The sequence below is a fragment of the Rhamphochromis longiceps genome, linkage group LG16 (assembly GCF_057381845.1).
Source record: "Rhamphochromis longiceps isolate RC_006_pf linkage group LG16, R_longiceps_female_GT1.1, whole genome shotgun sequence".
NCBI lineage: Eukaryota > Metazoa > Chordata > Actinopteri > Cichliformes > Cichlidae > Rhamphochromis > Rhamphochromis longiceps.
The window spans coordinates 26,828,256-26,900,344 of NC_140572.1; the positions used below are offsets into that span (position 1 = coordinate 26,828,256).

Below are 72,089 nucleotides of genomic sequence, written 5' to 3' on the forward strand. Positions count from 1 at the left end.
TAGCAGAGTTTTGGTCAACAGTATGTTTGCACAAACATAATATTGACCAACATGTAGGCTTTTCCTTACCAGTGATCAATATGGCTAAGAATGAATTAAAAGTTTGAAATCAATACTAATCCATATGCATAAGTATTGCGACTGTATAACATGATATGTTGGTGATTTCATTTACTGGTTTTGTTTTCAAGACAATTTCTTTTCTTATTTTATTTTATTTTTTATTCAACCTTTTTTTATACAGGTTGAGACTATTGAGACCCAATGTCTCATTTACAAGAGAGACCTGTTCCAGACAAACATTACAATCACAACAATAATGAAAAATATGTAAATAAACCAATAAAATACCTAAATATGTTTAATGTCGAAGTTCCCAGAGACATTTGTACGTCTTTTCAAGTCCTCAAGTGAAATCAATTGCGAGAGCTTCAAATCTTTCTGCAATGTATTTCATGAAGACAGGGCAAGCTCTGTACGAACTGATGGAACGGTGAATGTAAAACTGTAAAGTCAAATTAAAAGGGCAAAAGACCGACAAGAGAACAAAGAATTAATGTTTCAGCTTTCGTCATTCAGCATTTAGAGACTTTTTGGTTTTTGAGTGTGAAATGATCCACAATGTTCTTTAAGAGCCATATATAGATCAGTAATGCTGCTGATTGTTTTTAGTCTGACCAGTTCAACAGCCACAGTTGAGGAAAGCCTTATGTGGCAAGATATTGTACAAATCCCCACAGTATAGATGTAAATGGTTGAAAGGCAGGGTTTATATTATGATTAGGCTTCTAACAAAGGCTGTGTACAGGTAAGGATTCACATTTAATAACTCCTTTATTGCAGGCCTTGATCACCAGACTTAAAGGTAATAAAGGTAAAATGAAAACTGGAAAATTAATTGCCTCAGGAAAGTTGCTCTAAAACTCCAGTTGAAAATGATAACCTGGGCTCGGTAACTGAGGGAAAATGCGATGTGACACCACTGACAAGCTGTGCTACACTTCAAAACATTACTGAGTCCTTTGGGAGGGTTGGGTTTTGATGTGAAGGCCGGCACACTTCACAGCTAGAAAAAGCCTTTTATCAGTCACTCGAACTCGCTTTGAGAACTGGGGGTATTTGTAGGCTCTGTAAGGCCTGGAACACATTGGAAGTTAGTATGAACCACTCACACACTGTACTACAACACTGCAGTGTCTCACAAAAAACAACCACAAAATCATCATTATTATTATTTATACATGCCATGAAAGCTGTGAGGACTTGGACTATGGCTAGAGATTGGATTGGCATTTCTTATTTTTGCTGTACATTATTTCTCTTTTATCGTGTGAACATGTGTAGTAAATATCTCATTTCTTTTTGCAGAATTAAGCAGAATCATCACTAATGTCTAATATGAAATACCATTCTGGTCTCAGAGAGTTAATATCACAATGTTTTCACCCAACTGGTAGAGTGACTTCATATTAACCCTAGAAAAGGGTACACAATGGTGGTAGTCGAATTTGCAACTTCAGGAATTAAACTTAGGGCCACTGAGAAAACTGAGTCTCTTTTTGTTCAATAGGATAGTTCCCAGTCTACAAGAAGCAACAGTATAGAAGAGATGATAGTAAATATGTAAATCTAACTAAATCTAATCAATACAGTGAATTGATGTAAATGCATACCTATGACATTTTAGCCGTAATATTATAAAATGACTATAATGCAGAAAGTAGTTATGGCCCATCCAAACATTGACCTTGAGTTGGAACTAGACAGGGTTTTAGTTCTCAGTGATTTGGTGATCTCTTATTCATGGAGGATGATTATTCACAGAAATGAGTGACCCAGAGCTAGGCAAAGCTTATCGTCTTTATAGTTGATTATGCACTTTATATATTTATAGAACTTTTTACCTGGAAACTAATTTGGTGTCTTTAATGAACCCATTTTTATTTCATGTTATTTTGGAGCAGTGGGCCACTATTTTAAGCAAGCAATGATTGCAATTATATATTCATTGGATAAGAGTGAAATTAACAGAAGAATGAAAAAAAAGAAAAATCATCCTTTTTCCTTCACAGTTTCATCATCTGTGGTACTTTTTTTCTTTTAATTAAGACAATCTGGACCACACACACTTGGTTTGTATCCATCCAACAGCACTGCTACCATGGATGTCTTAAGCATGTCTGAAATCTCCCAGCTCAGTAGACTAGGTCATGGCAGATGTCATTGCATGGGATTAACATTATTTAAATCCTCATCAAATTCAGTAATTCTTTGTTTCCTATTTAGAACCATGTGCTTTTAGTTTCTTCGCTATTATTAGAGTTTTCTTTTACTTTGTAATCTGGCTTTACAACTATAACAGACCCCAAATGCCTTCTTTAATATCAAATAAAAACATAAACAGTATAGTACTATTAGGTCATTATGTTGTGAGATCATCAAATTAATATGTACATGTCATGAAATCCGCCTACATGTTGGCACTTTACAAGAGGCAGTAGAAAAATTTGATTAGCATATTCCTTGCTTGACCATAATTAATAAAATATTCATTAACTCTGTTATATGAATGAAAAAAGGAATAAGCCAGTAATTCCAACAAACTGCAGGTTGTTGGCGAAATATGAAGTCTTCCTTCATCTACTATAGGCACCACATACTTTCAATGGTGAGATATGATGGCAACTCTAAAAAGACCAGCAAAAAAAAAAATTATAGTGTGATAAAACATTTCTTGGCACCATAAAACTAAAGACAACATATTACCTTTGAAGCCTGGATGTGCTGCAGATCTTTTAGTGCCTTAAGGAGCTTCCTGTATTCCTCTGTTATAATCCGATTTAATATTAGGAAAACTAAAAGCAATGTATGAAAAAACCTTGCATACTTTTTTAATTTGATGTTTTTTGTTCTGTTTCTTCCAGGAAGCCACACAAAATCTGACAAATGTATCTACTCTGCCTGAGCCTTATTAGTCAGAGCTATATGACAAGGTGTTTTTAATTCATAAGTCTGATATAATCTAATTTCATTTCAAGCAGGAATACATTCCCTACGTTTATCACTAGCAACACAAAGCGAACCAAAGCTATAAAAGTGTCACCCCAAGCAAAAACAGAACACGTCTGAGGAGAAGTCTAATTTTATAATATTAATAAATTAGATTAAACAGCTTTGACAAATATTAAATCAGTTATCTCAACGGGACTAAAACAATAACTTAAAAGTGGACATGGCTAATTTCATAGCAAACATGTTGCAGTATTGTGACTTGATTCTGGCTTTTCAAAAACTTTTAAAATCAGTTCTGCTTACAGAAACTACATTTTGGCTGTTCTAATTTCAGAACCCAAAAAGGTGGTTGGAAACTGAAAAGTATCCCAACTTTAACCTACAATCCTAACATGGTGAATGTGTTTTATTTTAGTTACTAAAAACATAATAAAACAAAAAAGAAAGAAAGAACAAAAAACAGTTTCACATGCAATTAATTTATATGTAACACCACTAAATGTTATATAATAATCGGAAAAATCTGTTGTTACTGTAATGAATAGATTAGAGCCAAGAAATGCATGGAATTGTGTGCCAGTTTGCTTATGCACAGTCAATTTGTAATATACCAGTTTAACTAAAACTGGTATATTACAAATTGACTGTTGCTTACCACTGCACTGACTGATTGTCAGGGTCCCTGTTACACAATTCAAGCGTGTTTTGTTTGCTAATTTACATTTGGCAGCAAATGCACCAGTGCAAACTGGAGGTCAGTGCTTGTTGAAGCCCAAAGGATCATATGCAAAATCTAGAGAGTCCACAAAACTGGAAACCTTCCGCCACTTGACTATGCCTAGAAATGTAGTCCATTAAAGTTATAACCACAATCCGTGACAAAAGAGCATCCCTTGCACTGTCCAAATCCCACCTAGGATTGAGTCTAAATTACAGAGAACAAATAGCCAATGAGAACAGGATATACCATATTCTGTAAGGTAACCGAAAACACACCCATAGGGACATGTTAATACATTCTCTCCAAGTCTATATAATGGATGTAAAGTGGTTGGGCAAACTCTCATGTACCTTTAAGTATCCTTACATAAGTTACAGCAAGCAGACTTTCCTCACCAGTACCCGGACATACCCTCTTTCCAGAGATGCCTCGACCAAGACAACCCGACACATACCCACTCTTGAAGTACTCAGGTCAAATCTCATGCATTGGCTCTGCTACTGTGAAGATATTTAAGTGGCATCAACAGAACCTTTCTGCTCACTTCTCTAAGGATTTTCAGACAACTATGCAGAAGAGGAAATGCACGATCTAATGAAAGCAGCAATGAAGTATGAGCTAAAGCTTGTATTTAATGATTTGGTTACTTTAGTCAATTCTATTTATTTACTACTTATTTACTAAATCTATATAACAGTATCAACAACCTTGGCAATACTGCAGTTCGGTAAGGCTGTCTCTTGCACTAATGTTTGGAGATTTAGGTTGCAGAAATAATAGCTGCTGGAACTTACTGTAGCTGAAACATCTATTGTTTGAATATCACAAGCTTTATAAATCTCTCTTCCTTTCTTCACAAATGCAAAATACAATAAACATATAAACATTGGAAAAACACTGGTAAAGAAACACCTGAATCAGTGAGCTTTTCATTTAGATTTTTTTTTAAAGATTACAATTTGGCTGAATTATTGAAGTCTTGGAGGGCATATTAAAGAGCAATGAGGCTCTCAGTAAAATATTTAATGTATCCTGTAATGTTTTCACAACTTTTTGGGTCAAAAGTTATGGAACTGATTGCTGTGTGTAGAATTCAAATATGAGATGCCTTTATTCAACAGGACTGTCAACATAATTGTATAATTGTTAGAGATGACAGTTCTCATTTTCGTGTAGATGACTAAGAACACGTTCTTAGTGTTGAATGTATTACTCAGTGGTGACCCAGCACTGGCTATTTCACTTTGTAGAGTTTGCAAAATGTAGCAGTGTGTTGAAAAGACTGACCAAATTCACATTTCATAAATTCCCTTGATATGGAGTGCAGACAGCTTGACTTGTAATTTTTTTGTCAGGGGAAACTCAAGGTTCAGAAATAAATAGGAAGTTTCTCATACCTTAGATCAAGCAGCATTTGATAAACAAGAATGTTATAAGCCACATTTAGTTTTTTCTAGATTGCTTTAGCTATTTCAAAAAAAATAATCCCAACACGAAATATTGTTTTCTTTGAACTGCGCATAAATTTAGCACAACATTATGAATAACCTGCAAATACTATAACTCACACAATTTTACTAATGCATCAAAATAAAGTTACTGTGTTAGTGAACAATTCATGTCTATCAAACTGACAAAGTTTGTTTGAGATTGACATAATATTTTGTCAGAATGATGGAGAAGGATTCTAGAACTCTATTCCTAACAGTCTTGCCCTGCCTCCTCTCCCAGAGTAGTGTTTTTCCTGGGGACAATTCAATAATATTTCATAGTATTTAGTTGCTAATTCCATCTTCATTTACACTTCCCAAGTCAAATGAACATTTATGCATAAAGACTTCAACCTACCATTATGACAGCTTTCCTAGGGATAAAAGAAGCCGACAACCACAGAGTATGTTTCAAAACATCAATTTTTTTAGTCCATTGGAGAAGGACACTTGATCACAATTAAGCTGCCTGCCCATGCAGACACTCACTCACTTGCTTGGAGCCAGATATCTTTTGGAGGTACAAGCACTTGTTAATTAAAGTCTACTGGACTCCAGCCATGTCGTTTTCATTTATTTTTAAGTTCTTTACCTAATTTCAGTAGAGTATTAACTAATTTGCACTATAAGCCAAGTTAGATAATAATTAGACTTGATGGCACAAACTATTCTTTGACTGTGAAAAAAGACAAAAACATGTTTTCTCCCCTAGACAGATTCATTTAATTACTCCTGGTGTCTGTGGGGAATTATGGAGTAATGGCTTTGCTTTATAGCCTGACATATTTAATCAGCAGTTCAGTGGATGGATCAACATAGTATGCATACTTTTTCAGATATGGAAGCCATTCAACACTTCTAATGAAGCTCTTGATCATTGTCAACTTAATGACACTCCCAAAGTGGACTGTACACTCGCCCACGCTGTCAATATATTAAGACCCTTTTTAAAGAAATTTAAACACAGAGTGCACAGTTGATTCATGTGCACTCTCTAGAAACAAAAAGTTGTGAATGTGACATTAGGAAGATAAATTGATTCAAACTCCCAGAGGGCATAGAAAAAAGAGCCCCTAACTATCCCTTTTGCAGAATTCATGTAGTATACTTGATCTCCAAAGGCCAGAACTTATCTTAATCTACTTGAATTCCGTTACTATATCACATCACATTAAATGTAAATAAGGCAATCAACATCCATAATAATATTAAATTTTTGGTATTCAGTAAAAAGTATCACTGAAAATTTAGTTGCACAAACAAATGTGACATTTTTCCTGCTGCGTAACAGACAAGGAGGTGAGCAGCAGACTAGCTAGCCAGTTGCTAACAGGCTGGTGGTTAGCTTACACAGGAGCTAGCGGTTGGTAGCAGGTTAGCTCTAGCTTCAGGGATAGACAAGGAATTCATGGCGGCCACCATGGATTCATCAATCCCAGACAAAAAGTAATTAATGACATAAGCCTCAGAGCACCGGGTTTTGACAAAGGCTTGACCTTCAGAGAATCAAAGGCTTACAGCTTAATTTTCATTGAACATTTCATGAAAAAGGAGCTGATATAAACAGACATTACTTCCTGAAATTCCTCAGAGGAAATTCTAGTATCCAATGGGTCCCTGGCTGTTCAGATTGTATGATAACATCTCAGAAGAAGGGACCTGTGATGGACCGAGCAGTGAAGGAAACTTAGGCACAGGTTAAAGTCCAAAAAATGATTTTTTATTTAACCCAAAAAACATAATTGGTTAACTCATGCAAAAAGAATCAAAATCTTGGGCCCATAAAAGAGGTCAAACTAACAAAACTCTACTCAACGTTGACAACACAACCGATAACACAAACAAACTGACCTAACTTAATGAGACAAAGGGGAAACTTAAATAGTGGCTGATCAGCCCACAAAAACAGGAGAAGGGGTAAAACACACAAAACCTAACTAAACCAAACATAATGAACTCTAATTCCCCCCCATGGTCCTGAGTTATGGCGTGAACCAATTTGTAGCCTTCCTTTAAAGCTCGCTCCGCCCCTTTTCCACCTCTTGGCTCCTTAATCAAGGGACTGGAACAGCTGCAACTAAGGTAACTCAGAAAACAAAAGATTAATCATACATAACAGTGTAAACTAAAATGTGCGCACTTATTTTAGAATGCAGCGTTATGTGGATATATGAATTAACTAAACCAAAACCAGTTATTTATTGTCCTGTAAATAAATTCCTATATTTAAAGAAAGAAATGTGAATGCAATGTTACTTATAAGCCTCTACACTAACATGGTGGGTATTACCACTGTGTGGCTGTAAGTGCAGCCATCACAGGACCTAAATGTAGGATCCCAGAGGGCAGAATAAATGTTCAAATTTTTAAACAAAAAACAAGCTGCCTCATACACATGAAAGCAGACAATAGAAGCAAATGAATCCAGGAAGGGTAGGCAAAAGGAAAAATAACAAAATGTCACTAGGACATGAGGAAACCAAGACTTAATCACCAGGATTACGAAAACACACTACAAAATCCAGGAAGCACAAGGAACACTAGAAGGCCAAAGAACAAATACAATAAGACAATCTCAAGAACAAGTGCAGGGATATACATATACACTGAGCAGACTGATGACTAATTGGAAGCAAACATGAAAGACAACAGACGATACACTAATCAGGAGGTGGCACCAATCACAAAAGAGGTAAAACTAACAAAGAGAAGAATCATTAACTGACACAAGTGTAAACAGTCTAAGATTACAAAATTAAACCGGAACAGAATGAATGGAATAAAATAGAATAGAACAGACTTCGTGGTGTGGCCTAAAGTCAGCTGGGCTATTGGATGCAACAACAAAGCTACTGCAGAATACCTGCATATTGAACTGTTTTAAATATAGTGATCTGTCCATAAAGAGAGATCATTTGGAAGCGAACATTATTTTGTTCCCATGCGGAAATTAATCAATATATATGTGGAGATGAGGCTCCGATCACCCATTACGGCAGAGCAGAATCCCAGTGATGATAAGATTTAGGACAGGACCCCCCAGAGTCTAAATGCTGGTGATGGTGAATATGAATATGGTGGCTTTTATAGAACTCTGAGTGACTCGGTGAGGAATGAAAAGCACTCAGCAGGCAGAGTGGAGGCTGATTGGCTTGAAGAAGGTGGGCGAGAAGATGATTGGACGAAAGTAATGATGTTCGTATTGGGTTTGACAGCGTAGGAAAGTGGAAGAGATGTAAAGAGCAGACTAGCAGCCAAACAACCAGGGAAAATAGGCAGATGAATGATTGCAATGCTTCCTTACTGAATTTATGCGTAAGCTTAATTTGAAATGTAATTTAACAGATTCTGTGATATCATACGTGTCTGGGGTTTTTTTCTAGTAGGGTAAAACAGAGGTTAAATAAAAGTCAGATAGCTCAACAGATGGTTAAAGACGGAGTCAAAAAAAGAAAAAAACACTGTCTTGGAAGCTTTGAGTTGCCATGTAGTCACTTTAGTTAGCCATGTTGTCAGTTAACCTTTTGTAAGGAAAAATACACATCAAAGGGCATTTGTAGACAGCCTTTTCAAAAAGAAAGAAAAAAAAATCACAACTTTGCATGTGATTAGATGAGTCAAAAATCAGATTAAAATACTAAAACACAGTTATATCTGTGAAATGTATTCACTGAACCGATTTTTTTAAACCAATTGGGAAGCCTGGCAAAATGACTCTCTCTCACAAGTGTTGTAAGAATCCAGATACACAGCAATATAAATAAGAAGGACCCCAACTGACTTATTTAGCGTGGGCAGGACTGATTGAGAGTACAGGTCCATTTAAAATGAATAGCTGGCAAAAGACTGGGTAAAGAGAAAATTGCTAAAAGTATAAAACTACAGTATTTAGATCCTAATCTCTCAGTAAAAACAACAGTAAGTATTCACATATCTGTTTCAGAGCTTAAGCTCTGAAACAGATAAAACAAATGAAACAGATGAAACAGAACAGATTCTTCCTGTCTCACTTGCTGAATTCAGCAAGTGAGACAGGAAGAACCATCTAGCCTCATTTCACATGTTCACAATGCTCTTATTGGACCATATAAAGCATGATCTCACAAATGGGAAAGTTTAATTGAGCACATGTCAGTTTTTCATAAAAAATGCATGTGTAAAACTAATATAACTGTAGGGTGATAGCCGAAGAGTCTTCAGTGAGGTGAATGAGTGAATAAGATAAGTTAAGGCTCTCAGCTTAGCATCAGTGTAGCAGCCTTGATGTGGACCAAAAAAATCGCTGTAAAACAGAAATTTTAATTTATATCATTATATTATTTATATTGAGGCTGCCCATGCCAACTGTTCAGATGTCATGTTTTCATTTACAAAATGAGCCATAAAGGAGTCCTATTCTGGGTAGCCTCCCCCACCCCCACCACTCCCAATTCTATTATGAGACTTCAAATACCCCCTTCCCATCTCACAACATCCTTGGAGACCAAAAAAGAAGGCAGCGTCAGCTGAATATTCATTGTGATCAAAGTGAAACCCGTGTATCCTTAGAATACCCGTTCTTTGACACACAGCTTCCAGATTATCTCTGTTCATCTGTACTCAATCCTACACTTTGTCCTGTCTTACAGAGTGCAACCTTTCACAAAAAAGTTATGGGTGTCAAATGCATTTAACCCAAAGTGCTCCCAGCACTTTACATTCAATTTTTTTTAAACTCTTTTCTATAAGAGCTCCTCATTCAAGCTTTCACTGACTTATAGACCTCATTGTCTTCATGTAGAAACGAGTTTAGGAAAAGAAACTTAATTTTGTTAACGCAACAGAAATTTCACGAGTTAGGATGTTTGGAAGAGTTTAAGAGAAAAAAGTAACAAATAATTACATTAACATGTTTATTTACATTTTGTAAATGCAACTTGAAACATAAAAGAAAATGCAAACTGAAGCTGCCCTGCACTTTGCTTGCTTGCTGATGTGAAGTTTCTGAGGGTTCTTTCTCGGGAAATTGAGAGCATCATACATCTGGTTTCTTGTCATTTCTTATACACAAATTTTGTCCATTTATCCATCCATTCCCTGCTTATCCAATTCAGGGTCATGGAGGGCTGGTGATTATCCCAGCTGCCATGAGAGGAGAGGCGTTGTACGTTGACAGATCACAAGTTTGTCACGGGGCTAACACAGACAATCAGACAGAGACACTTGCTGTAAGGCAACACTGGTAATGCTGGATTATTACTCAGTGAGGCTAACTGGCATTCTGTTATCTTGTATTGCCTTTAAAAATGTATTTTCTTGATGGCTATCTTTTCTCATCTATTATTTTTGCTACTTAACACATAAAGTCTGCTCCTTTTTGTGTATTTTGTTGAGGGAAAAAAGGTGCGGTGAGACCGATTGACACCAATTACAAGTTATTCAATTGCTTCAGAAAGATTTCTCATGTCAAAACTTTCTCAGTTGTCTTACTGAACTACATACTTGAAAACAACAATTGTGAGCTCAAAAAAGACAGAAAAACATTACTTAGTAGATTGCAGCTTAACTGTTTTTAAAGGATAATTATGTTTGCCACAAAAGATTCTGTGGTTGAGTTGGCTCCTAATGTACTTTTTGGATTTTTTTTTTGTTGGGTTATTTGAGCAACACTGCTGAAGGAATAAGACAAAGATCTATTTGTTTTATGACTCATTACTTCTGCAAACTGAAGTACTGTGTTTTTCTTCTCAGAGATGTTCTGCTGATTTGTAGGCAGTAGTTGTGCCACTTTCAGTCTGTGCTGTATGTAGCATCTCCATAATTTCGTTTTTAATATACCTTTATCTTTCTTTGTAAAATCAGCTATGTTTATGACTGGTGAGATGCTCCTAACTCCCCCTAACCCCCCCTCCTTTCTAGGGATGGGTACCGGGTTCTGACACAAAGAGTAGTAACCAGACCGAAACGCAGCGCACATTTCAGTGCTTTATTTCTGTGCTTTTTTTTTCTTGAAATGTCATACACTTTGGATTCTAGCCAATCATTTTTACCTTTCCAAGGATAGTAGGTGGGCCCAGATACTTTTAGAGCAGAGCTACAGATTAAAAATGCCCAAGTCGAAGCAGTCAAAAATCTTGCTGTACTTCACAGCAAAAGATGCAAACTCAGCAGCCTGCAACAACTGCTTTAAGGTGATACTGTGCAAAGGAGGTAACACCTTGAATCTGATCAAACACCTGGCGACTCATAGCGTTTTTTTAAAAGCCGAGAAATGCACCGTATTTGATAGCTTGCTGCGAGACCTCACACCGAGCACATCTACTGCGGGTGTGGTGCCTGTTATCCGACCCGGAGTTAGCAACATCCCCCAAGAACCCAAAGAGTCCTGGCCTCTAGCCCTGCTAGTGTAGCAGAAATGATGACGGATGATGATGGCAGCAGCAGCCGTTCTTCTCTGGGTGAGTAGCTTAATGTTGTTCGTCTGTAATTTACGTTGAGTAGGCTAACCATGTTATTAAATTAATGCATGTAAAGTGAACTAGCAAACACCGTCGTAGTTACATGCGGCTGTCTTCTTGTTTGATAGAGTGATACCATATATGCCCTATAGCTGCAGAAAGGGCTAACATTGTTATGTTTTTACAAATAAAAACAGCTAAACATGGGAGGTTTTTGGACAAAGTTTGTGTTCTCCATTCTTTAAGCACCAGTTCGAGCACCATTTAAGCACCAGCACCGTTTCAAAATAGAGAAACCATCCTACTCTGACAAAACGTCCTACCCGTATTATAATTTGATGGTGACTTGCGAGTAAACCTAACTCTACCCCTAACCATAACCATAACCTTCAGAAGTATTCGGGATGGGTGAGAGAAAAAGAAGTTAATTCGGCGTTGGTTTTGTGCGCATGCGCCGTGTCTGCGCAGAAACATTGGGTAGGATGTTTTTTCAGGTAGGATGGATTCCCTGAACACCGGTTTGGCACCAGTATCGGATAAAACCTAAACAATACCCTTCCCTACTCCTTTCATATGAACAGCCTTGTAGCTAGATTGTTAGCTAGTAACCAGCTGTGACCACTTACCCTGATTGCCAGTGTTACGGTGTGTTCACACCGAACGCAATAGATGCAACCAAAAACGCGCCAGATGCCCCTAACTTGACGCATGCACATTCGCACCTCGACGCGTGTCCAATACAAATCATATGACACGCGTGAACTGGAAATGTGGGAGGAAGTTGTGCCAGACGGTATCTTTGCAAGATGGCAGCTGTCGAGCTAGCACTTGAAGAGAGCGTCTCCCTTCTGGAGAGCAGAGCAGCGGCGTTAAGGACGTCCTTGTCGTACCTGGGTCCATCAGGTCCTCCAGAGGCGTGAGCAGTTTGGTGAAGGGCTTTGGCTGGATCTGCCCCTTTGACTCGAGCAGTAGACGCGATGCGCGTGAATGCACAAAATGCAACAAAAACTGACGCATTTTTACTCGCGCGTCAAACGCGCCACACGTGGTACATTGACGCACGTTTCACGCGTTTTCGCGGCGGAAATCTGCTTCCGAATTTTCGCGGGACCCGCAATTGCGCGTCTTCGCGCTTTTCCATTGACTTTACATGTAAAGCTGACGCTCTGTTTGCGTCTATTGCGTTCGGTGTGAACACACCGTTAGGGTAGGTGAATCTGGAGATACAATACAACACAATATTTGCTTAAAATTACTGAAAACTAAGTCAAATAAGAATTTATGGATAGTAAATAAGCTGTTAAGTATTTATGTTGATTGTACTTGGGGTGACAGGTGCAAATTTTATTAAAGGAAAGTATATATGGTTGTTTTACAAAATATGTAATTTAATTGTATGGTTGCAACAATTAATGATATTAGTCTATTTTTAGTTAGATAACATTAATTACATAACAAATAATATTTTGAGAAGAAATAATGAAAAAAACAAGAATATCTTATCATCATTAACTTTTTTCACTTCGAAGCCAGAACTCCTGAATCATGCATATCTTCTCAATAGCTTCCTGAAATATTAAGATGGGAGCTATTCTGAACTTTTTGCAATTCATGAATAAGACAAATTCATAAAATCCTACAGAGTTCAGGTCATGCTTCATGAAGGCTTTCAACTGTCTGCAGCATTTGATATGACACAAACTTTAAGTAAATTTAGAACAAAAGAATCAGAAAATAATTTTGATGTATAATATATTAACTTTTTTTTACCCGGCTGCCTTTTTTAATATTTCCCTTTCATAAATCTTACTTGATCTCCTTGGAAAAAAAAAAGTGTAGCCGCATGTGCTTTTTCAGGTAAAGTTTCTAATTTTCTACCACAAGTGTTTCTTTTTTAGTTATATATAAGAAGGTTGGTAACAATCCTAAAAAACGTTGTTATGCTAATATATATCTTGTAATGCTTCTGGACACATTTTCAGGGTGGTGGCAGGAATCATTGGGTGTTTGGGGTCTGTTAATATCATGTACCCTCCTTCAAGTTATCCAGCTGAGGTTGATCAGACACAGCTTGTATGCAGATGCTAAGTGTCTACCCTTCTCAGTACAATACAATACAATACAATACAATCTCTATTTACCAGCGGTATACCAAAGTGCTTAACATAAAAGACAGAAAAGTAACATGAGTATTATAAGACCTCAGCAAAGTATCAAATATACTCACAGGTCATTGCCACTAATACACAGGGGTAGCATAAAATGCATATCAAGTAAAAACATTGTAAAAACACAAGCCATAAAAGATATGTATAAAGAAAAATAGAGTAAGTCTAAAAGTCAGGTACAAGCATTAACAAGCAGGAAAAGCGAGATTAAACAAATAGGTTTTTAACCATGATTTAAAAGATTGGATAGAATCGGACGCCCGGATCGCAATCGGAAGGTTATGCCACAACTCTGGTGCAGCCAAGGCAAACACACGGTCACCTCTAGACCTTAGCCGAGATCTAGGCTGCACCAAGAGTAACTGAGTAGATGATCTTAGTGCTCTGGCGGGAACATACGATTTAAGGAGTTCGCTAAGGTAGCTTGGTGCTGTGTTGTTGGTAATTTTAAACGTAAGCAGCAAGATTTTAAATTGGATGCGGTATTTAATGGGTAGCCAATGCAGGTCAGCTAGAACAGGCAAACTTCCCAGTTCTGGTAAGAATGTGTGCCGCAGACTTTTGGACTGTCTGCAGTCTATGAAGAAGGGCAGAATGAAGACCGAAATACAGTGAATTGCAGTAATCCAGCCTAGAGGTCACAAAGGCGTGGATGAGCTTTTCCAGGTCCTTATGCGGAACATAATGCCTAGCCTTAGAAATGAGACGCAGTTGGTAGAAACTAGATCTAACTACAGCAGACACTTGTTTATCGAATTTGAACGAGCTGTCAAGCAACACACCCAAATTGCTAACAGTGTCAGAAAGGGAGCTGGTAAGGAAACCAAAGGCATCACAAAGTTGGCCACGAGGAGCGTTGCTGCCAAATACCACGATTTCAGTTTTCTTATCATTTAGGATAAGAGAGTTTGCTAAGAGCCATTCTTTGACCTCGCACATGCACTCTTGAAAGCAGTGCAAGGACAAAGCAAGATCATCATTTAGTTCAAAGTAGATCTGTATATCATCAGCATAGCAGTGAAAAGCGGTGCGGTATTTCCCAAAGATTGCACTTAGAGGGAGCATATAAAGTGAGAAAAGAATAGGGGCCCACACAGATCCTTGAGGCACGCCACAGCAGACAGGTGTAATGGAGGAAGACCAGGTGCCCAGGTTGACCAAGAAGGACCTATTGGAGAGGTATGATTTAAAAAAATCAAGGGCAACACCTTTAATGCCTACAGTATGCTCAAGCCTCGCTAATAAGATGTTGTGATCTACCATATCAAAGGCCGAGGATAAATCCAATAAAACTAGGACTGCAGAGCGTCCAGTATCAGCAATTAGAAGAAGATCGTTGAGGACTCTAAGCAACGCTGTTTCGGTGCTATGATGTGGTTTGAAGGCAGACTGGAATTTATCATTAATGTCGTTCTCATCCAGGTACGCCTGGAGTTGTAGAAGAACTATCTTCTCAGCTCTTCCCAGGAGGGTGGCACGGTTCCCCCCCCCCTTTGGTGGTCCTCCTCGGGTCCTTGTACTCTGGGGCCTCTGGATATCTGGGGCCTGGATCTCCTCCATACCTGCTTCATACCCTGGTGGACGGGGCTATGGCTCCCCACACTCCCTAGCAGATCGTTACATGGAGAAACCTTTGGAATACAAGCATGCTGATCCACACAGGTATGCACACAGGTATGCACACAGGTGTACACGGGTGTTCACAGACGCGGACTACACCTTTCTTGGCTGCTGCCTCAAAGTACATTGTGCGCTGTCTATCTTGCGTGCTGCACAATATCGTTTATTATTTAGTATCTACTGTTATCTACTGCTAGCTAGTTTATTGTGATGGTGCTGTTTTTATTTATTATGTTGCTCTTTGTTGTTTGCTTTCTCTTCTGTTTTTTTTTCTCCATACAGGTGACCCAGGTGTTTTGTTTGTTTTTCTTTTTCTTTTGTTTTTCTTTTTCTTTCTTCCCCCCCTTCTCACTGTCTCTTCTCCCCTTTGGTTTTCTTTCTCTCCCTCTTTCTTTCATTCTTTCTCCCTGTCCTATCCCCCAGTCATGTCTGTCCCGTTTGTAGCAACTGAAAATAAAATAAATTCATAATTATAATAAAGGTCAATCAAATGGACCAATATGGCAAGGCCATGATGATCCACTTGGTAAAATAAATCCGCTTGGCATCTTTCTTGGCCTTAAGACAACAATTCTGATGGCTAAAGATCCAAACGGGACACACAAAAAAAAAAAAAAAAAGGAGTAGAACGTCCAGTCCTGTGGTGAGTCATTTAAAGTCATTTAAAAGAAAAGCCTTGTTCGCCAGCGACCTGACATTAAATAAAGCCATCTGTGCCCGAGGAGCTAGGTCACCGGCGGTGGCACATCGCAGGACGCTGAGGTTGTTGTGATGGATGCCACGTCTGGAGGACGTTATCCAGGACCGAACAGGGAGGTAAGCCACTAGAAGGGCTGGGTAGACTTGAAGTCCAGCGGGGCAGATCCATCGATGGCTCTGCAGTTTAGCATCAGGGCGACCTCTGAAGGAGGGGATAAAGCGTAGAATATCCCAGCTAGCATATGGATAATTCGTAGACTTGGCTTTGAGGTAAGCCTTGAGACGGACGCGAAGACCACTCCTTTTACCCCGTTTCCTGTAACGTTTCCTGTGCAGGTTGGAGAGGGGTAGGCAGGACATACTGGTGAGGGAGTCCGGCCATAGAGGCGTCACCCAGGGTCCAACATGGCGATGCGAGTTAGAGAATCTGAGATTCAAAAGCATATGTCTGTCGTAAGTTATTAGTGCACAGCCACCAAATGAGCATAAAACCAAAAACAAAACAATAAGGAGTACTAAGCCAAGGCGCAGACAAGGACGAGGACAGCCTGCCATACACACCGGCGCCATCTTGTTCTTGTCTTCTCCAAATGTTTCTTCTCTTGTGAGCCACAGCTGTGTTGACAACCACTTAGGTGGTCTTCTCCTCACTTCTTCAATGCCAAATAAACTGATGGATTTAGTTATAAAGGAGCAAACCCCTGGATCCATTCTCTACCAGAATACACCTTGCTCTCCAGCATGTCAATACTGACTGGCCCAATGGTACTTAGTTTAAATATTTGCTATAACATGTGGGAAAATTCTCTTCTGGAGTTATTTAGCCAGTGTCAGTCCCTCTCATTTACCCTCTCTCTGGTGGGATTTGTTTACCACCATAGAGTGCAAGGATGCATGTTTATGGTAGCAGTTCATCTGGCAGGTGCACTGGCATTTCCTAAGGTTTGACTTCAGTGGTATATGAGTTTTGCCTTTATGCCTTTCTCCTACTCTGACTCTCATTTGATGCATGGATGCACTCCTTGCACCCAGGGGTGTCTCCAGAATTTTCTTATAGGTGAGGCCATATGGCGCCCACTAACAATACTTGGATAGCACACCAAAGATGGAATTTCAAGTTTTATTATGCTGTTGTCAAATTTAGGTTACTGGAAAAATATGGCAAAAAACAGAGAAAGAAAAGAATTATATACCTAGTTAATGTCCTGCTATTAAAGATGAAAAATAAGAAAATGAAATCCATAATAATCCCTTTTAATTGAATGATTGTATATGAAGAAATAAATAACAATCTTTTAACTCATTGTAGGGTGTCTTCCTCTCTCTTGTGCTCACGTTTAATAAAGTTTTAACACAACACAAGCACAGGACAGTTTTGCCGGGTGGGGGGCACTGGAAGAGGCAGCAGATTTTAGAAAGTGGTCAGTGCGTCACTGCTCGGCAACATTGCCAGGCAACTGAATTATAGCTTTCTGACAACTGACTGCTGGTAGCTAAACTTCAACAACAGAAAGCTCCAGCCATCCCTTTACATGTTTTTTTTTAAACACTGATCCATCAATATGGGACTGCACTACATCCTCTATCACAATGCGCAACCTGGGTTGTACCAGGATGCTGTTCGTGGACTTCAGCTCAGCCTTTAACCCTTTAAGACAAGCCTATTCAAATGGCGGCCCGCGGGCCAAATGCGGCCCAGAAGCAACCTGCGAGTGGCCCTGCCTGTGGTCCTGGCAGAAACACAGAGAAAACGCAAAAAATTAATTAATTAATTAATTTTTAAAAAATTAAAAATTCCTACAGCGTAGTGTAGACTGTGAATGCAACACTCCTAGTAGCCTAGCAATATTTAACCCACAATGCACCGTGATGTGATCGTAATATATGATGCGACAACAGCATGTCTTTCTCACTCCTAAAGCGCAAAATTGACAATGAAAACTGTCAGTTTAACCCTGCCTGGACTGACAAATACTTATTCATTTTACCGAGTTTAATAATCTTACAACCGGAGTTGTACTACCATGGTGAGGGTCCTGTACAGCCCAAGAGAGAGCTGCAGCATCTTCCCTTCGTGTTTGCTTCTTGGCGATGAAGAAAAGGCCTTTCACAGATTCTGAAACAATGAAGTACTGCATGCTGGCCGTGGTGGATGCGGTGAAAAGTGAGTGTGACATCTGCTATTAAAAACGTACCCCTGTAGGACAGTTCAAATATTCGTAGAATTGAAGTTCTGGCGTCAGACGAGTTTGAAATGCTGTTAGATGACCTGAAGAAAACTGATGTAATGTCTATAGCAGGAGATCACAGATAGAACTGATAATGCAAGCTGTGCGTATATGTCCGTTTTTTGGATGGGAAATTGTTCGGTTTACTACCGTTAGAGGGACACACAGCTGGCGAAATGATGTTTGAGAAGATTTAAGCTCTTTTTGAGGAAAATGGTCTGGATATGAAGCGTGTCTGTATACTTGTGACGGATGGGGCTCCATCCATGGCAGGAAAAGTGAGTGGTCAGCAAAATATTTATTTTAATTTGAAAGGGAATTATCAAAATGTTTTTTGTTATTATTATTATGATTTCAAATGTGCAAAAAATAGTTTAGTTATAGCTCCCTTATTTTTAAATGGACCTTTTGGTGTGCATTTGTGAGGTCACCACCAGATTTACAGGGGAAAAGGAATAAAAAAAATACTTGTTTTTCAATACAGTTGTGTGGGTTTGAAATTGATCATGATCTGCTGCTTACTGGCTTCAAAAAAAAAAAAAAATCTGGCCCAGATAAATTCCTCGGTTTGAAAATCTGGCCCAACTAACTTCGTAGTTGAATAGCCATGCTTTAAGACCTACCATAGAACCAAGTCCGCCAGAGCTTATATTATTTTTTTTACATGCTGTGGAGCCATTTTTGGGAGCATTTCAAGTTGCTATACATCAATACAACCATTATAGCCCAAATTTTAATAATATGTATGCATTAAGTGCATAGTACTTACATAAATTGCAAAAAAGTGCAATAAACTACAAAAAAATTGAAAATCGTTTTTGTTTTTTTAACATATATTTCTAGTTAGAGAAATTTAAGAGACTTATTCCTCAAAACTGTAAATACAAAAAAGTTGCACAAACTAGTTTTCCACCACAGGAAACTTATTTTGAGTGTCTTCATAGTTTTATTTTTGAAATACACCAATTTTCATATACTGCAGGAAAAACGAAAATAAATATTATAATGTAAATTTGCAAAATAACAGCATGTGCATCAAAATAAACTATTTCCAGCAGTGCAATATGAGTCCTAAGCATCCCAGAAATGACACAGAAAGTCATAAAGTCAAAGATAACTTTTAAAAACACCAGTATAGGCTCATGAGGCCTTGATGGTAAAAAACTACATTTCCGCAAAATGACGTCACTTCCGGTTTCGGGCAGGTCATGGCGGACATGCGACAGTTCACGCTGATGGACGTAGGAAGTGTTACGAACAGCTGATCGGATCGGCAAAGCGTGTTTCTGGAATATTGTGTTTTTGTTGCTGCAAGCGCTTTTTATGCAATTTTTGCAAAGCTATATGTGGAAGGAAACTGTGACCTAGGACAAGCTGATGGCATAAGATGTAAGTACAACTCCTCCGGTTTCATATGCAAAAAAAAATTATTGCGCTAGCTTACGTGGTTGCAGTGCTACCGGGATTTTAAAATAGTTACGCAAAATGGAGCGTGTCCGCTCCGACCGGCTTTAAAGGGCTTTAAACACAGTAATCCCCGATATCCTTCACCAGAAGCTTCCCCAGTGCCATCCTGCCAGTGGATCACCAGCTTCCTGACGGACAGGCAGCAGCATCATATCCCACAAACCATCACCGCCAGCCTTCCCCACGGGTATGTTCTTTTCCTTCTACACTATGTCTGCACCCCAGGTGAGCCATCTGTGAAACTCTTGAAGTGTGTGGACGATGCAGAATGATGATGAGTCTACGTAAAGACAGGAGGTGGACCAGCTGGTTCACTGGTGCAGTCAGAACCACCTGGAGTTAAAGGTGCTCAAAACTATAGAGATGACGGTGGACTTTCAGAGAAAGCTTCCACCCAACACCCTCCACCTTCCTCCCTCTCACTTTCCTAAACAATAAAGTACCTGTTGTGGATCACTTCAGATTCCTAGGATCCACCTTTTTACGCAATCTGAATTGGCGCTCACATATATTTCTGTTCGGAGGAAGGCTCAGCAGAGGTCGTATAACCTCCAACAACTCAGGAAGTTCAACCTGCCACAGAAGCTGCTTGCCATCTTCTATACCGCAATTATCCAGTCTGTCCTGTGCACATCAATCACTGTCTGGTTTGGCTCAGCCACGAAGCAGGACAAGGTCAGACGGCAAAAGAAAATCAGGTCTGGAGAGAGGATCATGTCTGCTGCTCTTCCCTCCACTCAGGACCTGCACAGGTCAGGGGTTAGAACTTGGGCAGAAACATCTCTGCCTTCCCCTCACATCTCAGGCATAAACTGTTCAAACTGCTGCCTTCAGTCAGGCGCTACAGAGCGCTGTTTACTAAAACCAGTCACCACAGAGACAGTTTCTTCCCCCAGGCTGTCACTCTGATGAACACTATGAAATAACCCACTGTTCATTCAGGTCATATGCACATTGCACAATTTAGTTTTGCACTTATAGTATTGTACTTTTATTGCATAGTTTCTAAAGAATTTCTGTACTGTTTCTTTCTTCTTTTCTCTATTATGTTACATATATAATATATATACTGCCTTTTTAACAAAATGTCTCTTTCTTGTTTTATTTTGCACAAAGAGAGCAAAGTGAACTGGAGTCATAATCCTTGTTTATCCACACAACCTTGGCCAAACAAAGATGATTCTTCTGATTCTGATCAGTTTCTGTCCTTGCATAAAGACAATCCACCTCTACTGCCGTAGTGACCCATAGTTTTTGTCATTTCCACCACTGTTAGACAAAACACTACTGGAGCTCCCGTCCTGCAAGATCTGCTACCTGAGTTGAGCAGACAGCAAGCATGACTTAGTATTTGGTGGAGAAACCCCTGTTGAAAACCACATCGGTAAGACATTTCTTGTAGTTTGTCATCAGGATTGTGCAGGAGGGATTTTGGTCTGCTCCTCTTTACAGGAATTCCTTTAAGTATCTTGAAGTCTGGAAACTGGCTAAGCCACTCCATAACCTTTATGTGCCAATTCGTTACCTACTCATTTGTTGCCTTGGGGATATGTTTTAGGTCATTGCTAAAAGACCCATCTTCAGTTTTCCAGGTGTGCGAAGGAGGTTCTCATTCTGGTCTTAAAATGTATTGTATGACACCATACATTAGCCACACAGTGTGGTGAAGTCATCCTGTACCCTTAGCAGAAAACAGCCCTAAAGTATAATGTCATAGTGTCATAACATCTCTGTGCTTGACAGTGGGGATGATGTTGTCTGGGTCATACCCCTTTCTCTTCCTCCAAACATGGTGGGTTCACAGGGAACTGTGCAAGTGCTGCAGTGGTGTCCCTGGTGACTGTGGCATATTATGAGGTACTTACTAGTGAGATTTTTTACTCTGCTATTCCAATGATGCAACATAACACCTCTACTGAATTGCATAAACATTGTTTTAATCATCAAAAGAATAAATGTTTTCTGTGTTCCTCTACTACACGGAGAATGCTCTAATCAGTTACAAGACACAAAATTTATCATTTAAACTTTTTAGACTTAATGTCAATAATTTATTAATTGATTAATTATCTGTCTCCCATCAGTCCCAAAACCCTTGTGTGATATTAGTGCAATATTTGTACTATAGTTCCTGAAATGTTTTCTGTATTCTTTCCCTCACAGACATATCAGACTTGCTGTTGGTGTATGGATACAAAGGTTGTTAAACAATACTTTTTATAGGAACCATTATTTTCAAGTTTCACAAAGTACAACATGACCTTTGTTTTTTGTCTTGTTTTTTTAATGAATAAAATATTTCATGAGAATGAGGAATGAGAGTAGGGTTAAATGTCTCGGGCAGGATGTTAGTCCTCCACAGTGCTCCACAATGAGGAATAAATATGTCTTTTCCCCTATAAGTTCTCCACATCCTACACACAGCCTGGCATTTCCCACAGCTGCTGTTAGGTCATTGATTCCAGGATAGTTGGACCAATTTTGCCCCCTACTGACTCATTTGAAATATGTTCATCTGCTACATTTGTAGTAACTGAACAACTCTGCCCTGTAATGCAAATTAATTATGCTCTTCTTTCTTGTTTGATTTTGTCTGCCTTGGTTAGAATTTGTTATATTCATAGTCAGTACAGTGTCTCCAAAGTAATCTGGTGTCCCAGTGGTCTTAATAATTTCAATTTTAAGATGAGGGTATACTGGATATTTATCTGTACGCTGGTTCAAAAGGAGACTACTGGATAACAAAGTACTTGTCATCAGAGCTATTACTCATGCTCATTTTTTGCAAGACAATGTCCAATCACATAATCCTGTTATAATTTAGTGGATTTGTTGATGTCCTGCACAGAAAATTTTAGAAAACAACAATAATGAGAACATCAAAAGGCTTTTACTATACTGTATTCATGCAATATCAGACTATCTAGCCTCTTTATCCAAAGAATGGCAAAATATAAAGGTGATTTCACAGCACTTTATGTGTAGACCTATCTTCTTCTGCCATTTAGAAACATTACATATAAACTGTCATTTTTTGTAGCAGTGTGTCCTTGGTGTATAACTTTGACATCAAATTGATTGTATTGTCCTGGCGCCTCTGGTTTGGAGTCCATCAGTTTAGCCACGAAGAGTCACATACAGCACACGATTCGGAAAGAGCAGAGCAGCAGAGATGCATCATGTGCTAACAACCAGGACAGAGAAGATGACTCTGCCAGAACCTGGTCTTAAAAATGATCAATCTTTGCTTCTAGCTTTGACAGAAGTCATGATCAAAGAGTAAAGAGTCTGTATAGGGCCTTCAGGGACAGGCCAAACCTAGCGGCATGAGGAAAGTGATGCACTAAAGCAATTCTATACACTCTAGCACACTTTTCTGCCTCTGAGATCTAAAAATGGTTTGGATACATGATAATGGTTTGCTGGCTGATATTAAAATAATCAGCACCCACCAATTAATGCGTAAACAATTAAATTCTCTTCAGAGCATCCTACATGTTAGATTAAATACATCAAAAATTGACATTAGACACATTCATAAAGAGAACTCAATTATATATACACACTTCCTATAGGCAAATTTATGCATTGTTTAAAAATATGAAGAAAAGAAATTAATTGGGTGTCTGGTGGAAATGTATATAAAGCCACTATTCTGCAATACACAACTAAACAATAGAACTCTTTCAGGAAGTACAGCTTTGGGTCTAACAACAGATGGTTTGATGCCATTGTATACAAAAAAAAAAAAACTCAAGGCATATGTACATTTCCTTAAAAACAAATGGACTATTCCTCCAGCCAGTAAGTTTAGTTTCTTTGCACATATCTATGATATGAATCCTTGAGGTAACCAGTAGAACATAAAAAGGAGACCAGGTTGTTGAAACCTTTATGAAAGTGAACATGAAACGCCACATGTATAAAAGCTAATTTGCCCTGTGGAGCCCTACTCTCAAAAACCGACAGACGTTTAACACTTTCTGTAAAGCCAGAGTTAAGAAATAAGTGCTTAAAGTTAAATTTTTTAGAACATATTTAGCATCGTCTTGTGCTAGTATAGAACGTGATGTTACCAGGTTGGTTGGTCGGTTGTTTAAATAACCAATAATTCACTGGAAAACAAGGGGACTAAAACCTAAAAGCACTCTCAAGAGATCACTTGTGTACTGCTCCTCATTGCAACAATTAGTTTTATGTTGATAAAACAAGGATATAATGTCCATTTTCACTCTGTCTCTTAAGCAGTCAGGGGTTCTGTGTTGCTTGCCCAGGTTTGTGAAGCAGTTTGGAAATGAGAACAGTGTGGAGGAGAGCTTGTTTGAGCAACTAGACTAACGAGCTGGAATCCGACACTCCAGCTTTTCTTTGCCATGCCAGGCCAGGTGTGCTGAGCTGCACAATCAGCTGGCAAAGCAGATGTCCAAAAGATGTGATCAGCACTAATTTATGCAATAAAATAGTCTTGCTTTTCCCAACCACATTTTACAAAACAGTTTTACAACATAACACGTTAAAATATGCGTGTTACAGTCAAAGGAGCTTGCAAAGAAAAGCGTCTGGACTTCTTTAAGTTGCTTGAAGACGTTTCACCTCTCATCCGAGAAGCTTCTTCAGTTCTAAGGTCAAATGGTGGAGAGTCCCAGATATAAACCTAGTGGGAGAAACCCCCCACAGAGGGACAAAAGGACCCCCTGATGATCCTCTAATCGCCTGAGCCAAGGTGTGAAACTGGGTGTGGGTCCCAATCAGCCAGAGTTTCGGGTGTGTTCACTATGAAACCTGGCCCCCCCCTTATCATGCGAATTCCTGAGGTCAGATGGCCCAGGATGTGAGTGGGCGTTAAGGCGTCTCCAGTGCCAAAGTCCCTCCATCCAACCTCACAATACAGGAAAAGAAGGCCGTTGCTTCCCTGAGCAAAGACCACAACATCACTGTTTTACCAGCTGATAAGGTAAGATGCACCGTGGTCCTAAACACTACAGATTGCCATACAAAGATCACTACTCTCCTCAGTGACAACAATACCTACGAAGCCCCAAAGCGAGACCCCACAAGCAGCTACAAAAAGAAAGTTATAGCTTGCCTTCAAGACGTTGAAAAGGACAAAATTATTGACCGCCTTACATATCACCGCCTTTACCCAGGGGATGCCATACCCTGCATCTATGGACTTCCTAAAATCCACAAGGAAGCTGTCCCACTCAGACCCATAGTCAGTAGCATAAACTCAGCCACTTACAACATTGCTAAACACCTTGCTACCATCCTTGCTCCTCTCGTGGGGAACACCCCACACCACATCAAGAACTCCACCGACTTCACCGACAAGGTCCAGAAACTTACCCTGGATCCAGATGAAACCATGGTGTCCTTTGATGTAGTCTCTCTCTTCACTTGCATACCCACCACGGAGGCCGTGGAGACTGTCAGAAAATGACTACAAGAAGACAGCTCCTTGGAGGACAGGACCAACTTCACACCCGATCAGATCTGCACACTGTTAGACCTCTGCCTCACCACTACATATTTCAAGTACAACGAAGGCTTTTACAGACAAAAAGATGGCTGTGCCATGGGCTCCCCCGTGTCACCTATTGTAGCCAACCTTTACATGGAGGAAGTGGAAAGGAAGGCTCTTGGCTCTTTCAAAGGAAGAGTACCCAGCCACTGGTACAGATATGTGGACGACACCTGGGTCAAAATCAAGACACAAGAAGTGGAATCCTTCACTGCGCACATTAACACTGTGGATAAAAACATCAGGTTCACCAGGGAAGACACAAAGGACAACTGTTTGCCTTTCCTGGACTGCGCTGTGCACATTGAAGAGAACGGCAACCTCAACATCGAAGTTTACCGGAAGCCCACACACACGGACCAGTACCTCCTCTTTGACTCCCATCACCCTTTGGAACACAAACTTGGAGTAATTAGGACCCTACACCACCGGGCAGAACATGTTCCCTCTAAGCCTGAAGGGAAAAAGAAGGAACACACACATGTAAAGGAAGCACTCAAAACGTGCGGCTATCCTAAATGGGCGTTCTTAAAGTCAGCAAAGAGGCACAGAAAAGAAGACCAGACACCAGCGAGGGAGGATAAGAAGGACAGACGCAACAACATTGTCATCCCCTATGTAACCGGTGTATCAGAGAAACTCAGGAGAGTTTTCTCCAAGCATGACATCCCGGTGCATTTCAGACCCAGCAACACGCTCAGACAAAAACTGGTTCACCCGAAAGACAAAACGCCAAAACACAAAATTAACAATGTGGTGTATGCTGTACAGTGCAGCGAGGAATGCCCAGACCTCTACATTGGAGAGACCAAACAGCCACTTCACAAGCGCATGGCACAACACAGAAGAGCCACCTCCACAGGACAAGACTCAGCAGTCCATCTGCATCTTAAGGATAAAGGACACTCTTTCGAGGATGCCAATGTTCACATTTTGGACAGAGAGGACAGATGGTTTGAAAGAGGAGTGAAAGAAGCCATCTATGTCCACTGTGAGCGACCATCTTTGAACAGAGGAGGGGGTTTACGACACCAACTCTCTGCCATCTATAATCCAGTTTTGAGATCCCTTCCCAGATGCCTTAACGCCCACTCACATCCTGGGCCATCTGACCTCAGGAATTCGCATGATAAGGGGGGGCCAGGTTTCACAGTGAACACACCCGAAACTCTGGCTGATTGGGACCCACACCCAGTTTCACACCTTGGCTCAGGCGATTAGAGGATCATCAGGGGGTCCTTTTGTCCCTCTGTGGGGGGTTTCTCCCACTAGGTTTATATCTGGGACTCTCCACCATTTGACCTTAGAACTGAAGAAGCTTCTCGGATGAGAGGTGAAACGTCTTCAAGCAACTTAAAGAAGTCCAGACGCTTTTCTTTGCAAGCTCCTTTGACTACGATGACCTGGATGACTGAGAACCTTCACAGACATATGCGTGTTACACAACAAAAATAACTCTGTTTTTCATAGTCTGTTGGGAATCATATCCATCAGCATGTCCATAGAAAAAAAAAAGAAAACTCTCCACATTACACTCTCCTTTACTTACATTCGAACTTATCTTTGCCTCACGTCTAAAACAGTCCCGATCAAAAGTTTAAGACCACTTGCAAAAAATCATATTTTGCATGGTTGAATCTTAACAAGGTTCCAAGCTGATCTACGGTGCTTTTTCCTTCAGTGGCACAATGAACATTCAGGAGGTGCAGGAGCGTCAAACGGTCGCTGGCTATGTCCAGATGTTGCAGACAGCATCACTTATGGCTGAGGGCCCTCCTCTGTTTGGTAATGACTGGGTTTTTTTACACACTGGACTTCTTCCAGGAGAATAGCATCACTTTTTGGGACCATCCTGCATGTTCCCCTGTTCTAAATCCAATTGAGAACCTGCAAAACCGTTTCAGTTTAAGCGTTGTTTTCTTTTTCTTTCTTTTTTTTTGCCTGTCCCATTTGGATCTTTAGCCATCAGAACTGTTGTCTGAAGGCCAAGAAAGATGCCAAGAGGATTTACTTTACCAATTGGCTCATCATGGTCCATTTGATTGACCTTTATTATAATTATGTATTTATTTGATTTGATTTTCAGTTGTTACAGAAGGGACAGACATGACTGGGGGATAGTGAGGAAGAGATAAGAGTTGTCTCTTGCCCCTCCTTCTCCATGAATGGCAGGGCTGACACTCCATCTCTGAGGTCAGCCAGGCCTCTAAGATGTGCACAAACCATCTTTGTGCACATCTTAGATGGGCCATTAGGCCTTAAAACTAATGGCCCATCCAATCGGCCACCAGGAGTGAGTCGGTACATTGTAACAAACCTTTTGGGTTATAGCACCACTAGGGGGGGAGTCTCCTAGGGGGTGTGTGAGTATAGCGTGGCAGCCGCTGCTCGTGTTCTGTTCTCAGGATAGACCTCACCATTGTAACGGCCTGGCACCGGCGACTACCGATCCCCGCACATGTATGTACAGACAGTGTAGAGCCGTGGAGACCTGGCTTGTATGGTCTTATGTTGCTGACAAGGAATAAAGGTCTGTTGTTTAATTTAACTGACTGGCTCCGTGTTATCCGGCTAACCTCCACACCACATGCCCGCTGGACCGGCTAGCCGCTCCTTCCTCGCCAGACTGCTGTTACAACATACATGAGCGCCCAGCCCCAGACACCAAGAACCACCAACACACCAACGTCTGAGGGCATCAGCCACTGGCAGGGAGTGTGGTGAGGGGAGATAGGCCTCCATACCTCAGAGAGCCTGAGATGTTCCCAGAGAGGTGGAGTCTAAGACCCAAGCTAACATATAGACACAGACAAACAGGCGCACACAGACACAAACGTGCATTCCCTCACTCACCCGACGTGGAGACAGACACAAATAAACACTGTACACACATTCACACTCCCCAAACATACTCTATATCCCAGGTCCAGGTACCCCTGCCCCCAGAGGGGTAAACTGTACCTGGACCCAGGAGATGAAACCCTTCTCTCTGGGGTGGAGGAAAGCAGACCGCCTCCTTATCTGCAGTAGCAGGGAGGCCCCGCATCCCAGACCCCAATCCAATGACCAGCACCTCCTCACAGCCCCCCAGCCCCGACGGTTAGCAGAACGGGGGTGAGTGAAGACCCTAAACCTCCCTCCGCCCACTCATATGTAGTGTTGCTGTGTGCTGTTCTAAATAGGGAGGGGTATTGTTTAGGTTTTATCCGATACCGGTGCCAAACCGGTACTTTTGAAACGGTGGCGGTGCTTAAATGGTGCTCAAAGAATGGAGAACACAAACTTTGTCCAAAAACCTTTCATGTTTAGCTGTTTTTTGTAAAACAATAACAATGTTAGCCTTTTCTGCAGCTATGGGGCATATATGGTATCACTCTTGGCTGGAAGCAGTGCTTAAACAATGGAAAAAACACAAACTTTGTCCAAAAACCTCTCATGTTTAGCTGTTTTCCACTTTTTCTTTGGTCATTTTAGCCTTTTTGGCCAGGGTGAAGGGAGTACCTGCCATCAAACAAGAAGACAGCCGCATGTAACTATGACGGTGTTTGCTAGTTCGCCTTACATGCATTAATTTAATAACATGGTTAGCCTACTCAACGTAAATTACACACGGACAACATTAAGCTACTCACCCAGAGAAGAACGGCTGCTGCTGCCATCATCATCCGTCATTTCTGCTGCACTGGCAGGGCAAGGGGCCAGGACTCTCCTCCTCGGGTTCTTGGGGGATGTTGCTAACTCCGGGTCCAATAACAGGCACCACACTGTAGGAATGTTTAGCTGATTTAGAGTTTAGAAATGTGTTAACATAGAATCTAGAATTATTGTACAGACATTGACACTGCCCTCAATGTAATAAAGGCCTGATTGTGTCATGAACTTAGGAGTAGATTTTAGGAGACCCTCCCCAGTTGGACTGTGAAACTAAGACAAAGAGGAGTCAATGCTGAGTGGAAATTCCCCAGAGGATATCTGGGTGGGGGTCTCAACTTTTGTAACTGGATAACTGTGGTCTGGAAGGGAGATGGGTTTTTTATGACCTCTAGGGAGTCATCTACACCCACAGTGTTTTAACTGTCATGCACACACATCCACACGCACACTCACTCACATGCACTCACACATACACACAGGTAAGCGCATACATACACTCACGAGCACTCACATAGACATGCGGGAAACGCGCACATGTAGGCACTCATGTGCTCGCACACACACAAGTAAAAGTATGTAAACATAGCACTTAGTTTTATGGCACCTTGTAGAGGGTTTAGAAGGGGGGTCACTTATACAAAACTGCATGTAACAGACAAAGGAGTTGAGATCTGCAGAGAAAGTCCGGGGTCCTGTACATATCCCTTCTAGAAGGTGTAATCAATAAGTGTGTATTAATAAAAGTGTTGTTAATTGACTACTGAGTCCCGGTGTTCTTTCTGGAGTCCTGACGAATATACGAACCGGGGTGAAACTGCTTTTGCAACAACACCCACAGCAGATGTGCCGGTGTGAGGTCTCGCTGCAAGCTATCAAATATGGTGCATTTCTCGACTTTTAACAAAATGCTATATGTCGCCAGGTTCGTCGTCACATTCGAGGCGTTACCTCCTTTGCACAGTATCACCTTAAAGCACTTGTTGCAGGCTGCTGAGTTTGCGTCTTTTGCTGTGAAGTACAGCCAGACTTTTGACCACTTCGCCATTTTTAATCTGTAGCTCTGCTCTACAAGAACGTACGTACCTGGGCCCGCCTACTATCCTTGCAAAGGTAAAATGATTGGCTAGAATCCAAAGTGTATGACATCTCAGGAAAAAAAAAGCACCAAAAAAAACGCACCAAAATGTGCGCTGCTTTTCGGCCTGCTTACTACTGTTTATGTCAGAACCCCCTAGTTCTAAAGTGCATTTAAAACATAGGAGGGCATGGTGCTTCCTGCCAGAGAGCAGCACGGCTCCTCCCGAAAACCCTCAGTGTCTATATGCATTTAAAATTGAAGGTAGTACCAGCACCAGAGGTGGGTTAGAATACACAGACCATCCTCTGGACGTTGTATAACGTGCCCACCCCTAAGACCCTATATGTATGTGTTATGAGAGTATGAGTAATGTGGATGTCTAGGTTGCAGAATAAAATTGAGGCACAGGAGGCCAGTGCCTCCCCTGCACACTGGTGACACACCTGCACCCCAAGCCTGCATGTGTGTGGGTGTGGTGGAGCGGGAAGAGGGAGGCAGCTGAAGATGGGGAGGGAAGAAAGGATGGGGCAAGTGGCCCCTCCCTGGGGCGTGTTTGCACGCTTTGATCTTAACAAGGCTCCAAGTGATTTTCTGCCATTTTTCAAGTGGTCTTAAACTTTGGATGTTTTTTTGTTTGTTTGGTTGTTTATTTTTTTTGTGCATCCCACACTTTGACCTATTCTTCCTGTACGCATGCTGATAGGTTTCTCAGTGCTTCGGTAAGAAACAGTTATATTTGTAGTGTGGTGCACGTGTAGTAACCTATTATGTAGTAAAAAATTTTGTAAAATGTGTTACTAGTTAGCCAACATAAACTAATACAAGTCTATTAGCCACAACAAACCAACCAACCCGGTGACATCACGTTCTGTACTGACACAAGATGGCATTAAAATTGCTCTGAAAACTTTAAGCACTTATTTCTTAAATCCGGCTTCTGTTAAATCTGTGTCTGTTTATAAAAGCAGAGCGCCACACTGTAAATTAGCCTTTATACATTTGGTGTTTCGTGTCGACTTTAAAAAGGTAAAAAGTTGAAACATGTCTATCTTTAAAACAAAGTTTTCCAAATGTACATAAAAAGCTGAACCATTCACATTCCAGGGAACATCATAATCTTAAAACCAACAGAACAACCTCTCTCTCTTTAACTTCTGGATTATAGGCGTGCTGAAATGACACAGAGGTCTGAAAGAGAATAAAGTTATTAAAAGCCAGAATTACAAAGTACTTTTGAAGCTTATCATCTTAAGCTTTAGCTTTATAACCTAGTTTTCAGACTAACATATCAGAAAATGATGTTAAATTTGCATCAGTCTGTGCTAAGGTGGTGTTAATTGTAGGATTTCACTAGAAAATTTGATCCTGAACAACAATATTGGCAACAGTAACGTGAGCGATAATGGTGATTTTACATTGTCCCTTCATGATGATACAATAGTCCTCATTGGATCTTTTTTCTTTTAGAGATCAGGACCACTAGTGGTTTTCCTAATTCACCCTTCCACTCTCCCCAAGGTTGCCATCAATTCCCTCCACCCTCTTCATCTCCTCATCTGCCCCCTTTAACAGTGAGGCAGAGATAAGAGTTGTCTCTTGCCCCTCCTTCTCCATGAATGGCATGGCTGACACTCCATCTCTGAGGTCAGCCAGGCTAATTGGTTTGTGCACATGTTAGATGGGCCATTAGGCTTCAAAACTACTAAGCTAAAAACATTTCCTTCTCTCACTTGTCACTTGTAGCTGGCTGATGGAGCCGCTTATAACGGTCCAGCGAGAAGTAATCACATCCATTGCAATCTGTGGCTCAAATGTCACAAGCAAAAAGTACTGGCCCTTCATGTCTTGGGCTTTTTAAAGTTTATTTTGTTATATCCTTACCAAAAAGGGGGTAAAATATGGAGATAATAGTCTAGGTGTAATCATAGCATGTTATCACAACAAGTAATGCACAGATATTATTGATGTAGGTTTATAATTAGGGCGGCACTGCAACTAATTTAATGTCCATAGCAATGTATTTGTGACAGCTGCTATCACATGGATGCCTAGAATTACATTTAGGTTGCTTCCTTTTAGTTCCCTTTATCTCGTTACTGAAAAGATGTGCTTACATCTGCTGCTTGCAGCCAGGGGAATGTTTGCAGTTAATGGGTTTGTTAAAAGTGTTTTACTGAAATGGAGAAGATTACACTTAATGTTTAATATCAACATATCCATTAGTATTGTTCTGAGAAAAACAAGATCCAAACATGTACCCATAATTTTTATGAACTCAATGGCTTACGAAGTACTGAGAAAAATAAGCAAGCAGCCCATGTTGACAAAATGCTTATTACTGTCTCTATTTGGTATGCACTTTGTAGTCTTTGACTTATATGTCATTTGTAGAAGGTGCTACAGCGTAGCTACAGCAGCCAGACAAGCACAGGCTAAGTAGTTATGCTGTCATGTTATATGCAAATTGAGGCTAAAAAGTAATAAACTGCTAAATTTACTGTCTAAAATATTTATAGCAAACTCTTTTGCACAAACATTGTAATTGAGGATTATTATAAAACTGTTCATTGTGTCTGCTGTTGATTTTACTTCAAGATAATTTGAGTAATATCTTTATCAACTTGTCTGATCATCTGACCATGTTTGCTCTTGAAATTAATGAGAAGTCACAAACAAGTTTGAGCCACGAGATGCAGTAATCCACTTTTCTTTAACTTGGTTTAAAGCTAAGAAATAAACAATGGCTTATTGAAAATACCCGACTGAGACAGATAGATACAAAATGCAAAGATCCACTCAAGTATTCCCTCTGGCAATCACAGCTGACCCAGATAGATATAATCTTTAACAGACTGCCTCTGGCCAGCAGCACCCTCACATTGGTTTTTCGAGTTACTAGAAATCCAAAAAGAAAATCTGTCTGTCAGATGTTAGCAAAAGAGTAAATTGTTTCCTTATGCAGAGCAAAAGGGATACAATCGTGAGCTAACTAACTGGTTACACTGACAATTCAACAACACTTATGTATGAATTTGTCAAATCCAGGGGACTGCGTCAGTGTTGTATCACCTGTGTCAACTTAAGTTAATCGTTTTACAAGGATCATAGCACTGAAGTGTAGGTTTGTCCATGTATATGTACCTGACCTTCAGTTACACATCAAAGACACTTCCCTTGAGTCATCCACCTCAGCCCATCAGGGAGCTGCAGCCTGTAATTGGGTGTGGAGCCTGAGAGGCCATGTAGTGGACAGCTCAGAGGAGACTGCAAGAGTCAATTACCAGAGCTGACAGTGCAGTAGAGAGAAAGGTACACCAGGCACACTGTAGTGATCTGTCTGAGCAGGATAAAGGAGACTAAGCGTATTTGCTAATGTGAGACCAACAAGCTACATTTCTCACCTCATGGTAACAGCTGTGGTCATGAAGTCTTTTGAGCGCCTAGTTCTCTCCCATCTCAGGACCCTCACGGCCCCCCTCCTGGACCCCCTGCAGTTTGCATATAGAGCCAACAGGTCTGTAGACGACGCCATCAACATGGCCCTACACTTCATCCTGCAGCATCTGGACTCCCCAGGAACCTACGCCAGGATCCTGTTTGTGGACTTCAGCTCTGCCTTCAACACCATCCTTCCAGACCATCTCCAAGACAAGCTTTCCCAGATGAATGTGCCTGACCCCATCTGCCGGTGGATCACTGACTTCCTGACGGACAGGAAGCAGCATGTGAGGCTGGGAAAGAATGTCTCGGACTCCCGGACCATCAGCACCGGCTCCCCTCAGGGCTGTGTTCTTTCTCCTCTGCTCTTCTCCCTGTACACCAACTGCTGCACCTCCACCCACCAGTCTGTCAAGCTAATCAAGTTTGCAGATGACACCACCGTTATTGGACTCATCTCGGACGGGGATGAGTCTGCCTACAGGAGGGAGGTTGAACGTCTGGTGTCCTGGTGCAGCCACAACAACCTGGTGCTGAATGCCCAGAAGACAGTGGAGATTATTGTGGACTTCAGGAAGCACACAGCCCCACTCCCCCCCATCATCCTGACTGACACCCCCATCACCTCTGTGGACTCATTCCGCTTCCTGGGTACCACCATCACCCAGGACCTGAAGTGGGAGCCCACCATCACCTCCGTCATTAAGAAAGCCCAGCAGAGGATGTACTTCCTGAGGCAGCTGAACAAATTCAACCTGCCAACACGGACGATGATGCGGTTCTACACTGCAATCATCGAGTCCATCCTCACCTCCTCCATCACCGTGTGGTACGCTGGAGCCACTATCAGGGACAAACAGAGACTGCAGCGTGTTGTGCGCTCTGCTGAGAAGGTGATTGGCTGCAGACTCCCATCTTTGCAGGACCTGTACACCTCCAGGACATTGCGGCGTGCAGCTCGGATCTCAGCTGACCCTTCTCACCCTGGACACAGTCTGTTTGACCTGCTCCCCTCAGGCAGGAGGCTCCGGTCCATTCGCACCAGAACCTCTCGCCATAAGAACAGTTTCTTCCCCTCTGCTGTTGGACACATGAACAATAACCATATGACTGTTCCCGCTACTAACACATGACCCTACGCTGTGTTCACTGCATCATTCCATGATTGGCACTGATCACCACCTGCACTCATGTATATATCTTTCAACGTAGCACTCTTAATTCTTATTCTCATGTATATATCTCATGTATAGCTCATGCACATATCTTTCTACGTAGCACTTTTAATTCTTATCCCTACTTTTATTTTTTCATGTCTATTTAAGTGCTATTTATGACACTATGTTTACACTGAAGCACCGCAGCAATTTCCTAATGTTGTAAACCTGCTCAACATTTGGCAATAAACCCCTTTCTGATTCTGATTCTGATAGTTCATGCTTATGTATGAGGTTTTAGACAGAAAACAGAAAAAGGAGACGTTTATAATAAATGCCCATTTTGTGGATTGAATCCATTAGTTTATATCCTTAAATAACCTTAAATAATCTACGATCAGTCATTTTCAATTTGCAGATGCGTTTCCATATTGTGCGCCAGTTTTTTTCTTGTTTGTGGTTGCAGTAGAAAATAGGTAAATATTTCATATATTAAGAGCCATATCACAGTGATGATGCCCCCAGAGTGGCTCTAATTTAAAATGGATTAAATTGAGAGTGATTAAATGGTGGAAACATTTCGATCAATCAGGAAGTCATTTTACTTCTATCACAGCTGACCCAGTCTCATTTGTGAGATCTGGGAGAATTCAGACAAAATGTGAATGTGAAGCTTGACTTTCACTGGTCATTAAGATAACTTAACATAATTTTGTCTTAAATAACCTTTTTGTTGTAATAATCAAATCTCCTGCTGCACAATATATGAGCTAGGCAACAAAAGCACTCTGAGTAAAATGAAGGAAAAAAGTTGGATGGCATTAATTACAGTGCTCAAAAGGAATGTTTTTTTTTTCATGTCAGTTAAACCTCGGGTTGATCTGGTCAATTAAGTAGCAGAGGGGGTTGTTATGTGGTTTCAGCTGCTTTGTTGTTACTAAATTAACCGAAGATGCATTAGAGAGGAAAAAATGAGACAACCCCCAAAACAAGAACAATTTTGTGAAGACCACTGACATTTTTCCCTCCTTATCTTTTCTGATTGTGTGTGTGTGTTTTTTTTAACTGGTTTTGCACTTGGCCAGGGTTAGTGCCACTACTGGTTTAATGAACCAATACCTGGACCATACAGAGTTTGCTCAGGTAGTCCAACATCAACATGTGCCATTAGGTATCATGATGAAATCCTTGGACCAGTTGTCTGACCCTGCACTGGTGCATTGGGTCCTGGGTTCTTCCTGATGTGCAACAATCCCCAGCTTCAAGTGGTGAGAGCATTTCCCAGTGGATGAAGGAATTGATACCATTGACTGGCCCGACCTAAATCTAATAACATCTCAGAGATATCTCCTGCTCCAGAATTGACACCTTCAAACTCGACTCAGATGTGCAGCTGCCCAAAAAGCCAAGCTAAATGCCTTTTGTGTTTATGATCAGATAAGGCTGAGCTATTTAGTCACAATTACAAGAAGTATGTTTCGAGGAGTAAAGGTTTCAAGCTTAAGAATAATGTACCAGCTGTCAAGTGTTGTGCTGCCCTCACGACACTTGACCATGTGAAGCTAGACATCCAGCGAACAAAATAGATGAGATCTTCCACACAAGGCTTGCTTTTCTTGCTTTTAATGAAGATCCTTCAAAGACTTATCCTCTCTCAAGGCTTCTCTTTGCTATTTATTTATGCTTATTTGTAACTGAAATATACAGAAAGTGAAAATAAATTGCTAGCTAATACACATCTTAATGACAAACTTAATGATTAGCCTAGCTTAACACATGCGTTACGTTAGCATCACAGTTCACTCCAGGTAAACACATATAAAAGTTGTTTCTGAACATATTAATACTCACAAAGACGAACGTTTCCAAAGGTACAAGCGTGTAGGGCACTTTTAGTGTGTACATGAGCTTATTCACTGTTTTAATACTTCCGAAACTACGGAGCCCTGCAGGGGACATGGGAGAAAAAAAAATTAAGACGGACTTTTGCAAGATCTCGCAAAAGTTTTAGCTGCCAGCTCGAAGCCGACCGGGAGGTCGAGGCACGATGTGCCGGGAAAGCGGTGTTCCTCCCGGCTGTAGTAGGTTTCAACCACCCGTTAGCTTCAAGATGGTGGGTGTCAGATCTCCGAAAACGTCGGAGCACTTTTGCAAATATGTGATGTCTTGTAAACCGAGCAAATATCTGATGTTTACACAACTACATTTACGCTTCAAAATATCTTAAAAGTTTATTTTGTGACCCAGAAAGAGTAATATTACAACTAAGTAGCTGCCGCCATTGTTGAAATTCAACTTTTGCGAGATCCCGAGTTTGTTTTGCGAGATTTCGCAAAAGTCCGTCTTAATTTTTTTTCTCCCATGTCCCCTGCGGGGCTCCGTACGAAACACTTTTCACAGCGTTCACGGAGAAAATATGTCAAAGATAGGTTAATGATCAGAGCGCTCCCTCGCTCCCATTTCCGCATGTACAACACAAAGATCCCGTGCGATAACGATGTTTCACTCTGAGCAAATTTCGAACCCACACATTTTAACTGTTTTTAGCATGAATTACTTATAATATTTCTTAACTTTGAACTTATTTATCACCTTGCTTATGTAACTTAATCAGATGATGCACTAACTACTGACTTTTGACCAAAAGGCATAACAAGCGTGGTGGTGGTAGCATCATGCTCTTGGCTGTTTTGCTGCCATTTGCTGCCAGTCGTACATTGCACAATATGGACGGAATAATGAAAAAGAAGTTCCAAATTCCAAATTCTTAAACTTCACCTCAAATCAGCAGCTTGATGGTTGACACTTGGACACAATTGGGATATTAATCCCAAATACACCCTAAAACTGATTTTGGAATGGAGAAGCCAGACTTACTTTAAGCTTCTGGGACCATCAGCCGTACTGAAATTTCGTAGACTATATTTAAAAGCTGGGTCCATGCCAGGTAACCAAGCAATTTAAATGAACTCCATTTGTCAAAAAGAATAATCAAATATCCAGCCAGAATTAAGCAAAGAAATAAATCCACCTATAACAGCAACATATCTTATCATTATTTTGATTTTCATAGACACACACACAAACACACACGCTGTCTGTGTTTCTGTGGTGTGCATGTGTGTGTGTTTCAAACACCCACCCCCTCCACAAAACATGCAACTGCCTCTAGACCGCAGAATCTCTTTTAAGTCAGGTGCTGTTTTCAACAGATTCTAAGATAAAGTTTTTATGCTGCAAACCAATTGTGGGTATGTAGGAGGAGTCAAGAGAACGTGAGAAGGTTTCACTTGTCATCACTGCATATCTCACAGTTCAGTAATGAAAAGAGTCACTTACTGTATGAGAAACGGGGGGTCCACAGATTGTAAACACCCCCACGTATTTCCAACATAGTGTCAGTGCTTATTGAGTGTGTAAGTGTGATTTCTCAAAGCATACATATACAGAACTGTCAAATAGGTGTTAACTGTAAACAAGTGAATGTGTCAAGCCAAGACACTACCAAATGCATACAAATTACAAGTCAAAGAGGGACAGAAAGTGATGACTAGTTTGTCAAAAAAAATAAAAAATAACAAAGCTTGTTGATTTATTGTGAATCTATTCAGTTGTCACCAGCTTCATACATTCAGTGGACACTTTACAAGGTACACCTTGCTAGTACTGGGACACCTTCCGAAATCTGTTCATTCTTCATGGCACAGAGTCAACAAGGTGCTGGAAGCATTCCTCAGAGTTTTTGGTCCATATTGAAATGACAGCATGCTGTATGTTTGATGGCTGCACATCCATAATGGGAATCTCTTGTTCCAACATATCCCAAAGGTGCTGCACTGGATTGAGAGATGGCGACTGTGGAGGCCAATTCTGGACAGTGAACTCATTTTCATGTTCAAGAAATGAGGCTAAGAAGAAGTGAGCTTTGTGACATGACACATACTCTTGAACAGAGCTGTAAGAAGATGGTTACATAAAGGGCTGGACATGGTCAGCAATGATACACAGGTAGGGTGTGGCGTTTAAGTTCAGTTGAGTTGATACCAAGCAGCACAAATTCTGTCTGGAATTACCATCTCCTTCACACCATCACTGATACAAGGCAAGATGCTTTTTGTTGTTCTTTGCCAGAATTCTCACTCTGTCATCTGAATGTACCATACCTTTGTTGTAACAAGTAGAGTTACCATTGCTGTGATACCAGCTTATTAAAGCAGTCTACCCATTCTCCTCTCACCTCTGACATCAACAAGGCATTTTCACCTGAAAAACTGTGGCTTGCTGAATATTTTCACTTTTTCAGACCTTTCTCTGTAAACTCTAGAGATGCTTATCTGGGTGTATCAGCAGTCTTTGAGATAGTTAGACCAGCACCAAGAACTATGCCACATTCAAAGTCACATGGAGCACGTTTTTTCCTTATTTTGATGCTTAGTTTGAACTTCAGCAGGTTGCCATGACCATGTGGACATGTCTAAATCCACTGTGTAGCTGCTACGTGATTGGTTATTTGTGTTAATGTGCAGTTGAACAGGTATGCTCAGTGGGGTGCAGTGGCCTTTATTGAAAGGCATGAAGATGATAACTCCCCCAACATGAAATACAAACACAAACAAAATATCTTCTTCAACTATTTATCAATTTAAGAAGTTAAAAAGAATCAGATTCAAACATGCCATGTGCATTGCCTGCCTGCACTCTACGTGGAAATCTTTATCTTTGTGCACTCCTTCCTGGCTGAAGAATTGTACTACAGTTAAATAAATATCAAAATTATCAAAAGGATATATTATTATTAGCTGGCAATGCAAGTGGTGCAGGAAATGTTTCAAACCATTCCTTTGGGAAAAGAAGCACAGAAACACCTCAGCATGCATAAAGTCTTATTATTAGAATACACTGGAATATTAAAAATTATATAATAATTTATAATCTATAAATCATATCATTGCAGTGGAGTCCTCCAATGAGGGGGGGAACAAGAAGCAAAGAAACAGTAGTTCATGAGATCAGAAACACAGGCCAAAGTCTTGATTTTTTAAGTAAATTTAAATAAAATAGTAATTTTTACAAAGCTGTTGAATAAAGAGGCTTGAGGAGATGGTTAAATGTCAATAGTACAGGAGGGATTACAATTATTTATGAAAAATGAAGATGGAGTGTTGGCAAAATTACATCCAGACAATCTCATATATGCTAGTTTGAGTGCTGGCAGAGCCTGCATCTACTCAACTTGTCTGTTTTATTAGATTGGACATGGTCTGAGCTGCTGTGTCCTCTTCTTCATTGCCACAGTTTTCCTCTCTAATGTACTAAAGAAGTTATTGTCAACCTTTTCACGCTTCTCTACATCACACATGTTATTTAAGGTGGTGTCAAAATCACTGATGCTCGTTTACTTGCCTGTCCTAGCTCTGTTTCCATAGCAAGTGATCTCAGAGCAGTAAAAGCAGAGCCAATGGCAGTTTGCTTCACACGCTGCTCTCCTATCAGTTTACCATCAAAGACCAGTACAAACCACAAGAAAAAAAAAATGGCTGCTAACCAGTCAGCTACCCCAGCTCCAGTCAATAAAAGATGGACACACCCTCAAAACAGAGAGCTGCAGTCTTTTATGAGATTGAAACACGTTTCAGGATGTGTAGCCATCTGCAGCCACAAGATGGCAGTGATGTAAAGCATGCACAACCATACTTATTAACAGGCATGGAGCTTCATGACAACATTTACTTTGGAACTTTTTTATTTCTATCTGTTTTTAAATTTTGGTTGTCTTGACAGAAAACCACTGCCTATGTATATGGTTATTATGAAGGATATAACATGTGAACCTGACATTTATTTAAATATTTATTTAATATAAAATTATTTTTGATATATTATTTTTCCATCAACGCTACAGACTGTATCAATATCTTTTCATGTTTTTTATATTGGGAACCAATCAGTTAGTACTGAAGGCAGTGCGGTCTCTATTTTGTTATTCATATCGAACACTTATGTGTGATGTTTTGGAATTTTTCATCAGAGAAGCATTTTCAATAGCACACTACTTCAACTCTGTAAAACAATTCAGAAAAACATGACAAAAAAGATATTTTTTACTAATTGATCTAATTGGTTTTGCTCTTGCTGTTGTTTCATTACATGCTATTGATAGAAAAGAGCACAGCAATATTATGTTGTACAATGTATGTATGTTGCAGCATTTTTAATAATATTTAGTTGACTTTTTACATAAGAAATGTGTTATCCTTTTACTATTTGTCTAAGGTAAAGAATTCACTAATCTCATTTAATTCAGAAAAGTGGAGTACTCTGGGGCAGTTTTGCTACATATGAGCTATATATATATATATCCCTCCACTGTGATTTAAAGCTGATAACACTGTGAAGTCAAATGTTGCCAAACTCTTGATGGAACAATTAAAAAATGTCTTTAAGCTGGACATGTTGGATCAGTTGCCTGTTCAGAATGCCACATTGATCTGCTGTACGTTTTATGTGAAGTGCTGTGTATTTTGCATTTAATAACAAAAGCCTTCAGTTTATACATCAACAAGCTGTATGGTCACAATCACTTTATCACTGTGTCAGAGAGTCCGACGCTATAACTGTGTCTTTGATATAGTGGAATGTAATAGTAGAGTGCAATATTGCTAGAGGGCCACTTCATACCATGTTGTTTGAAGCAAAACAAAACAAAAATAAAAAAATAAAAACAAAACAAAACAAAAAACTTGATCAATAGAAATAAAGTCTCTGTAGTTGTTGTAGGAGAGCTCAGATCAGTCCTGGGCAATGTAATGAACTTTGCTGCAACTTCCTGACGAAGAGATGTTGTGATACACATGGCTGGACTCTAAGTAACTATCAATAAACCCAAAAGACTAGCCTGAAAGTGGTCATGACATATACTGAGTAGAAACACATCTTTGTGCTTTCACAAAATGGAAAGCTTTTTGACCTTTTTGACTGTCTGCCAGATGCCACTGCATGGCAATTTTGCTTATTTTCCATCTAAGTCTTCTTCTGAGCTTTTGTCAGCCACTGATGTCATGATGATAAATCCTGTGTAAACAGTAAGAATCAAAAAACTATAACTAATCCAGGACACAGCTCTACAAGGCCAAGTGTAATTGGAGAGTGATTTAATACAGACTAAGGTGTCTCGGCTTCAAAACCCCTTTCTGTAATTTGTAAAGGTCAAGGATGACTGATTAGTATCTTTGGAAGTTTTTATGTGTGACATTTATGTGTGTTTCCTCTAGCACAAAAAACAGTGGCCCGCACATACGTGTAGAACACATTTTGAGACACACATGCACCACAACAAATAGCATGAATGAAGCAGGCAAGAGTGGTGTGACTTTGCACTCCAGGCAGACATCCTCTCTCAGTGTTTTCAAAGTGTCTGTATTGCCTCTGTTTCTGTTCTGCAATTTCACAGCTGAGGGTCTACAGACAGAGTGAGAATAAATTAAATAGTCTATTGACTTTACTTTGTCTGCACCCAACTTTAAAATGGATTCCAATTGCTAATGAAAAAATAAATAAATCAAAGAGCACCAAATAAATGTCAACAAAGGATCAGGTTTAAAAATATGAATTCAAGTCAATTCAATTCAATTTTATTTATATAGCGACAAATCAAAACAGCAATTGCCTCAAGGTGCTTTATATTCTAAGGTCGACCCTGAAATAATACATACAGAGAAAAACCCAACAATCATACGACCCCCAATGAGTTAGCACTTTGGTGACAATGGGAAGGAAAAACTCTCTTTTAACAGGAAGAAACCTCCAGGGAGGGGCGGCCATCTGCTGCGACTGGTTGGGGTGAGAGGAGTAAGACAGGATAAAAGACATTCTGTGGAAGAGAGACAGAGATTAATAACAAGCATGTTTCAATGCAGAGAGGTCTATTAACACGTAGTGAGTGAGAAAGGTGACTGAAGAAGAAATACTCAATGCACCATGGGAATCCCCCAGCAGCCTACACCTATTGCAAGATAACTAAGTGAGGGTTCATGGTCACCTGATCCAGCCCTAACTATATGCTTTAGAAAGAAGGAAAGTTTTAAGCAAAGATAGTGTCTGTCTCCCGAATCCAAACTGGAAGCTGGTTCCACAGAAGAGGGGCCTGAAAGCTGAAGGCTCTCCCTCCCATTCTACTTTTAAATACTGTAGGAACAACAAGTAAGTGTGCTGTCCAAGAGCAAAGTGCTCTAATGGGGTGATGTGGTACCATAAGGTCATTAAGATAAAATGGGGCCCAATTATTCAAGACCTTCCAAATTCTTAATTGCTAGTTCAATTCTGGATTTAACAGAGAGCCAGTGAAGGGAATCCAAAGTAGGGGAAATATGTTCTCTCTTTCTAGTCCCTGTCAGTAGTCTTGCTGCAGCAGTAACATGTTCTAGCTTTACAGAGCTTTTTTATTAAGCTCCAAACTATTTTCTAGGCTAAATGATGATCTTCTAAATTTCCTCTCCAGCCATTTCCTCTCCAGCTTACAAGTTATCTTCTTTATTTGCACGTTTGAGAGTTATACCAGGGAGTCAAGTACTTCTGATTTAAGTCTCTTTTTCACAGGCGCTACAACATTCAGAGTCATATATCATGAAGAGGTAAAATTATTAGCAAGATAATCGACCTCTATTGGATTAGCGATCAGGTAGCTGCTTTGCTCTGTGTTGGTACAAGACATTGAAGATGATAACAGTGGATGAATTATATTCTTAGACTTATTGGCAGCACTTTTAGAAAGACATCTACTGTGATGAGATCTACTCCCCACTGCTGTGCAATCAATTATTGTAAATGTAAATGTTATTAGGAAATGATCAACAGAGGGTTTTCAGGAAGCACTGTTAAATGTTCAGTTTCTATGCCATGTGTCAAAACAAGATCTAGAGTGTGATAAAAGTGGTGGGTGGGTTCTTTTATATTTTGAGAGAAGCCAATTGAGTCTAATAACAGATTAAATGCCATGTTGAGGCTGTCATTTTTAACATCTACATGGATGTTAAAATGATTATTTTATCTGAGCTGAGTACTAAATCTGAGAAAAAGTCAGAGAAATCAGACAGAAACTTTGTAAGGCCCAGGGGGACGATAGATGATAACAAATAAGACTGGTTTTTGAGTTTACCAGCTAGGGTGAACAAGGCTAAGCATCAGGCTTTCAAATTATTGGAGATTATGTATCGGTATTTCAGGAGCGGGACTACGCCTGCAAACATGCTCCTTCCGAGCGTGGCCGATCTCAAATCTCCCGTTTTTAAGTAAGATCATTGAAAAAGCAGTTTCTCAACAGCTCAGTTACTTCTTAAAACAGAATAAGATAAGATAAGATAAGATAACCTTTATTAGTCCCACACGTGGGAAATTTGTTGAATTTGAATAATTGCTACGATGCCTTCCAGTCAGGTTTTAGACAGAACCACAGCACTGAAACCGCTCTGACCAAAGTGTTCAATGACATATGTCTGAATACAGACAGTGGAAAAATGTCAGTCCTAGTTTTACTGGATCTCAGTGCAGCATTTGATACAGTTGACCACAACATATTACTCAAACGACTGGAGAACTGGACAGGTCTTTCAGGAACTGTACTAAACTGGTTCAAAACATACGTAGAAAACAGGAAATACTTTGTATCAATAGGTAACTTCACATCTGAGCAGACAAGTATCACATGTGGAGTTCCCCAAGGTTCCATCTTGGGACCCCTTCTGTTTAACATCTACATGCTCCCACTGGCACAGATTATAAACAACAACAAAATAAACTATCACAGCTATGCAGATGACACACAAATATATATCACAATGTCACCAGGAGACCGAGGCCCTGTACAGGCTCTTGGTAAATGCATTGAGGAAATCAATGACTGGTTGTGCCACAATTTTCTCCAGCTAAACAAAAACAAAACTGAGGTAATAGTCTTTGGCGCCAAAGAAAAACGATTACAGGTCACCAGAGAACTTCAATCTATACATCTAAAAACCACAAACCAGGCGAGAAATTTGGGTGTAGTGATGGATGCAGACCTAAACTTAGAAAAACACATTAAGACAATAACAAAGTCAGCTTACTATCACCTCAAGAATATATCAAGGATAAAAGATCTGATGTCTCAACAGGACCTGGAAAAACTAGTCCATGCATTCATCTTTAGTAGGCTTGATTACTGTAACAGCATCTTTACAGGTCTACCTAAAAAATCAGTCAGAGTCAGAACCAGACACGGAGAAGCTGCATTCAGCTTTTATGCTCCTTATATCTGGAACAAACTCCCAGAAAAGCCTCAGATCAGCTGAAACACTCAGTTTATTTAAATCCAGGTTGAAGACTCACCTGTTCTCAGCTGCATTTGAATAAAGCACCAAATCGACACTTTAAGCTTAAATTTCAAAACTTACATTTAACTACTGATTTTATCTACTGTTCTGATTTTATCTGTTTTGATTTTATATACTGTTGTTTGTTTGTTTGTTTGTTTGTTTGTTTGTTTGTTTGTTTGTTTGTTAATTAGTTAGTTAGTTTATTTGCTTGTTTTATTCAATTTTAAATCATGTTTTTTATTTGTTCTTGTTTCTAATGTCTCTGTAAAGCACTTTGAATCACCTTGTTGTTGAATTGTGCTATACAAATAAACTTGCCTTGCCTTGCCTTGCCTTCCGGTTGTCATCTATATAGATTCCCCCAGTTCTGCAAGCTGTTCATTCTTGTTTACGTGCCCCACCCTCCCTCCCTCCTTGTTCTCAGTTCTTTAACTTCTTCACTCCTATGTAGTACACAGGGATCTGCCAGGCCCGGAAGCCGTTGCCAGTCCCCTTCGAGGCCTTCCCCAAACTGCAGCTCAGTTCATGTCCAAGCATTCACCTTTACCTACTAAAACGCTGTCAAACCTAAAATGGGAATACAGGAACTCCAGCAACACTTGAAGGGAAGAGGAACAACTTTATTGCCTGACCAACGCATTTCGGCTTGTGGCCTTCATCAGAGTCATAGTAACATATAGTAAAAGTGTGCTTAAATTAAAAACAGAAAAGAAAAAAATTCAAATTAACCAATCACATCTTCACAGATGAACCAGCTGACATATGTCAGGTTAGTATTGGTTAATTGGTTAAGTTACGCCCAAGTAAATACTGGACTAGGTCATTAATGATGAAGACAGGGGTGAGGAGACATAATCCCCACCTGCCTTAAAATACATGCATGAAATACAGAAAAAGAATATTACAAATATACAAAAAAAATGATTACAAAGACAAACATTTAATTCAAAAAGAAGTCAGTGCAGCAGTTAGATTAAAGAAACAAGAGGACATCATCACATGGATAAACATTTGTGGAAAGGTCCTGATTTATGTCTCTTAAACCTAAAATGAGGACGTGGGCCAAGCTAGTGAAATAAAAAGTCTTTCTTGGTCTTTGGTTGATTAATAGGCTGGTGTTGAAAATTGCTGCCACACTGCCCCCTCGGCCTGTGCTTCGAGGTTTCTGATGGTTAGAATGACTCGGTGGTTGATTCATTTAAACTAACATAATCATCCTGCTGTAACTAGGTTTCTGTAAGGACAGAGTAGATCAATTTGTTGATCAGTTATTAACTCGTGTACTAAGAGAGACTTGGAAGAGAGAGACCTGATGTTTAGTAATCCACAATTCACTGTTTTACTCTTTGGTTCAAATGTGGATGCTGTATTGTTCTTCCTTTGTGATTTTTTTTTTATTTCAGTCCTTTTTTTTGCGGGTTTTTAGTTTATTTTTTCTCTGTTTGGGAGCTGACACAGTCCCTAAGGGGATGGGGTTTGAGGAGGTAATGGGAGGAAGAAGCTGCAGATAGACGTGTAAGACTGCCACTCTGCTTCCTGGTCCCAACTCTGGATAGTCACATTTTGGGGGGTTTAATAAATTTGGCCAGATTTCTAAAAATGAGGGATGGAACAAGAACAGGCTTCCCCTAGAAAGTTTCCCCATTATCTATAAAGTCAACATAGTTTTTTGGACACTAATCAGAGGAATTTAAGGAGATGTCACTGCTGGTCTGATTGGGGAGGAGACCAGAGAAAACTACAGAGTCCGACATTGTTTTGGCAAAGTTACAGACTGATTCAATATTAATATTAGTGACCTCTGATTGACGTAACCGGGTGTCATTACTGCTGACGTGAATACCCTTACACTTAGCCAGCAGTTTTAAATTTCCCTCAAATGTCGCCTGCTCTCGCCCCTGGAAGACAATTGACTATGGTTGCTGGTGTCTCTAGCTTCACATGTCTCAGAACAGAATCACCATCATTAAATCTGAAATGGACTGTTTTTGAACAAACAGCAACTCTACAAAATAACAAGTCAGAACCTCAAGCTTCGAATTAATGACAGATTTCCAGTAGTTACAAAAATGAATGTAGGAATTAACACTGAAGATAAATTCTGCTAAATAAAGTTTTAGCCTCAATAAAGTGTCTAATGGGGACTGAATGTGACAGCAGAATGGTATGTGTTATAGCAGATACAGGCAGGAATAACAACTCTGTTTGTCTGTGAACACACAAAGTGGTTGTAAAGATGTGATAAGATGACTAAATGGGCTTTAATATACTATTTTGGCATTGATCAAACTGACTTTTATTGACAACGTGCATTCAAGGGAAAATGTATGTGTTCATAGAAAGAGTAGAAAATTGATCTTTTACTGAATTCGTTTTAAATCATAATATGAGCATAAATCTCAAACAGCCTGTTTATAGTGTGTTTATAGTGTACATGTTCGCTCTAATATCCATGCTTTTCATGTGTGCAAAATGATATCCATATCCATGGTAGGGCACTATGCCAAGATAGTTTCTACCAAACACATTGATTTAAACACAAATGAACCCACACCATGTGTTCTTTAAAACATAAAGAAGCAAATTTAGACAATGAGACTGAAAAATGTTCTTTGGTCCAGTTTATATCCTGTGATGAATGTTGTTTTGTCCCTATGCTAAATATGCACTACACTTCATCGGTATTCCTAGGGGTGTAGTGTTAAGAGGGCTATTTCACAATACAGCTTTTGGGATACATTTTATTTAAGGCATTCTGTTAGAAAGTTTTATACGTACCTTATAAATTTAGAGTTATGTTCATTATATACATTTTTATATTCACTAATAATTACTAGGCTTATTTTTTGTCACCCACCAGTTACTGTGTGCTTGTTTGTTCCCTTAGCGATACAATGCAAGGCAAGCTCCTTGGGCTGAACCAGCTAACAGCATGTGGGAAATTCCCTCACACAGTAGCCACTGAATCTACTGAAACATGTAAACTCCTTTAAGTGCAGGTTCGTTGGTATGATGATTGTCAGATATACTTAATTTATATATACTTATGTTTTGTTAACAAGGGTAACTCTGACCTAATAGCTAAGTGTCCCACCAGATATACTCCCAATGGCCATGGGTTAAAGTGGGTCCTCTGTAATTAAATGTGACTGGCATTTTCATAAAATGTAAATGTAAATGTGGATCTCATTTTTCTCAGAAACAAAACTCTTGTAAAAAAAAAATAATAATAAAAATCTCGTAATTCTTTGTTTTTACATTCATCAGGTCCCAATCAGCCCAAATAGCAAAGAGAGATTAAGACTGCATGCCATGAGTTTGGGTCTTAGGAGGGTATTCTGTGCATTTAGTGATTCCTAGTTTTGTAATTATGGAGTTCATTTACCTCCCTTTACTAATCCTTTGTCCTATCCTCTGCTGATTTCTAATCTGTTAAATCTACTCAGATTTTTATGCTTCAGCCATGTTTGTCATTTATTTGCAATTTTACATTGAGAATAATCTGTCTCCTGTGTCTTGCAATTAGTTTTACTTCCCCTCCTGTCTCATTGTCATCGGTAGTCCTCACATCCATGTTTCGACCTACCTGTGCCTCATTATCTTTCTGTGTTCAATTTTTTGATTACCTGATTTGTCTAGTCCTGTCCTTCCCCTCAGTTGTTGTCACAGTGTCTGTGCGCATCCCTGTGACTTCTCTGCTGGTACTTTCGATTTAGTTGTGTCCTTGTGAACTTTTAATGGATTCTCAGTGAAAACATATAGTTGAGCAGGAAAACAGAGGACTCACATTAGAATTTGTAATTTTCTTTCATGGCACGTTCATACTGGATTTTATGGTTTAAGTCCTGCTAATGGCCGTAATTGATCAATATAAATTGGAGAGGATACAGACGACCAAAAACTGACAGAATCTATAGACTTGTAGATATGTTCTTTAAAAGGATTTTAGAAAAAGTTATCTAAGAGTAGTACTGCATGACTGTCAAACATCCGCCTACTGAAATTTGGTGCAACTGATGTTTGGCACACATATGGGAAAAACATACGTACAAAATGCTAACCAGATCATAGGCAGTCAAGATAATCATATAATCTCTTTCCTTTGATATGCTACATCGGTACTCATGAATAAATGCAAAAAGCACAGCAGGAAGTTCAGGGGGCTTGAATGATTAGAGTAATCGCAACAAAAATAGAACTGGACCGTCTGTTTAGAAATTCTCCACAGCCACTGTGTAAACCGAGCACTAGGCAGTCTTTATTACCAAAGCTAGTTGCATCTTTAAACACTAACCTAAAATTTTATTTATAAGCAACTTTAAAAAAAAAAACCAAAAGAAAAGAAAGAAAAAAAATCCTCCTCCTACACACTATCATGCTTACAGAAACAAACACAAATACTCCCCACTTACCCTGATTACCATCACAACACACCCACTCAGAATGTTTTACTAGGCAGAGAGCTAGACAGCTAGTTAACAACTTTCAGTTGTATCAATAAATCCACAGTACTTGACTTTCTTGTGAAATCTACTGAGAAATAATTCCCCATTACAAAACTGAATATCAAACATGTAAAGACATGTTATTATGTGTTTTCATCTATTGTACAGTGTCCTTGGGTGTCTTGAAAGGCGCTTTATAAATACATTTATTATTAAAAATTACTTTCCTTACTAGAAAGATTGTATTAAACTCAGGGACTTGGGGTTAGCTAGAACTAGCCCTCTGCTGTAGTAAGAAAAATGCCCACAAACAGATAAAGAGCTAAAGCAGCTGACTATAATGTTCAATGTTCAAATTAACACTAAAGTTGTGGCCATTTTTGTAAGAATTAACTAGGACCAGAAAAATGTTGATCTTAATCTTTGACCATCAACTTCTAATCAATTCGTCCTTCAGTCCAAGTGTCAATGTTGGGTCAAAGTAAATTATAGACAATAGTCAGATGGATTCACATATTGAACCAAGGATGTCAAACTGAGGGATAATCTGAAAACATAATCCTTCTAGTAATGGCTGTTGTAAGCATAGGCATAAAAAAGTTAAATGTAGCTTGTCTTCATTTTCTTTCATATATATATGAATATAATATGATATATGATATTATATGATATATATAAAGAACCACTACAAAGTATTAAGGAATTTATTAAGGCATTTAAATTAGGAGATTACCTGCATGTGGGTGGTTGGGGGGGGGGGGGGGGACGACTAAGAATACACTTGTTATTGGGTGTAACTCCAGTTCTGTGATTGAGTTTGTTGATATAGAATCTCTCTTAAACAGTCTTTGTTATAAGTCTGCTTTTTTTTCTTCTGGATAAGAAGCAAAGGATAAGCAAGCTCTATGATCACAAGTTTTACATTTTAAAAACAGTGCAGATATCTAGTTTACTCACTATCTTTCTAAATTACAATTTATTGAAAGGTTAATATGACTATAATGATGGCAAAACATGACTACAACCAAGATCTATAAGTGTGGGAGGTCTTTGTATATGGGATGTATGTGTAATATAAGTTTCCAATTAGAATGAGTGGTCTGAGATTTTTGGCTTTGAAATAAAATCACTTGTCATTATGCTGCTGCACTATGCTGCTTCACCTTTAAAATAATGCATTGTTTCATTCTGTGATGTTCACAGAAGGCACCAGTGGTCATGTTCTGTTTTGTTTTTGTCAGTTGGTATTAAAGCACTCAAGACAATAGTTGTGTTGGCTCTGCACATTTTTAAAGCCCCTGTATTTCGATAGAGCTACAGTGCCCTCTGTCAGCATTTACAGGGATATCACAGACTTTTAGTTGGTATTCCCTTGTGTGTGTGACAAAGACACAAAGACACAATTTAGCCGTATTGCCTCTGTACACCATCAACAAAGTGGATTTTAAGTCAAATAATTATTGTCTGATTAAAGTGTAGACTTTCAGCTTTAGTTCAAGATGTTTTACAAAGGTTTTGTAGTAACAGCGTTTTCTAGAAGGTTAAAATGAATTAGAGAAATTAACATAACTTTAAATTGTTTTCAATACTTGGACAAAGTTCATTGTCTGGAACTCATGGGTGTCACCAAATGCTGTTTCCTTCCTTGAGAATTAATTTCGCTTTCCTCATCTTAAGTATAGCAACTGGTTTACACCTTGTTGTAAACCATCTGTGTTTCCATTTATCAATGTTTCTGTAGACTGTAGATGTCTACTCAGATGTCTTCTTGAATATGTCATGTCTTCTTGTATTTTTTAATGGGAGAGTAGTGAGCTCAAGGAGGACTTTGACAATATTGGTAGAACTGTTTGAGTTCCCACCACGTTTAAGGCTCATGGGGGAATCTCGAAACAGTGAAAGAGTAAAACAGCATAGGCGTGATCATATGTAATGAACAAAAGGAACAGAGGTCACACAGAGGTCAGAGGGTGATTTGACATAAATGCAAGATGTGTACCTGAAAGCACAAGCATGTGCACTGTAACAAAATAATCTTAAAATAACCAAATTAGAATAGATTCATTCTCACCCAACTGGGATTAAATTGATAGCTAACGGAGATTAAAGCAAAGATCAAAGAGAGGTTGGGGTGTGGAAATCATAAGTTTAAAAAAAGATAGCTGAGACCTCATTTCACTGAGTGTTGGAAACACATATCTCCAAAACAGTTTCACACATGCAAGGTTTCCTACAATTGATTTGAATGTACAAACTAGTTTTAAACAACCTGTTTTTTGTGGTTTGTGTTTTAAATGTTACTTAGTACTGAATTCATACTGATAATTATAGATGGTAGGTATGAGCATTTTTATTGATATAACAGCAAGGAAGGAGTTTAACAGCTGTAATGGTTATACATAATTAGATAATAAATGCCAACAGTTCCAGAATGTTCTCATCCTTTTCAATAAAATATAATAAAATCTTTATGGCTGTTGTGTCTTGAAGTCCTTGGTATAATGACCAACTCCCCCAACCCCCACCACCACCACCACCACCTCTATATAACATTAGCTAAGCATGAATAGGTAATTTATTAGCACTGGGTAGTATGTTGAAATTTGATATAGACACTTACTTTGAGATGGTATCTTATCCAGGTTAAACTGAAATGGATCATACAGTCAATGCATGAAATACGAACAGTCTTTCAGGCCTTTTGTTATTGCTGAGCTTTCCAGGGCATTGTTTTAAAAACTGTTTTCAGATTGCACCAATTTCATTGGGCAACATATTTAAAATTACAGCAAAAAACTACAAAATATAAAACACTTTGAATCAGCTTCAGATTTAATATCTGAAGCTGCATAAATTGAATTAAAGTCTGAATTTCAATCACATATTATACAATAAATCCCAACAGTTGTACCAAGTGTACCAAGTGGTGTGCAAAGACAAGATTACATGAAACATGTCTCTGTCTAATAATTTATGAGCCTAATATATTATATGTATATTTTCAGTTGTAGATGAGGATGTGACACTATGACAAATTACCACAGATGCAATAACCGCAACCGTGGGCGTATATGCAGTGGGGCTGTTTTTGAGGTAAAGGGTCTTGAGGCAGTTATTAGCGTTTGCTTATGTTTCTGAAACTGAAAACTGATTGTGGGGAAAAAGAAAAAAGAAAAACCAGCGCCTTCCTCAGAGTTGATCATATCTTTATTTGCTCTATCTGACCTTGCTAGACAATTTTCCAATATGGGTCTGCCTCATTTATAGCCTTGTACTCATTTTTTACTAACACAAGTTTATATTATGTTTGAAACTTTCTGACCATACTTAGAGAGGAAGCAAAATGCATGCTAGCAGAACAGAAAAGTAATACTGATTTGAAGTAATCTTGCTGGTAATACATTTCGAGTGATAACACACAAGTATTACAAATAACAAAATAGATGCTTATGATCTATGTGTCTATGTTATGTACAGAATTTAATAAAATAGATTTTGATGTATCATAAGGAGGAAAACCAGTGCTGTGTTGTGTGTGCTGTGTGATATAAAGACAGAGAGAGAGGAGAGAAGAGAAAAAAATCTTTCTTGTATTGTTCGAAGTTCGAGTTTGAAGGATTTATGCAAGGCTCAAAATGACAAAACCTGTCACTGTGAATATCTATATCTTTAGCAAGCAATCTATTCCTACATGTGTAAGCATTTAATTTATGGACTGCTTTTAAAAAGGGTATCTAATTATTCAACACACTGACACTAGGGGGAAGCATTCAGCCACTTAATGGTAGAGGCTCAGTGTTTTTTGGTTACACTGAATAAATGTTAAAAGAAAGTCTCATAAAATAAGTCTTAGAGGTGCCTTTGACTTCTTACAACTCCATACTTTCAGCACTACAATAATGTGAATCGGCAAAGAGTGGCAATGTACGTCACACACTTACATTACCAAACACTGGCAGTAAAATGAAAATTGCAGTTACTGAAATTGATTCATTTTTGCTGTTTATATGAATGTTTATATGGTCAAGCTTCCATCAGTAACAATACCATGTTGTTTTTACAGGTCTAATTGTGTTGACTACTCAAAATACAGTTAATGTAACATCTGTTTCGGTGACATTTTTCATTACTGCCACTGTGGAAATACTCTGCTAAGAACACACCCATATCTGACTGCATTTAACAGAACAGTGGCCAGAATTTTTAGAAAGAAAGAAAGAAAGATCAGAGAAACTATTTTGATTTCTTTCTTTTTTAAGACAAACACCACAATGATAATATAACAGACTGAATCCAGACAGTGTGCACAATTTGGACTAAACTTGCTGAATACATCTGATATTTAGATTTGGAAAAAAAAAAAAAAAAAAGTCCAGGCAGGTCACAACAGAAAAAGAACCATTCCATGTTACAAATAAAAAGTACAATAAAACTTAACTACAAAGGTATCTCACCAACAAAGGATAAAACAGGATAAATACTTACTAATTTTACATTAAAGACAACCTTTACCAAGATTAAAGTGTGACAAAGGCACTCCTGAGGTGAATCTGAAATATTCACATTCCAGTCTGACATTCATTCAGAATAATGATGGTAACAAATGAACCAGACACGCAATTTACTGATCGTCCTCCACTTGTGGTATTGACCAGTTCTGAAATCAACCAAGACCTCTTTGTCTGACACGTATATAGATAAATGTGTTGAATGTGTGGGACAAGAGTGAGACAGAGGAAATGGTCAACTGGTCAGTCTTGTCCTAGAATAGAACCTCTCAAGTAGTAGTATTAGTTGTAGTAGTGTACTACTAATATAGGAAAATGTTAAATAGGGTATGAAAGGTAATCACGGGGTAGGCAAACAAAGAAAAACAGAAAGCAAAGCTCAGAAGTAATGATGAAAATAATTATAAATAGGTGAAAACAGGTGAATATGTTAACAAATCATACACATCTGAGAACATTCATTGAAATCTACTTTATTTCATAAACTGGTTATAGTTTAAATGTGAAATGTTAAAAACCATAAAATAAAATGCAGTGTAAGAAAGTCCAACATTTACTACTAAATTATCACGTAGGAAATGTTTAGAAAATTCATTTACACTTTGAGTTTAAAAATTGTGTTAACTTCTACTAATAATAACTAGACTTACATTGTAAATGACACACACAAGCTATCTGATTTCTGAATGTCTGAGGAAGGTTATAGCATTGACTATGAGAATCAGTGTGTTGCAGCCTGGGCAGCAGACGGTGGTCACTACACTGAATACAGATTGAATTTTTTATGCATTTTGTCAAATCTGAAAAGAAAATCTGAGAGATTCATACTCATTTCTTATATATTTTTGTATGCAGGTCCAATTTGGACCAAATAAATACGTTTGTATGAAAAAAATGAACATTTTCATTGGCAATTTTGAGCTCTCAATTCCCCCCTTCAAACCAGACACTGAGCTCTCACTTTGCTCTTTGAAGTATAATAGGATGATGGATAGGTTTGGCAAATATATTTAAATATAGCTACATCCAACTCAGTTGTATGTATTTGATATAACAATGCAAAACGTCTAATAAAAATAATACTGCAAATAATATTAATAATCATGGACATAATAATAATAATAAGGGCTACACCTCTCCAAATGCAGCTAACAGCACATCACATAACTCTTTAACGAACAAAACATAAGGGTGAATAAAACTTTTGGATTTCCCAACACTCCACTTACCTTTCATTTGCAGCCAGTATGTTTTTTACATGAAGCTAGTCCTGGATAAGCCAGCTAAGCAGCATTGTTTTTACTGGGCCTAAACACTCTGCTATGAAATTACAATTTATGGGCTCTTAGTTTTACCATCAAGAGTAAAACTAAGAGCACTACACTAACGAGATCACTTGTAGTATACCATGTAATCTTTGACTTATTTTACTGGATCACCTTAAAATTATGACTGCTGACTGACTGCTGCTAGCAAGCCAATGTAAGTAGTCTTAGCTAAAACCAATGACTGTAGAAAACAGTCATTGGCTAAAACTGTAAGCTAGCTAGCAACACACCAGTCAGCAGCTTACAGAGACATTCAAATGCTACCATAAAGATAGATGACAGTGTTACTTTAACTCTTGAAAGTCTGTTTTCCAAAGGAAAGCTTGGTCAGCAAGTTACCTTCATAAAATATGGAGGCAGAGTGCACTAATTCCACCTACACAAGTCTGAAGTAACAACAGTATACAACACTGGAATTTGACTCTATAACTGGACACAAAGATGGCCTTAGAGCAAAAGCGGCCAAGAGGTCCTACTCAGTGACTTGAATTGTAAACGTGATGCCTAGCAGACAGCTGCTGGCTACAGCTACCTGTGGCAATTTTTATCAAGGAAAAAGTAACTGATGAACTGACTCAGTTTTGGAGGTACCCTCAAGTGGCTGTTAAAGAAACTGCACGTGCAGGCTTCATTTTACTGCATTTCGTTGCCTTGTACCTGTGACATGTGCAATGACAATAAAGTTGAATTCTATTCTATTCTATTCTGTTCTATTCAGCCTGGGGGGACCTAAAGGGAGACCAAGGAGTGCAAAACTTCCATCTGTCACTTTTGAGGATTTGTGGCTTGGTAGCTATGTTGCTTCACTTAATTTTTTCCAATCATGATGACTGGCCGCTGCTTGCAAACATGACCTATGGAAACTTTTGATTTGTGTGGTGTATATGAGACAGGGCAATTTCAAATATTAAGCGTTGTTTCCAAAACAGAAATTCTGTAGCAAAATCTAAACTCGATAGACATTTAATGTGTATCTCACCTAGCAGATAATTTGGCTTGTCTTTCAGTAAATTTCAAGCTATATGTTTTATAAATATTATAAAATATTGTTTGTTTATATAGACAATATAATACAAATTATTAATTAGACTGTGACACCTGTGGGGAGCCACTGTGTGAATGGTGTTAAACTCACCTGCACCCTCAACCTCTTTTTGGTTTGATTTTTGGTTTTGTTTTCACGTTTAAAAGCACCCTTTACTATCATTCCCACACTCTGACATTTACAATGATGTCACTGCAAACCAGACCTCATGACCTAATTTGCACCATAATTTCTTCTATTAATCATTCTAAGAAATGACGTATATTTGGTGCTGTGTTCTTGAACTTTTCCCATTTTGTCACTGTACTTTGGTGCTGTACAAATTATTTTTACTTTTAAGTTACTGAATTTAAAGAGACTATTAGAAAGTAGTTTTTTTCCTTTCTTTCTTGTTTTGTTTCACCCTCAAAACATGCCTGAGGTCTGTGTCATGTGATGGAGTCTCCCAGTACACTGAAATTAAAATTGTCAAAAGTTTTAACACATTTCTAAAACAATGATTACAATTACCACAAAAGAATGAATACTGGAAGATATATACCTGAAATTCTTAAAATCAACTGTTACTGTAGCTTGTACAAGCAGTAGTTATAGACTAATGGTTTGCATTCTTGACAACACTGATCATTCTATAAAATAGCCTATGCTTTTGCCACAATTTTATTTCCAAAGAAATGCAATAACATTGTAGTAATTTAGTGATAAATATTATGTATATATATATATATATATATATATATATATATATATATATATATATATATATATATATATATATATATATATATATATATATGAGTACACGGTAACCCCCAATAGACTATGCCACTTATGTTTTGTCGTCACAGGGATATAATCTGGCAACAGCCTTAGAAATAAGAGGCCCCTTGTAACCTAATCGATTGCCGAGCAGGGAGGCAGACTGGGTCCACACTCTGTGATCCGTTTCTCTGTGTCAGACCAAGTTCCCAGAATAGCAGCTCGTGCTGGTTGTCTGTGGAGGAGATGGAAGAGGAAGTCAGTGGTGGATGTAACAACTGTTGCTTTTGCTGCCGCTGCGGAACCATACCTGTCAGTCCGCGCTGCATGTTAGATGTCGGACAAGAATGAATTCCGTTTCAAGCCGAGACATTCAGTCTGGATCAGTGTGCAAGTTCATGGGATTATATAAACTCCTACGTGTTTAAGGTAAATTAAAAAAAAGAGAGCGCGCGGGAGAAACCTTAGTGCGTGAATCGGTTTCCTGTTTGAACTAGGTAACTGCTTTGATATAGCCATTGAATTTCGTTCGGCTATCAATTGGCTACAGACGCTTCAGAGCTGCTAGGGGCGCATGTCTGCAGCAAAGGCAGACAAGGAGCGTCTGTCTGATGAATGGAAAGCCAGACGGGCTCTGCTGTAGACTGCGGTGATCGGATAACCTGTTGAATTGCAGCTGTCAGCCAGCTCCGAGCCTTCCAGGCAACACAGCCAGCAAAAATCACTTAACACGAGAAACAGCGCGTTGCCACTATAAGAACAAAAAGTCGCTTTACGGTTTTGCAGCTGATGGTTATTTCCAGAGATGCGCTGTTGCCAGCCAGGTATGCACTCTGTCCTTAGCTTACTACTTAACTTGCCTGATGATCTGCAAAATACACTTTTCTTGCCTTTTTGCTGTTTTTCTTAGTTTGAATATTTTTGGCTTCCTAAAGTAATCGTGCAGACAAAGTAGGAAGTAGTTTCAAAGTGGAAGGCCTTTATTTAAAAAGGAAACTGATAATTTAACTTATTATTATGGCTGATGGGACAGTGCCCCACGTTGGCTAGCGTTTGGACGCATTGCTGTTGTCGACTTTATCCGCCGTTTAGTTTGCCACTACATAACATTATTCCTATTGTTGGCAGCAGCAGCAGCAGCAGTTAAAACAGATGAAGCTCTACCGGTTTGACCTTGAGTCACATCTCCACAGTAGCTTTTTATCATTGCCTATTATCATTACCCGCGGATTTCCAGTCCTTTGGTTGTTCAAAATAGCTTGGCTGCTCCCTGTCGCTATGGCTAATTCCTTAGGAACCGGTGGATCCAGTTTGATCCTTCTCTTTCTTTCCTTACCAACTTGTTGAGTTTTCCACTTCTTTGTTCCTACTGCAAAAGTCCACGGGGTAAGACAAGAGTCGTGCGACTTCTAATGGAATGCTTTACAGTCACATCCAGTGAGTGTATAACTTGGTGGGGCAGCGCGAGTGTCGTTTTTTTTTAATGTGGAAAACTGTGCGGGACGCACGCAGAAGAAGCTTTTGACATTCACCTGTAGGACACTATCGACGCGCACCTCCTCAACTTTCCAATGATTTTTTCTGAGCTGACTCATGTGAATTAGAGGATGTTTTTCGCTTTTAGTGGACTGCTAATGAGACGTGTCGATCTAAAAAGAAGTCCTTTCTTTCGTATTGAGACATCCCTGGACTAAATAGGCATATTTTACTCTTTGTTTCATTAAAGGGAGGTGGAGACACCTTGCCACCCCCTCCTCCGTCCTTGACTGAAAGCACAAACTAATTTTTGCACAAGGGAGACTCTTGAAGGTAATTATGTGAATATATATATATTTTATTCACTCCACATTACTTTCTTGTTTTACTTTCACGTTTCACTTTTAATTTTAGTGGCTTATCGTATATAAATAATCACTGTTTAAAAGAAATGGCTATGCCTAGTTGCTGTGACTATAAAATGGCCAAAGATTACCCCCATGTAGCTAAGAGGAGGTCTCATGTATGTACTGAGAAAATTGTGGCTGACTTCTTTTCACCAGTAAACTGTTATTAGAGTATCTAATATCTAATCATGGGAAATGAAAAAAGGGGATGTGGATTCTGCGTTTGTCTTGCCCTCTTTTCTCATTATTTAAGAGCTTAGTTGTATGTTCTTCAAGGAAGCCAGCAGCTGTGCAGTGATACAATGTAATGTTGTTGTGACACTCCACACGTTTAAATAATATCAGAGTTTTTGTTGTTGTTATGTGCTTCCAAATTCTAATGATTATAAAGTCACTTTGTATTTCTTAATTATAACATTTTTAGACTCAGCAATGAAAGGAGGTTGAGCGATAACGATTGAACCAAACTTCAGTTTCTAACATATAAAAATAAGAAATCCCATTACAACTTATTCATATGTGCCCCATTACACCAACACTCAGTTAAAAACAGAGCGTGCCTTACACTGCCCTTCTAGAAAGTTGAATGTCTTGTGTTTCGTTTTGAGGCGATGCCACTTATTGTGTTGGTTGCTTTGTCACTTTGTTTGGCACCAAAGTTCAAATTGTAACGTAATAAATTTTAGTGATTAATCTGTCAGCATGATGCACATTTTGGTTCATCTTCCCTTGCCCGTTTTGTTATTCGCTCAAATAGTTGAGGGGTTCATTTAACCTGAAATAAAGATAGGTGAAATGTATAACGTTTGTACAATGATTATGTAATTTCGTGGAAACAGGTGAATAAAGGAACCATGAAATCAACAATTCAACTTCTTTTTAGACAAGCACTCTTTTCATTGTAGAATGTGAAACTAAAACACGGCTGTTCACACATTTAAAATAGTTCACAGGGTAACTTGCTAAATATACATGACTACTTCTCTAAAAAGAAAACAGCACAGACCTATTGTTGCTGTAATAAACTTCTGTAGAGTGGAAGTTATACACACAAAGCTTTTTAGCTGCTGTGAATTGCAGTTAGTTTGCACATGCATTGCTTTGATCGTGCAGGTTTACGTGATCATTCATTGTGTCACTTAGTTTTATCTGTTTGTCTTCATCGTTAAACAAATGAAGAATTAAGACAAATTAATAATGTAAACGTTGCAGTAATATCTCAATTCTCTATTGCAGCACTCCCAGAGCCCTAGAAATGGAGACTTCCGAAGACTATCGTACTAGTAAGTCTTTACATGTATTATTTATTACATTCAATTGACACTGTGACCCATACATTATAAACAAGGACACACTATAACGCATATATTCAAATGCATGTTTATATTCTACTGAATATGAGAATAATAATGATTGCATCGTTATGAGAACTTTGACCTTAAAAAGTGGTTTTGAATTTCACAGTGAATCCAAAAATTTTCATTTGATTTTTAATTGATTTATTTTTAAACCATGAAAAAAAAAAAAAAAAAACCCCAAAACATTTTTGCAATCACAACACAACATTTTAAGGGATTTTCCCCCAAGTGCAGCCTTTTTCCTGTTCACCCCTTAAAGTTAGAGAAAATGCATTAGCAACATCCTGTTGAACGAAGCAGATACTGGATATGCGCTTTGTGGTGCTCCATTGCCCTTTGCTGGTTTCCTTTGGGCAGGTCTCTTGAATATCTTCCCTGCCCCCCCCCCCCCCCCCTCCACACCATGTATTTCGCTTTGGTGTGCATATTTCAAAACAGGTAGCATGTTGTTGATGATCTGTGGGGACTTTTAGGTCTTCATTTGGGGTTTGCGCTTGCAGGAACACACAGGCGAATAGTCTTGGAGGTGGAAAAAAGAAATGGAGGCTCTTTTTCTCCCTGCCTGTCGGTGCGTCACTTCTGAAATAATATTTTTATAATTATATATCTTTCAAAAGGCATACATCTTTGGAGGATACTAGATGGAATTGTCATTGCTCCCATATATTTTGACTTTCTCCTAGGTTTGGCGAGGCACTGTGTACTGTGGGTGAAAATTTAGGTCAAGTAGTCTACCTTTGTGTCACACATCATCACAGTCTCACTCAGTACTCTTCCACATGTACACAGCTACCCTACTACACTAATTCTTAGCATCCCCTGTTACATATAAACACTCTGTTTACACGTTTTCCAAAATCTCTGGGAAACTATGTTACAAATATAACAAAAAAATTGAGTGTAGTGGTTTGTAATTCCTACGTTTAAAAAAAAAAATACAAAGACAACGTATCAAACGTTAAAACGTTAAAAGGGAGACATTATATTGTTCTCATGTATTTGTTTGTTTTAAGACACATAGATTAATTTCGAACTTTATGGCAGCAACATATTTCAAATAATTTAGGAAAGCGACATGTTTACCTCTGTGTTGCATCCCGACTTCTGCTAACACTACTCATAACCATTTAGCATACTATAAAAAAATGCCTTTCTAGTCTTGCTAGATAAAAGACGCAACTTTCTCGATGCTTTGTTTTGCGTTTTAAAAAATCTTTTAACTGTCTATTTTTTATTTTATTTTATTGTTATCTGCAGCCTTCTCAACTTAGCATCAAGCCTCTTTTACTTCAAAGCCTCGCTGTTGTCATAAGTACAGAATGTCGTGTGGTATCGATTTGCTGATATAAGCAAGGTCTGTTCTGCAAAAGATGCTGGTTATGGTTATGCTGCAAAAGAAAACTAAAAGCAGAAAACTGTGTATAACACTCATTGTAAGAAATGCCGTGTGCACTTATGAATCCCCATATGGTTTTGCTTTGGAACGGCACACAAGACAGTTTTCCATCTCATTTCTGTCCATCTTATATGAACTCAGGTCCGAACAAAGTGCTAGTGTTTTTAAATCTTGTTTATATAGGCAACACTTTTTTTTAATTTTACTTTTTAAATTTTTTTTTGCATAGTAATGTTGCTAAACTGTGTTCCACAGTGATAGTGGTTTTCAGTAGTATCCTGAGATTATGTAATGATTTCCTCTGGGCACGCAAACAGATTTCTCCAGAGTCTGTAGGTCTTTCAACAACTCTCGATGTAGGATTTTGTAAGTGAAAAACCTCCCCATCTTTACTTCTGTGGGAGTCCAACTAATCTGGGATGTTCGTAATAGCTTGTCTTCTCCAGCCGTTTGTTGTCCCCGATCTTCCTTTTTCCAAATGTATGGCTGGTATAAAACTCAGAAATTGCCTATATTTGACAAATTGAATAAGTATGTATGATATTGACACTTAAAACAAGTTATAAGAGCAGAAATTCCATTTGCTATCCTGGGACAATGATTGGACTTTATAAGCTATGCTCACTGTGTGTTAGTGAAGTCAGCAATTATTACACCTACAAGTTTCATGTGTACACATTTGTTCCTTTCCATTTGCCAACACATTAAATCATGTCAATTTTGTATATTACTCAAAGAACATTTTCTTCCGTAAGATTAAAGTGTTTGATATCCTAATCTGTTCATACAGATTTGACTCAGCAAACCAGGGACACCAACGCAAACCTCAGTCCATGAAAGCATACGTGTGTGTCTGAGTCTATTATTTACCCATACCCAAATGTATTATCTATCAGCCAGTAAAACGTTAAAAGTTTGTGTCTGCAAACTCACTGGTTGTGATATCTATGTATCTATGTATCGATTGGTATAGATTTATATTTCAAGGGGATTCTACTGGATTCAGTTCAGTTAACCAATTTTCATTCTCAAGAAACCAGTTTGAGATGATTTCAGCTTTGTGATATGTACTGTGGTCATAAATGGATGGAAATGGTCAGTAACAATCCCAAGATAGACAGTGGCATTTAAACAATGCTCAATTGGTACTAAAGGGCCCAAAGTGTGCTAAAAAAATTATTCCCCACCATCACAGCACCACCACCACCACCAGCCTGAGTCACTGATATAAGGCAGAATGGAGCCACACTTTTATGTTGTTCAAATGAAATCGCAACCTATAAATCTGAGTACTGAGGCAGAAATTGAAACCTATAACTTTCCAATCATTTGTTGTCGAGTTGTGGTTAGCCTGTTTAAACTCTAGCCCTCCGTTTTCTGTTCTCAACTAACAGAATGGCAGCCAGTGTCATCTTCTACTCTACTGTAGCCCATCTGCTTCAACGTTTAACATGATGTGCACTCAGCGATGTTCTTTTGCATACCTTTTTGTAACAAGTAGTTATTTGAGTTACTGTTTCCTTCAGATTGAAGCAGTCTGGCCATTGTCCTCCGACCTCTGTCATAAAACAAAACATTTTTTACAGAGGACTGCCATTCGCTGGATTTTTTTTTGGACATACTGTATTCAAAGTCACTTAAATCACTTTTTTTTCCCCTATTCTGATGCTCAGTTTAAATTTTAGCAGGTTGTCATGCAACATATACATATACATTGAATTGCTGCATGCGACTGGATTGAATTAGATATGTCTGTTAAAGATAGATAGATAGATAGATAGATAGATAGATAGATAGATAGATAGATAGATAGATAGATAGATAGATAGATAGATAGATAGATAGATAGATAGTAGGGGTGCAACGATATTCGTATCGATATTGAACCGTTCGATACAGTGCTTTCGGTTCGGTACGCATATGTATGAACAATACAACATTTGTAATTTATTTTATCAACTTTCCTTCTGACGATGCTGTCTGTGTTGAGCGCTCAGTGAATCTGCGTTCGACTACTCCGCCTAGGCTGCACTGTCGAGCGCAGATCCACTGAGCGCTCAACACAGACAGCATAGTCAGGAGGAAGAGGGCAGGGCAAGCTAGCGAGACAGAAGTTAAGCTCTCCTTGCAAGATGGACCTCCCCCACCCTCATTCAGATCTGGTGTTTGGAATTATTTTGGTTTTCATGTGACGTATGACCCTGAAGGTAAGCGAGTCATGGACTAAAGTAAAACAGTATGTTGGATGTGCCATGCAATGCTTAATTACATTGGTGTGAACTAGTGTGTTAGCGCAGTTAGCTCGTTAACGTGTTGGCCGTCTAGCCCCATGCACGGGATTTGCCGTGTTGTGGCGTTAAGGTCATTTCAACGAGATTAACCTGAAAGCACTAGTGGGAACACAACGAATATGACTGCACATTGCCGACATCATCCTAGTGCAAAGACAAAAACAACAAGCATGCTACTAACTTTAGCCGAGTCATTTAGACAGCTGTTAGCACATGATTCTCCTTATGCTGCTGAGAATATAGCCCAGAAGAAGCGGATAGTATAGCTTTTATTTTGGAAAGAGACATTTCTCTGTAATAAACTCTCTTTTCCAAAGATGAGTGATTCCTCAATCAGATACAGGGCTCGCAATATCGCTAGCCCGACGTCCCGGAGCTAGCATCTTTCCAGTCGGGCTACAAAAATCTCTCTGCCCTGCCCGTCGGGCTATTGTAGGAAAAATATATGTCAATGCTTTTGCATTCTTTCAGAAATGTAGCTGGGTAATTATGTCATTGGCATCGGTGAGCCACTGTCAATATGTGACATATTGAAATCGCGTTTGAATTTGCGCTTGTTTTTTTGCTTTCACTTTGCAATGACAGCACTGATCTGTGAGTGATGATAATTTGTGCACCAATTCCTCTGACATCGTCTTATTAATCGTTAGCTTACTATGCAAACATGACAAGTGAAATCTCCCGCAGCAAGCTTAAACATGTGAGAGGTTGATCGCGCAGAGAATCGCTGAGCTTATGTGAGTCCGTGTGTAAAAGTAGCAGTATATATATTTTAGTTCTGCTGAGCCAAATAAGACAGGTCGGGGTGAAGAAGTGACAGCCAAAGAAAAGCTTACCACAAAATGGAGAAATTATTACAAATCAGACTATAAGGCAAAAAGAAAGTGCAGCTTTATGGTTTCATGGACAAAAGAATTTCTGTGGCTGCAATATGACAAGCTAAATAACCAGGGCTGCACATAAGTGGTCCGCAGGTGCGCATTCGCTGTCAAAATAAAAAACGCGCACAAGGGTTAGGGTTAAATTTAAAAACTGTACTTTTGAGTTAAAATATATATTTATAATTTTAATAAATGACAAATTAAAAAGGCATGAACATTTTTTTGTATCGAAAAAATATCGAACCGTGACACCAAAGTATCGAACCGAACCGAACCGTGAATTTTGTGTATCGTTGCACCCCTAATAGATAGATAGATAGATTTGGGATTACCTAGATTACCATGGTACTGTTAGGTGTCTGACAGCATCTGTTACAGTAATGGAAAATCCTCCATGACAAATCTGGGCCACTCCTGTCTCCAGGACAGTATTGCCAAGTGATAGCCAACGTTGGTCACCTGAGATTTCCTCCAACCCCAACCTGTGCAACCTGAGCCTAGGCCCAGGGATTGTGTCTTGGACAGCATCTCCCAGTAAGCCCACTCAGTGAGGCTGTAACTACAATGGAACAATGCCACAGAAAAAGCTTGTCAAGTTAAGAGGAGCTGTCAAAGAGAGAAAAGATCTGACACAGATTTCTTTTTTCATGTATGCGGGGTCACTTTAGACATATTCAGAAAAAACAAATTGTAACAGTGCACCATTGTAGCAATTCACAGGAAGCATCTATCATATTCTTTTGATTTTTTACAGAGATTCCATAGCTGCAGCTATCCTTTTTAAATCGGACTGATAGTGTGGTGACACCACAATGGATACTTTACAGTATTTCTCACTGTGGCTCCTAAGGGGTCAGAAGGGGTGTTTGCCTGTTGCTACTGCATTGTTCTAGTGACCCTGATGGGGCCATGCTGTAAGGGGATAAGGGATTGGTTTGCTCTCCCTCTGAGTGGACACCGGGCTATCCATAGCCCGAGTTCTGTACAAACTGCTGAGAGAATGCAATTTGATCTACATTTGCTGAACATTATAATCACATAGGTGGGTAAAAACTTTTGGGTAGTTTGGTTTTGCATTCTGGATATTAACTACCTTAATGACTATTCAAAATAGGTCTTGAAATAGATCTGAGTATGAAGAAATTAATCATTTTCAATCTGAGAAGGCAAGCAGCAGAAGGCTTCTTCATCTTATTCAGTATGTCAAATCGAGACATTATATTTATTTCTGTTCTATTGTCACTATATTTACCTGCATTAAGATCATAAGGGCAGGGATAGCTCAGTAGGTAGAGTGGTGGCCCCATGATCGGAAGGTCGGGGGTTCAACTCCACTGAACTGCTACCCTGAGGTACCCCTGAGCAAGGTACCGTCCCTACACACTGCTCCCCGGGCGCTGCATTGGTGGCTGCCCACTGCTTCACTGGGTGAATGGGTTAAATGCAGAGGAACTATTTCCCTATGGGGACTAACACATACACATTACATTACATTACATTACATTACATTAGACCAGAAATAAGCATGCAGTAAGGTCTGGTATTTTGCTGTCACAGTCTCTAATGTCATCCTCAATAACACCATTTATTTTTCTCAACAGCAACTTTCTCAATCTTAACCTCAGTCTTTGAAACCTTTTGATGTAACATAACCAATTAGTTGCATATTTAACACAATCAAGAAAACTGGCATTTTTCACATAACAGTGGCATTTGTTGTTCAAGTACCGTATTCTACAGCACAATGCAGATTGCAGTGTTTCTGTGTCTCCCAGGTAACGGCAAATGCTCTCCTGGTAAGGAGAACTCGAGAATGTTGGCGGATATATCAGCACCTAATGGAGAGACAGTTCCTCAGGGTCCTAATTCCCCTGGTGGTGAGTGCTCAGTTATTAGATACACATTTCTGCAGTCTTCCAAGAACAGCTGTAGAATGAGCAGAGGCACTTTATCATTAAAAATCAGCATTAGATGATTCAGGTTGGCTATGCGTTAAGATATTTTTTCACAAAAAAAGTTTTGCAAGGAAACAAAGAATACTCTGTTTCCCATCAGTAACTATGGAATACATAACTGATACATTTATAATTGGTTGTGCCAGGTAAATTACCATGGCAGATGTGAGCAGATCAGAAAACAGATGCCTGTGATAATATTTCTGGTATCTTGCATGGAACACATGTTCATTTGATTTGTGTGGAAACTTTAAATTGTAAAAAAGTGGAGGAAAAGCCATCCAAAGCATGAAGCTAGAATGACATTCTTGTCTTAAATTTGAGAAGCTTCGTGAGAAAATTATCGAATAAAATATACCTGAAGACGAAAGCAGCGTTACCAAGGGGCTGTAGATTACACAGTAAAAGCTTGCGTGCAAACAATGTGCCCTGTTGCATCTTATATCATGTTGCACTTGGTCTGAAGTGTTGCTTGGTTCCTTTCAGCCTACTGACTTATATCTATAGATCATCTCTAGCAGTGTCACTGTGAAGCAGCAAAGTAAGAAAAGGGGAAACAAAGTAAGACAAGGGACCTCAGTGAAAAAAAGGGGAAGCTTATCTCCCACATGTTTAGAGATGCAGGGAGGTGGGCTGTGCGATGGTTTTCACAGGGAAATACTTTTCACCAATAAGAGCTGTTGTCATCGTCTCAGTTGCTTAACATGCTTGCCATTTGAGGTTTTGTTTCAAAAGAGTTGTGTTACTACTCATCATATACTGACAATAAGCACAAAGGGGTACAAATTTTGGTGCCAAATTTCTTAAACTTGCAAGCAAAAGCAGAAACCGTACGGGGGTTATATTTGTGTTATGCGCTGATTACACTCTAGCTGACTACATGACAGATTGAGGGATGCCTGAATTTCTTTTTTGGGGTTCGGTCACCTTCTCAATCAGTAGTGATCATGATTCTAAGTTTTCTGTTCACTATATGAAAATTCAGATAACTCATAAATTGAACGGAGACGTAGTAATTATAAAAAACAGTATCTAGATGATTTTCCTAGCTGTTTTTGTCATGCGGATTGTTTCAAGCGTATCCTCATCTGACCAATCTTTGCATTCCACTCTGCCACACTGGAGAGACAGATGTAAAGATGCAAGGAGCTGAATAGCAAGGACGTTCAGGTCTGCTCCGTGTTGCCAGGATACAGCTGTCGAAGACAGGCTCGATTGCAACTTGGGTATTGGGATAAGTGTTCTTCTGTACAAACTGTGGCATTGAAAAACATACAATATTAGATTGAACAATGCTGTTTTTGTATGCATATGCATGGATTCAATCACTTGCAGTGACCACATTTATGCATATCTCATATTGGCCTGTGAGAATTAACTTCATGTCAAAGAGAACAATTACTAACTGCTGTCTAATGGGAGGCTTTAGTAATCCAACCACATATGCTTATATTATTGATTTTTATAAAATCCCATAATAAGATAGCCAGGATTGTTTAGTTGTAGTTGGATAATGTATACTCCTTGCCTGTGCAACCTATAAAGCCCCAAAAGCTATTTACAAGATTTTATGTAGTGCCTGAATGTTTTTTAAAGCACTTCAGGCTCATGTGATTTTTTTTAAATTAAAAATATAATTTACACAACAAAAGCTAACTGACCCCTGTGCATATTACTTTGATATTGCTACATATGACAGATGTACAGAGATCAAAGATATCAAATGTAATAAACTATAAATGTAAACACTTTATTTTGCTTGTTCATGGCGTATTTAAGATAGCGTTTGTGTTTAAATGACTGAAGATGATGTTTTGTGATAATGTTTTGCTGTGTTGAGTTTGTTGATTTTATTCTATAAAGAGTAGAAGACCTTAGAAAAATATTACAATTAGTATTTTTATGTTAAATTATTGCTAAATGCTTGTAACCAATAACTAGAAACTAAGTGATACGTTTCCCGCCAGCTCAGATTCAGACACACATACATGCAGAAGCATGCAGACCCACACATGCACATGCGCACCGGTGCACGCACATGCACGCATGCGCACACGCACACACACAGATGCACTCATAATATTACACAATATTTTGCTTTTGCCATCCAGCCGGTCTCCCACTGCTATTGAGCAGCAGCCAGAGAAGGCCTCTGGCACTCCCTTTCTTCCCAGGGACAGCCAGAAACTAGACCAGCCTGTTTTATTCTTTTTTTTCCCTTTCTGTCTCTTCTTGTCACCATGTCAAGTCAATGCTATCTATGAGATCAGTTGGTATGTAAAAATGTTTTTAATTTTAATTTTAATTTTTTTTAATTATTTTTATTTATATTCTGTACCTCTAATCTTCTCTATCTCTAGCCTATATTCATTTTGTCTACAGTACATAGCAAGTCCAACACAGATTAAATCAGCCCGTTGCACTCCAATTCAGTTTACAGAAGTGACTCGGCCTTGTGGCTCAACCTTTACCTTCACCTAGTTCATCTCCATCCATTACAATTCAATCTGACCAAATTTATTGTAATGCATATTTACCTTTGACAGAGTTGTGTAGCCAGCCTGGGTTTGGGTATGGTTCATGATCGCTGTGGACAGCATTTGTATAGTAAAAGTAGATTTTTAACTCTCCTATACACCTAACATTTGCCGTGCCATCAGGCTCATCAGGATTGTACTATGCTTTGTTTTTTCAGAACTGACAATTAAGCAAGAAGAAGAAATCATGGATGAGTCTGACAACAGAAGTCCAGCAGTGGAAGAAATAGGCCAAACAGGGGAAGAAGGAGTAGCACTAGAGGAATCCATGAGTGGCAGCCCAAGCAACGTACAGGATGGGTTATCTGGGCCAAATGTGACAGCCGAATCAGGAAATCGATCAAACGGTACTCATTTTGTTTTTCCAAATGGCATTAAAGGTTTTTAAATAAACCTTTTAGCATAATTGACATATCTTTTATAAAACTCTTTGGAGATGAATGATCCACAAAGAATTTATCTTGTTCCGACCATTAAACCAGCAGGGGAACCAGCAGTTTCCACTCCTTTAGAGTGAGTCAGAAACCATTTGTTTTCCTCGACAGTGGGTGTGGACTGCCGTCTTTCTTTCTTTTTTCTTTGGTTGAAACAATAGCCCTGTCTTGGAATTATTATCAAGGGAAAAAAATATCCTTGGAATCCTCCGCAACAGGTTTCAGTTGACGCCATGAGTACTCTGGTTATCACAGGTCATATTTCTCTTTTCCATCTCCAGATTAAAAGTAGTCTAAAGTAGTCCATACATATATGTGCTTGTGTATTAGACACTGTAGCACTTGCATTTGTAACTTTACTTCAGCCAAAAGTATATTTAATGCTAATGTTAATGCTGATTACAATATATTTTTGATTCCTTAAGAGTTTCCAGAAGAGAGTCGCAAGTACACTACGCTCATGTTATCAAGTTTTTGTGTTGTAACTATGTGATGTATTATCACGGTCAGAAGTTGTACTGAATAATTATTTTGTTTGTTGTTCACTGGCAACTACCAAGTTGTTCAAAGAGTCAAATACCATGTCATAATAATTCGAATGACATATTTTAAAATATTAAGGGGAAAAAAATCCAGTTATAAACAGTGTCTTCTTAGGTTTGTTGATACTTTCAAAAAAATATCCACAGTGATTGTGGCATTGACTTCCTGTTCATGAAACTCTCAGGAGACAGGCCGTTCCAGTGCAACCAGTGTGGTGTGTCGTTCACCCAGAAGGGAAACCTGCTACGACACATCAAACTCCATACAGGTGAAAAACCCTTCAAATGCCCCTTCTGCAGCTACGCCTGCCGGAGGCGCGATGCCCTCACTGGTCATTTGCGCACTCATGCTGGTAAGTGTTCTCCTCCTCAGCCCCTTTTCTTCCCTTTTTACTTGCCCACTTGTGCTAACCAGAAGAGACTTTGTGTGTATATATATCTACATATATATCTATATATATATATATATAGATATATATGCAGTCGACATAAGCATTCGATATTGAGGTACACTATTTTAAAAAGCCCAAACCCTTTCAACATACTATTAACCTCTTAGGTAGTATTTATGCTGGCTGGTGAGGCCATACCTTGTCTTTTAGATAGATTATGTCTTCTTTTTATCTGCGTGTTATATACGGCACAGTGAGTGCTTTGTGGTTAGGTACCAAGAAACACGCTGTTCCTTAGTCGCTAAGGAGGAAACTATCTGTCTGTTGAGAAACACATGGGGAGTGCTGGCTGTATCAACTGTAACCCACTTTCCTATATGAGGATGTGCTCTCCCTTTTGTTGCGCCTTTGAAATCAAGGTCAGACAATACCGTCATTTCTGTCTGTGATGCCCCGCAGGGTTTACTCATATATAGTTCTCTTTGTTAAAGCTAACTTTTGTGCTTATGTGTATGCCCATATGTTTATGTACAGTTTCGTGTGCGTGCAGGTGTAATTTTGCTCTTAGAAATCCTTACTTACATGATTCCTTTACACACATCTTATTTATTTTTGTCACATTTGTCACCTACCTTCATTACCATTTTCTTGGTTACACTTCTGTTGATCTGAATTTGTTTGTCCTTTCGTAGACTCTAAATTTGACTCTTCCGAACATCGATTTGGATATTTGACCGACGTGTGTAATCTTGACTCCCTCCCTCTCTGTGTTCGGGGACTATTCATTATACGACTATTGGAATCCTGGCATTTGTGGTTTGGTGCCCTGCCAGGAAGAACAGGTAGAAAGAAAAGAGAAATACAAAGCTTTGACAGAGAGGTCAGATGATGAAAACGGAAGACTACGGTGAGAGACAGTGAAGACAAAGGCTAGATTAAACCTTATACTGGAAGATGACATTTTTCATTCAGGCACAGTTGATTGGTAAAATAGTAATGCAGGAAAATCAGGTGACAGGGTTTTATATTATTTAAGGTCTAAATTCAAACAGGTTTTTATTTATTATCCAGATGGCGTCAATAAAGTGGGTCTGAGTTCACAGTGGACTGTTTGCATGAATAAGAATAGCACCTGTAATGTGTCCACTCAACATCTGTGCAAGATTGTGTGTGGGTGGTTATATAAATATGAAAAAGTAATGAAGCCTATGTAGTGTGAGTGAGAATCTGTATAGCCACTGAGAACAAGGGAGTGAGTCTTGTTGACTGAATACTGCCTACTCCACTGTTAGAGTA

General features: G+C 39.1%; 1 protein-coding gene and 1 long non-coding RNA gene across 7 annotated transcripts in view; one reads left to right on the plus strand and one right to left on the minus strand.

Moving 5' to 3' along the window:
• Positions 1-16,051: 16,051 nt before the first annotated feature.
• On the minus strand, positions 16,052-37,149 carry LOC146651289 (uncharacterized). Of its 3 annotated transcripts, none has more exons than XR_014907916.1 (3): positions 36,542-37,149; positions 28,996-29,143; positions 16,052-16,574 (listed from the first exon to the last, which is right to left on the minus strand). It is a non-coding gene; the product is annotated as an uncharacterized LOC146651289 (long non-coding RNA). The 3 variants fall into 3 exon arrangements; XR_014907918.1 differs by lacking the exon at positions 16,052-16,574 and adding an exon at positions 26,506-28,864 and having other exon boundaries at positions 28,996-29,127; XR_014907917.1 differs by lacking the exon at positions 16,052-16,574 and having other exon boundaries at positions 26,506-29,127.
• Positions 37,150-57,352: 20,203 nt separating this feature from the next.
• The window catches only part of ikzf2 (IKAROS family zinc finger 2), a 22,510-nt gene continuing 7,773 nt past the window's right edge, over positions 57,353-72,089 (plus strand). Inside the window, exons 1-6 of one of the 4 annotated variants that reach the window (XM_085384625.1) lie at positions 57,353-57,553; positions 58,851-58,933; positions 60,244-60,290; positions 66,709-66,810; positions 69,584-69,772; positions 70,587-70,754. In XM_085384625.1, coding sequence (XP_085240751.1) covers positions 60,263-60,290; positions 66,709-66,810; positions 69,584-69,772; positions 70,587-70,754 — 487 coding nt within the window. In that variant the 5' untranslated portion in view covers positions 57,353-57,553; positions 58,851-58,933; positions 60,244-60,262. Of the gene's footprint in view, positions 57,554-57,634; positions 57,949-58,284; positions 58,934-60,243; positions 60,291-66,708; positions 66,811-69,583; positions 69,773-70,586; positions 70,755-72,089 lie in introns of those variants that run through there. The other 3 variants (XM_085384627.1, XM_085384628.1, XM_085384626.1) reach the window with 3 other exon arrangements.